At 36.7% G+C, this 72,089-nt stretch overlaps 4 protein-coding genes and 1 long non-coding RNA gene across 8 annotated transcripts; 2 read left to right on the top strand and 3 right to left on the bottom strand.

Moving 5' to 3' along the window:
* The first annotated feature begins 37,439 nt into the window (after nt 1-37,439).
* Nucleotides 37,440-44,178, top strand: LOC111908822 (histone acetyltransferase HAC1). Its single transcript, XM_023904622.2, has 14 exons — nt 37,440-37,593; nt 38,161-38,463; nt 38,543-38,651; nt 38,743-40,638; nt 40,752-41,048; nt 41,134-41,412; nt 41,488-41,616; nt 41,686-42,029; nt 42,103-42,415; nt 42,495-42,634; nt 42,707-42,785; nt 42,874-43,266; nt 43,350-43,567; nt 43,672-44,178. Exons 2-14 carry the CDS (start codon nt 38,285-38,287, stop codon nt 43,784-43,786), a joined length of 4,491 nt encoding a protein of 1,496 aa, XP_023760390.1. The 5' UTR covers nt 37,440-37,593; nt 38,161-38,284; the 3' UTR covers nt 43,787-44,178.
* A 611-nt stretch (nt 44,179-44,789) lies between these two features.
* On the bottom strand, nt 44,790-48,107 carry LOC111908821 (fructokinase-2). Of its 2 annotated transcripts, XM_023904621.3 has the most exons (5): nt 47,797-48,082; nt 47,256-47,666; nt 47,052-47,186; nt 45,325-45,441; nt 44,790-45,069 (listed from the first exon to the last, which is right to left on the bottom strand). In XM_023904621.3, exons 1-5 carry the CDS (start codon nt 47,962-47,964, stop codon nt 44,944-44,946), a joined length of 957 nt encoding a protein of 318 aa, XP_023760389.1. In that variant the 5' UTR covers nt 47,965-48,082; the 3' UTR covers nt 44,790-44,943. The 2 variants fall into 2 exon arrangements, with proteins under 2 accessions (XP_023760389.1, XP_052620774.1); XM_052764814.1 differs by lacking the exons at nt 44,790-45,069; nt 45,325-45,441 and adding an exon at nt 45,725-46,351 and having other exon boundaries at nt 47,797-48,107.
* LOC128126741 (uncharacterized) lies at nt 46,257-48,004 on the top strand. The gene is made up of 2 exons (XR_008224911.1): nt 46,257-46,396; nt 46,500-48,004. It is a non-coding gene; the product is annotated as an uncharacterized LOC128126741 (long non-coding RNA).
* A 1,928-nt stretch (nt 48,108-50,035) lies between the features above and the next one.
* On the bottom strand, nt 50,036-55,172 carry LOC111908819 (vacuolar protein sorting-associated protein 52 A). Of its 3 annotated transcripts, none has more exons than XM_023904618.3 (21): nt 54,912-55,172; nt 54,040-54,094; nt 53,877-53,971; nt 53,749-53,806; nt 53,546-53,641; nt 53,368-53,469; nt 53,193-53,276; nt 53,030-53,110; nt 52,812-52,955; nt 52,621-52,712; nt 52,419-52,500; nt 52,153-52,335; nt 51,940-52,055; nt 51,771-51,829; nt 51,588-51,688; nt 51,414-51,464; nt 51,095-51,274; nt 50,875-51,009; nt 50,713-50,787; nt 50,559-50,616; nt 50,036-50,481 (listed from the first exon to the last, which is right to left on the bottom strand). In XM_023904618.3, the coding sequence occupies exons 2-21, from the start codon at nt 54,064-54,066 to the stop codon at nt 50,177-50,179; spliced, it is 2,124 nt and encodes a 707-aa protein (XP_023760386.1). In that variant the 5' UTR covers nt 54,067-54,094; nt 54,912-55,172; the 3' UTR covers nt 50,036-50,176. The 3 variants fall into 3 exon arrangements, with proteins under 3 accessions (XP_023760386.1, XP_023760388.1, XP_023760387.1); XM_023904620.3 differs by lacking the exon at nt 54,912-55,172 and adding an exon at nt 54,521-54,840 and having other exon boundaries at nt 50,036-50,478; XM_023904619.3 differs by lacking the exon at nt 54,912-55,172 and adding an exon at nt 54,521-54,837.
* A 12,733-nt stretch (nt 55,173-67,905) lies between these two features.
* LOC111908818 (RING-H2 finger protein ATL58) lies at nt 67,906-69,308 on the bottom strand. The gene is made up of 3 exons (XM_023904617.3): nt 68,941-69,308; nt 68,666-68,754; nt 67,906-68,357 (listed from the first exon to the last, which is right to left on the bottom strand). The coding sequence occupies exons 1-3, from the start codon at nt 69,187-69,189 to the stop codon at nt 68,075-68,077; spliced, it is 621 nt and encodes a 206-aa protein (XP_023760385.1). The 5' UTR covers nt 69,190-69,308; the 3' UTR covers nt 67,906-68,074.
* Between the last annotated feature and the right edge of the window lie 2,781 nt (nt 69,309-72,089).

The following is a 72,089-nucleotide window of genomic DNA, read 5'->3' as shown; positions in this document are numbered from 1 at the left end:
GGTAACTCGGCAAGTTGCCTCGAGCTTTTCACGATTTTCTGAGACATGAAGGAACTTGACGAGTCAGAAGATGTTGTAACATCCCAAAATTCAAGGCCAAAATTTTCATTTTTAATATAAGGAAACCGTTAATAACTTTGTTCCAGACATTGAAAATATTTCAATTAAAACGAATATCAGAGTCTAATCCCAAAGATCACATAATGCAGAATGACATGGGTGAATGCGTTGCGATCGTCTCGAGCTCCTTTTTCTTGAAAATTAAAGGTACCTGAAACCAAAACTCTAAACCGTAAGCACGAAGCTTAGTGAATTCCCCAAGTACCACATACCATACATATCAACTGGGCCATACATGCCATACATACTGTGAGCTATACATATCAAATATATCCATAATCAAGTAAGGTGCTATGTGCCAAAGATAGTCTTGCTATTATGCCACGGGCCACACGTGGTCTTTCTTGCCAAGCCCGAGGCCACCCCCCTCGGTCTTACAGACAAGTGCCAAGAGCCACCTCCTGGTCTTCCATGCAAGCATCACAAAGACAACTAGCATACATACTACTCTACTTAGCTAATCAGCATACAGTATGTTAGGAGCCACCTCCTGGTCTTTTATGTATATTGCCTGGGGCTAACCCCTGGGTCTTCCTACCATACATAATAACATACTGTGTGCTAGGAGCCGCCTCCTGGTCTTTCATGCATAATGCTTAGGGCTAACCCCCCCGGTCTTCCTAGCATACATAAACTAAATGGGCCGACATTGGTGTCTTAGACCCATACAAACAGTGAGGAGACTCACCTTGCACTATTGAAGACTAGCTGAACACCTCTGACTACTAACCGGCAACTCATGCACTGTTGATCCTTCGGCTCTCCGAACTAACAATACCCAAAATAACACTTAGACCACAATACCCTCAAAAGTCAAACCAGGTCAAAGTCAAGGCTCTGAGTTGACTCTGCTCGCCGAGTTGGCCCACCAACTCGTCAAGTCCCACTATCCACATGAAACTCTGGACTTCAATCCTACTCGTAGAGTCTTCCTTGAGTTCGTCGAGTTCACCTTCAAGCACGGCGGACCCTTATTAAACTGACTCGCTGAGTTCACCTTTGAACTCGTCGAGTCCATCTTCATCAGTTAGGGATATTGCCTTAGACTCGCCGAGTTCGTTCCTTGAACTCATCGAGTACAATGATCTTCAAGTCCATAATGAACCCAAACGTTTGGGTCCTCCTCTAGATCCAGCTACCTCACATTGAAACAGGAATGTTGGGGGGAACCAAGACCCGACTCCCCGAGTCCAAAGAATAACTTGTCAAGTCCTCTAAGGTACAACTCTCTACAGACGATTTCCATGCCAAACAGCTTCTCCCAAAGGTAGATCCAACCTCCTAGAGCATGCTTTTCCACGTAAAGTTGCAGCCTTTACGTATGAATAATTCCCAAAAGCCAAAACTAAGCAACAAGGAAGAGTTTTGCTATGGAGGAGGGCTTCAAGCCTCAAAAGCTTGAGACATTAATGCACTAAGGACCTTGGAGAGTCTAGATCTGAAGTTGCAAACTTCAGATCGTGCTCCATGCAAGCACTAGCCACAAATGTGCTAGAAAAGGCCATGAAGCTCAAGATGAAGGGATCTATCAAATGAATGCTCAAGGTAACAACTTGTAACCTTCTATTATCTGCCAAACTGAAGTAGATGTTGGATCTAAACTCTCCTCCTCGTTCTTTGCTTCCAATCTTCCAAGATATGCACCACAAAAACAACCTTTAGCTTCACAATGCTTAAGAAATGGAGTTTGGTGGCTAGGGTTTCGTTTCTGGACATAAGCAGGTAGTAAGGGGGCTGAGTAAGAGGCCTCATGTTCTTTAAATAGGGTACAAGGCCTGAATTTAGGGTTTCTAAAACCCTGGCCAACTTGCCAAGTCGGTCCACAGACTCGTCGAGTTGGTCACTTAATCCGCGACCCAAACCGCGCCCCTACTCGTCGAGTTCCTCCTAGGACTCGATGAGTAGACCTCTTGACTTGGGGTTTTTCTTTCCTTTCTTGACCTTCATAATTCAGGTTGTTACAATTCTCCCCATTTAAACTAGACTTCGTCCTCGAAGTCTGCCACATCTACTACCCTGCAACCTCTCACCGCATACCTAAACGATACGTACTTCTCCTGCTCGTCCAATCCTCAGAGGGCCGCTTCCTGTTGGGACAGAAATATGGTTCATACTTTACTTTTCTAGGCAAATGTATTTTTCTGTAATATTTTATGAGTTTACGGTCAGGTTTACGATCAGGAGGTGTTTACGGCCATAAACCCTATTTACGGCCCGACCGTAAACCCATTTACGGTCCATGTTCACCAAGCCCATATTCCCTTGTATATATATATATAGGTGTTAAGGGTGAGGAGTAGAGATTGATGAACATGAAGGAGTGTACGGCCTAGAGAGAGAAAAGAACAAGTGTGTGTTAGTGTGTGTGTGTGTGTGTGAATCTCTTGTATCTGGATCATCATTCTATTTATCAATACATTGAGATTCGTATTATTCTTCTTCTCCTTCTCTTCTATTTGATCTGACATCATCCGTTTGATTGGGATTCCGCACCATCAAATGGATCTAATTGATACACAGGCAAATTAGGGACTTACAATTGGTATTAGAGCTTGGTTGTATCTGTCAATTTTCTCATATTTGGAGAATTATTTGATCTTATTTTGGAAGGATTTTTGCTTTCTTGGATAGATCTCTGAAAATTAAGGGGGGTTTGTTCTTCGTGTTTTTCATAAAAAAGGGTTTTTGCTCGAGTTTTGGAGTTTCAAAGTCGAAAAATCGATGTTTTTGGTTGAAACCTGCGAGGGTGAGACGGAGTTTGCGGCTGGCGGCTAGGGTTTCAGAGCTCACGGCCCGAGGTTCACGGTCGGAGCTTGTGGCCTCGGAGTTTACGGCCGGTCCTCGAAGTTTGCGGTCCAGCAGTCTCGGTCTTCGCCTCGCAACTCGGTCCTCATCCTCGCTTCGCACCAGCAGCCAACCTTCGCATATATTAAAATAGGAAGCAGAAGCGGAGGTGCCGAGGTTCGAACTCAGGACCTCTGATTCATAGACCAGCGCCTTAACCATCTCCTACAGCCACGCCTTTGTTCCTTCCCTCCCAATTTTATTTCAAAAGCACTCCCTTTCGTTCCTAATTTCGTATTTTTACACTTTTAACCCAAAATTCAAATTTCTTTTAATTTTAAATTCCATTTTCATCCAAAATAATAATAATAATAATAATAATAATAATAATAATAATAATTTAAAAATAAAAAAATAATAATATATAAAATAAAAAATAACAAAAAGAAAAATTTTTGTTTTTATTTTTTTTAATTTTGATTTTTTTTTCTTTCTTTTTCTTAAAATTTTGATTTTTGACTTTTATTTTTTTAACTTTTGACTTTAAAATTTTGACTTTGACTTTTAAGTTTGACCTTTGACTTTTTCATTTAATTTTTAAAATTTCTAATTTAGCTTTTCGGTTTGACTTTTAAGTTTGATTTTTCAAGTTTGACTTTTGAGTTTGACTTTTTAAATTTGACTTTTAAGGTTTATAGTCAAAGGGCATTTTTAAATTTTAGTTTGACGTTTAAGTTTTATTTTAGTTTCTAGTTGTGCTTTTTAATGGCTATTAAGGTCTACGAGGGAGTTGAAGACATGAAAGAGAATTGTCAGGATATGTTAAGACAAAATTTCAACATTTTTGATTATATCCCTGGAAAAACCCTCGAAGCTCAGCTGCAGCGATTTACCACACTCACTACTGAGATGAATATAGCTAGGATCTTCTTGTCTAAGTTTGAGATAAACAAAAAGCTACTGAATTCACTTCCGAAATCGTGGCATATGAACGTATATGTCATCAAGAAGACAAAAGATCTCAATCGTCTTAGTATTGATGATGTAATTGAAGAGATTGATGCTTTGAAATGTGGAGAAACAATGAGTTTTGTAAACCTTCCGGTCAATAAAGTTTCATGTTCTCAATCATGTGAAGTTTCATGTACACTATCTAGTGAAGATACGATTAAATTTCTTCGGGAACAAATTGATTTATTAAAAAGATAAGTTGAGGACCTGAGTATGAAGGATATCAACTTAGGAAAGGACAGAAACCCCTGAAGGCTGAATTAGAAGCAAAAACCAAAGACTTTAGGAAGCTTCAGGAAGAGTATAGCAACAAATGTGAAAATTATGACTATAGTAAGAGACAATTTGCTGCTGTAACTGAAGAACTTGATACATTGAAAATTAAGTGTGGAAAAATAGATGTCAGTTTCAAAAATTATATTGCGTCAAGTCAAACAGCCGAGTCCTTATTTGAAACCCAATTAAAATTTAAAGATAATCAAAACAAGGGTCTAGGGTATTATAGTGTTCCTCCACCTTTCAGTCATAACTACACATCCATCCCTATGACACAGGAAGAAATTGACAAGGATGCACATCTTCAATATGGAAAACCAACTGGATTTGTGTCAGGAGGTATTCAGGTTGAAGATACTAATGTTTCTACTTCATGTGCAGGTAAAGTAGCAGAAGATGAGAACAAAGAGAACACTACTGAACAAACCAATGACTCCTTAAACTCAGAATCTGTTGCTTCGAATTCTATTACTCCTAACAAACCTGCCGTTGAGAAATACAGGCCTCCAATTCCAGCACAACAGAGTGCTTGTTGCAAGTGTGCATGTGGGATCAATAAGAGACAAGCCATGGATACGCCACTAGGGGCAGGAAGAAATAACTTCACAGTGAAGAAAAAGACTTGTTTTCACTGTGGAACACCTGGACACATTGCCAGAAATTGTCCTAATCACGCATACGTTCCCTACTATGCTCAAGGCCGGCAAAACGCACCAAGAGGGAGATACTTCAAAAGAAACCCCTCAAGGTCACGTTCAGACAATGCCGACTGGAATGCCATGAAGGCCAAGAATTCAACTCATAAGGCCAAGCATCCAACTCCCAAGAATAAGAAGGGAATGTTGGTCCAGAAGTCGAGTTCAAGAGACGCTCCTGTGAAGCCAAGACCGGTTAGGTCAAAGTCATGTAGGAAGCCAGCTTCAAGTTCCAAATCAAGTGCCGAGGCACCCATCGAATCGAACAAGAAATGGGTTAAACCCGAATATAGATGGGTACCAAAGATGAAAACTCCCAAATCTTCTAATGACTCTAATATTTCATCGTCTTCTGTTTGTGATAAGCTGGATATGTCATGGGAGAGAGTATCGTGCGTTGATCACAAAGGTCAACCCAGTTTCAAAATGGACTGGGTTCCAAAGACCAATTAATCATGCTCTGTTTCGGAGCAGCTATGGAGGCATATCATCAGACTTCGGTTTGTCGGTAGTGGCTGTTCCAGACACATGATAGGGGACATCTCTCAACTGTACAACATTCAGACTTTTGTTTGAGAGTATGTGTCCTTTGTGGGAAGGGAAGAAAGGAAGGGATCACATGGGGTTTGCGCTTAACGATGTGAAAAATTTTCGGATCTGTTCTGAGATTACGCGTGCTGTTTCTCAAACCTTCTGGATGAAAATTCAATCGGTGACTTACGGTTTGAATTTTTCTTCTCTATACTCCTGAGTTTTTCTTAAGTTAATTTGCTTTAAAGACTAATTTTTGTTTTAGTATATTTTAAATTTTCGCATTTACTTTCGTTTCTCTCCTATGCACAAATTTAGGGGAGAAATAAAAACAAAACAAAAATTATAAAATTTTAAAAAAAATAAATACAAAAACATTAGAAAATCAGAAAATAAAAAATTATGGTGTAAATGAAATGTGCTTGAGGGAGATGTTTTGGGAAGTGATATAATCATGTGATAACAGGCAATATGAATCTGTGTAAGGGACTGAATCTGAATTGTCTAGGCTTTGTGTTCGATGCGTTGGTAGGCACGAAAGATTCTAAATGGACTTGACTAGGCAGAGTTGAACTTTAGGAATTCAAAGACTTGACAAATCTTAACCTAATTAGATCCATTTAGATTAACAATACAACGCTCGGATAGGTTGAGCAGGGAGATATACACGGGAATCTACTGGTAACACTAAAGAACCCGTATCTAGAACTGTGGATTCACTTTTCCTCGATGTGTGGATTATATCCTTAATTCCGGTTGGATGGGGTGACTGGGGAATTCCGATAAATTAGGTCTGTAGAAGGTTATTTTCTTGCTTTCTGTATGTTCTTCATATGTTGCCTCCTCTGCGTGATCGAGAGATCCGACCTGGACTATAACATATGCAATTCTATCTCTCTACATCTTCTCTCTATGTAATTCTTTCTATCTGTTAGCCATATATTGTCTCTTCTGCGTGACTCAAAATCCGACCTGGTACACAGTATATGCGCCATTCTCTTCTCAATCCTTTTAAAAACCTCAGTTAGTCATATGTTTCATCCTTTGCGTGATTGGAAGAGATCTGACCTGGATGTACAACATATGCATTCTAAATCTATCTTCTCTCTTAATAACTGTCTACTCACCTGGTGTAAGGAGTATTCTGGAAGTCCTTGATAGCTGGAGCATATCAGGAAGCGGGAAACACGTTCTAGTACAATTAAAATTGAACACATATGGTTTGTTTGTAGATCTCGCTGCTCAATTTAGGTGGACAACAATATCTTTGGTCGTCGTCAGCTGAATGGTCCTTAAGGAATATTATCTAGGAACTTAGGATCACATTGTCTTGTCACTTATACTATGTCCTAATTTTGTCACAATCTCTCGTGTTTAAATGGACCACAATACCGGCAATTGACCAGATCTATTCATGAAGGGAGAGGTACTGATAAACGGATAAAGGTTGTCTAAAAAACTTAGATCCCAAATCATTCTTAAAGTTAGCTATTATTTTTAAGTTTGTTCATAGTGTTCTTCTAATTTAAATATTAGTGGAGAATTAAATTAAAAAAATCAAAATATTCAAAATCAAAAAATAGTGTTATTTCTATTTTACTTTTTGTTCAAGAAAATCAAAAGTCCAAAAATATTTTTGTTTTTGTTTTTGTTTTAATTTGTGTGCTAAGTTTTCTTTTAGTTTAGTTTTGTTTTGTTTTGAAAAGTGATTCAGGTATAGATACGACTCATGGAGATTGTGTCGAAAATGTCTAAGCCAATGCTTCATCTGTAAGCATCGAAGAATTCACATTCGAAGGAGCAAGAAATTAAGATTATTCTTTCAACATTCAATTTGTCAACTCCAGAAGCAAGGTGAAGCTGAAATTGAAGATTATGTGACGGATTGCATTGAAGCCTCCTCAATCAGTCTGCTGCTATCGTTGTACCTGCTAAAGTGATCTAGAAGATTTGTTCTCTCTGATGTTCTCTCTGAAGATTCTCAAGCTGAAAGCGCTATTTTTCAAGAATCAGTACAAGAAGCCTCCTCACCCAATGTGCGTTTAATGCCAAGCTCTGAAGAAAAGCTCAAGGGCTCAAGATGAAGTCATTCATGGAAGATTTATATATTCATCCTGATGTTGTGAAGAAATTGAAGGTTAAAGCTGAAGCCAAGCTCCCATTGAAGATCGACAAGAAGAGCCAGCTACTTTTTAGGGGGAGCTTGTTGGGTCATTTAAGAAAAGAAAGCTATAAACCAAGGGGGAGATTGTTGGGACAAAAATATGGTTTATACTTTACTTTTCTAGGAAAATGTATTTTTCTGTAATATTTTATGAGTTTACGGTCAGGAGGTGTTTACAGTCGTAAACAGGTTTACGGCCGTAAACCCTATTTATGGCCCGGCTGTAAACCCATTTACGGCCCATGTTCACCAAGCCCATATTCCCTTGTATATATTGTCACACCCCAAAACCGAGAATGGCGGAATACGTTCTGGGGTGGAGGATGTCATGTACAGTATCATAACAATGCATAATAGTAAAGACAAGCAACAACATCTATTGCATTAATATAATAATTTAATACAAGTGTGTTCTGTACAGTTGTTAGACACCAAAAGTATAATCAAAATAAAAGATGAGTCTTGTATGTACTCCATCATCTCAAAAGCTGCATCTGTACCTGTCTACTGATGACCTGAGAATACAAGTTATTTTGAAAACGAGTATCAGCATAAAGTTGGTGAGTTCATAAGTATTTAGTGTCATTGATTGTATAAAAGTGATTACAATCATGTAATATAATAGTTGTTATCAATGTTTGAAAATAGTATGATCCCTAGAAAATCCTATATTTTCCAGCAAAAGTAGTCTTCTACCAAGACTCGGTTATTTGTATGTTTGATCCTTTGAAAGTGTATAAGTTTTCCCAGTGAAACTATCAGTATGAAAATATAGTTTTAGACTTCATTCATGTAAAGTAATTAGGAAAAATAATATTTTACCCCAGCAATGTCATTGCCGGCTGAACGTAATAAAAATGCAGACTCCATGTAGTATTAAATGTACAATACACCTTGGGGAGTCTGTTTCGCCTTTAATTCTTAATGTGTTAATTAAAGGTCCGAATGTGAACTCGTATGTAACCATGCTGATTGACGATCGAATAACAGATGACCCTCCAGGTCACACGTAGTATGGTGACATTTTGTCACCCTAGGCCTAGTCGGCTCGGACTGTAGCTAGCAGTCGAGATGTGGGGGTGTATTTCCCGTATAGATCTATACACATAATGCCCTCTCTCCCTCCAGGAGGCTCTGGTTACAAGGTGATAGCACAGTGAAGTGTCGTATCGAGAAGTAGTATGTCACATTCTATTTTAGTATATTCTCTTGTATTAGTGTATAATGTACTTTCTGGTATAATGTATAGAGTGTTCTCTTGTATAGTATATAGTATTTTCTTTACATAGTATTTAGCATGTATCGACTTGTAACTATACTACTATAGTAAGTGTCATGGTAGTAGTGGTAATGAGCGGTAATCCTTAACTATACCTATTATAGTTAAATAGAAATATTAATTGCACGCCCTTGGTACACAAAGGTATTGAGCTGAAGTGAAGACTTTTATATCCAACACAAATATACATAAGATATAACTAAGAATTCAACGACAGTCGGACAGATAACAATATGCCCTAAGTCCACATCAAACAAGAACAGGAAGTAAGGTGAGCTATCAGTCCTAAGTCCTTCAAGTCTTACTTATATAAATATATTGGTGTAGATATGGTTTGGGAACAAAAGAAGTTTAAAAGGGTTTGGAAATAGTTTTATAACAATTTATCATGAAAAATGAGTTTGATAAACATTTAAAGGAGTTTTGTTGGTAATGCAGTCAAAAGTATAGAAAATCCTCTTGGTTGCAAGTTATAAATCACATGTGATTGATACTATAACTTGTATGATTCAACTTTTATTCCCCCATAAAAGCATTTAAAAACATTTAAAAGGTTGATTAAGGGGTATGAACTCACCTGCAGTGAGTGGAGTGGATGGAAGTGTCGGGTAGGATGCTAGGTGTCAAGTGAGGACTTAGACACACACACGGATCCTATGTAACATGTATTGATACATAAATGTATATAATTAGTTATGTAATCAATAATTTAGTAAGTAAAGACACTCTAATGCGTGAAAACACTTTGTTTCGAGTGCTAGGAGTGCTACGGGTTGTTTCTAAGGAGTGTATGGCCTCACTATGGAGTTTACACTTCAAATGGTCACCCCTATGTATTTTTATGGTTGGAGGACCATTTCCCCCATGAGTTTACGGCCGTAAACTCATAGGAATGGTGTTTTTGTGTGTTTTAAGGTCTCATGCTTCACAAAGAAGGGTTCTAGGTTCAAATCAAAGGCTTAGGAAGTGGTTAAGGCTCGAAATGGCACCCCTTTGGAGTTTGCGGCCTTTGGACTGCTCCATGGGAGTTTACGGTCGTAAACCCTTGGGTTCACGTCGGTAAACTCTTGGCCACTTCATCCTTTTCGTGTTTTGTGGTTCTTAGATCATGCATGCAAGTTTCTAGCCTCATGTCCAAGCATTAGAAGGTGTTAGGGGCATCAAAACACCCTTTGGGGGTGTTTACGATTTTGGGAGATTCCCAAACCATAAACTCATGTTCTTGGGGGTTTTTGGTGTTTATGATGAGTTTTGGCCATATGAACATTCCTATGTGCACATACAAACCCTAACGCTTGGATCTAGGTTTCTCTAATTGAACATGCATTGAATCCAAGACTTCTAATGACAATTCTAGTATAATAACATAAGAAATCAGATTTAGATGATTACCTTGAATCACTTGCTTGAATCTTCTTATCCTTGGAGCTTTAGAGTCACAAGTGTCACTCCTCTAATGGCTTACAAACACCAACTAGCAAGAGAATGATTATAGAGAGAGGAGAGAGGAGGAAGAAATCGGCCAGGGTTTCTTTAGAGACAAGGGTGCCAATTTTCCTTAACCCTTAGGGTCTATTTATACTAGTGAGGCTCCTAGGGTTTCACCCTAAAACACTAATTGGATAACTTAAGCCCTAAGCAATCCAATCCCTTTATGATAAGCCCTTGGACGAATTCTAGGCTCCTCTAAACCCTAAATTCGTCCAATCCCTTATCCTTAAGAGATTATAGCCCAAAGTACAACTATCATACAATTGACAGTTTATGCCCTTCTATTTAATTAATCTCTTTAAGTCACCAAATTGATTCCTAATTAATTTATGACTTATATTAATCAAATAATAATATTATTATTCCTTATATTATTCTCATAATATATTAATAATATTTCTTCTCTCATTATAAATAATCCTGTCAAGTTGCTATGGTGAAGGCAACCCAAAAGGACCATGCACAACCGGGTCAAATACTTGCCTAATATAGTTGCAGCCTTAGACACTATTCCAACAGTTTAGTCCAACGCCATGAAGCTCAAGATGAAGGGATTTATCAAATGAATGCTTAAGGTAACAACTTGTTACCTTCTATTAGCTGCCAAACTGAAGTAGAATTTGGATCTAAACTCTCCTCCTCATTCTTTGCTTCCAATCTTCCAAGATATGCACCATAAAACAATCTTTAGCTTCACAATGCTCAAGAAATGGAGTTGGGTGGCTAGGGTTTTGTTTCTGGAATTGAGGGGGTAGTAAGGGGGCTGAGTGAGAGGCCTCATGTTCTTTAAATAAGATACAAGGCCCGAATTTAGGGTTTCCCAAACCCTGGCCAACTCGCCGAGTTGGTCCACCGACTCGTCAAGTGGGTCACTTAATCCGCGACCCAAACCGCCCCCTACTCGTTGAGTTCCTTCCTGGAATCGATGAGTAGACCTCTTGACTTGGGGTTTTTTCTTTCCTTTCTTGACCTTCATAATTCTGGATGTTACAGGTGCACTCGACGAGTTGGATCAACATGGACTGTTGACTTTGACTTTGACCATGGTTGACTAAGTTTGACTTTTGAGGGTATTTTGGGATTTTAATGAAGTAGTCATTGGTGATTGTAGGCAGTTGAGCTGGAGCTGTGAGTTGGAATTGATATTACCGGTTCAGCACTACTTGTGATGTGAGTTTTCCTCACTATACTTAGGGGTTGAAGGCACCAAATCCGACCCATTGGATTAATATCCTAGTAGTTATTAATATGTTGAGTATGAGTTAGATATGCATGCTAGTTTGGTATGCTAGTCTGGTAGATCTGTAGGACTACCTATGATACTGTCTGATTATCTGTATTTGTATTTATCTATTACATGTCGACATGTTGTTGTTGGGTCAAAATATGGTTTATACTTTGCTTTTCTAGTTGATTGTAATTTTCTGTAATATTTTATGAGTTTACGATCAGGAAGTGTGTTTACGACCGTAAACCCAGTTCGCGGCCCAAGTATATATATATATATATATATATATATATATATATATATATATATATATATATATATATATATATATATATATAGGGGTGAGGGGTGTGAGGAGTAGGGTGATGAGCACAAAGAGAGTTTACGGATAGAGAGAAGAGAGAAACTAGAGAGCATTTTGTGTGTGAATCTTTTGTATATGGAACTTTAATTCTAATCAATTCATACAGAGATTCATATTATTCTTCTTCTCCTTCTCTTCTATTTGATCTGACATCATCCGTTTGATTGGGATTCCGCACCATCAAACGGATCTGACTAATACACAAGCAAATTAGGGACATACAATTGGTATCAAAGCTTGGTTGTATCAATCATTTTTTCAGATCTGGAGCTTATTTGATCTTATTTTGAAGAGATATTTGCGTTTTTAGATAGATCTCGCAAAAATAAGGGGGTTTGTTCTTCACGTTTTTCGTAAAAACAAGTTTTTGATCGAATTTTGGAGCAAAAAGGGTGATGAATACCAAGGAGCTTAAGTGTGTGCATTCTAAGGTGTGAGAGAAACTAGAGAGAAGAGTGTGTGTGAACTATATGTATGGAGCTTCAATCATTTCATTGAATACATCATAGATTCATCTTCTTCTTCTTCTCCTTCTCTTCTTATTGTGATCTGACATCATCCGTTTGATTGGGATTCTTCACCATCAAACGGATCTGATTGATACACAAGCAGATTAGGGACTTACAATTGGTATCAGAGCCAAGTTGTATCAGTCAATTTTGTCATATTTGGGGCATTATTTGATCTTATTTTCGAAATATTCTTACGTTTTTGGATAGATCTCGCAAAAATAAGGGGGGTTTATTTTTCGTGATTTTCATAAAAAAAGGTTTTTGATCGAGTTTTGGAGCTTCAAAGTCGAAAAATCGGTATTTTTGGTCGGTGGCCGGCGGCTAGGGTTTCGGAGTTTGCTGCCTCGTCCTCGCATCAACAGCTCTTTATTATAAAAAGAAAGGGATTTAGAGGTGCCGAGGTTCGAACTCAAGACCTCCAAAACTTGAAACCACGCGCCTTAACCAGTTGAGCTACAAGGGATTTTGTTAAACAGTTCGATTGTTTAAACTTTATACACTTCTGGGCAGCAGCAAGCCTCGCATCGCATTAGCAGCTTCGCATGCCTTCTCGATCAGGAGCCTCGCATCGCTTCCTCGCAAGAGAAGTCTTCGCATCGTTCTTTAATAAAAAGAAAAAATAAGGGGAGACGCTTTGTAGTTGCCAGAGATAGAACCAGGGTCTTCAATCTTTCCTCCTTCGAGGCTTACCAATTGGGCTAAGCTGAACCTTGTTTCAAACCTTCGAATTTTATCTCATATACAATCCCTTCGGTTCCTTATTTTCGCAAATTTAACACTTTTTGCCCAAAAATCAATTTCTTTTAATTTTAAGCTCCATTTTCAACCAAAATTTTAGTTTTTAAATTTTTAATTTTTATTTTTGACTTTTTACTTAAAATTTTTATTTTGACTTTTAAAGTTTGACCTTTGACTTTAAACTTTGACTTTTTCGTTTAACTTTTAAATTTTCAAATTTAGCTTTTCGGTTTGACTTTTAAGTTTGATTTTTTAAATTTGACTTTTAAGGTTGACTTTTGAGGTTTATAGTCAAAGGTCATTTTTAAATTTAAGTTTGACTTCTAGTTGTGCTTTACGAGGGAATTGAAAAACATGAAAGAGAGTCGTCAAGAGATGTTAAGACAAAATTTCAACATGTTCGATTATGTCCCTGGAGAAACCCTAGAAGCTCAATTGCAGCGATTTACCACACTCAATCTCCCAAATCTTCTAACGATTCTAATATTTCTATATCTTCTGTTTGTGATAAACAGGATATATCATGGGAGAAAGTATTGTGCAAGGATGACAAAGGTCGGCCCAGTTTCAAAATGGATTGGGTTCCAAAGACCAACTAATCCCGCTCTGTGTCGGAGCAGCTATGGAGGCATATCATCAGACTTCGATTTGTTGGTATTGGCTGTTCCTGGCACTTGATAGGAGACATCTCTCAACTGTACAACACTCAGAACATTGTTTGGGAGAATGTGCCCTCTACGGGAAGGGAAGAAAACAAGTGATCACTCACGGGGTTTGTGCTTAATGACATGAAGAATTTTCGAATCTGTTCTGAGATTATGCGTGCTGTTCTCAGACCTTCTGGATGCAAATTCAATCGGTGACTTACGGTTTGAGTTTTCTTCTTTATACTCCTGAGTTTTTCTTAAGCTGATTCGCTTTAAAGACTAATTTTTGTTTTAGGATAGTTTAAATTTGCGCATTTACTTTCGTTTCTCTCCAAAGCACAAATTTAGGGGGAGAAATAAAAACAAAACAAAAATTAGAAAACTAAAAAAAAAAATCCAAAAACATTAGAAAATCAGAAAATAAAAATGTTGGTTATGAATTGTGGTTGACGGAGATGTTATGGGAAGTGATATTATCAAGTGATAACAGGAAATCTGAGTCTGCTTAACGTACCCAAAGTTGAAGGGTCTATGCTTTGGTTTGATGCGTTGGTAGGCATGAAAAATTTTAAATGGACATGACTAGGCAGAGTTGAACTTAGGAAATTTATAAACTTGACAAATCTTGACCTAGTTAGATCCGTTCAGCCTGACAATACGACGCTCGGATAGGTTGAGCAGGGAGATATATATGGGAATCCACTCGTCACATTAAATGAACCCGTACTTGGAACCGTGGTTTAAGTTTTCCTCGATGTGCGGATTCTATCCTTAATTCCGGTTGGATGGGGCGACTGGTAAATTCTGATAAATTAGGTCTGTAGAAAATCGTTTTCTTTCTTTCTATTTGTTAGTCATATGTTGTCTCCTTTGCGTGACTTCCAATCCGACCTAGTACACAACATATGCAACTCTATTTCTCTGCATGTTATATATGTGAAATACCTCTTATCTGTTAGCCATATGTTGTCTCCTTTGTGTGACTTCTAATCCAACCTGGTACACAGCATATGCAACCTTCTTCTTCTCAACCCCTCTGAAGTAATAAGTAATAGAATTTTGAATCTATCCTCTCTCTGAATGGTTGTCTGCTCACCCGGTGTAAGGAGTACTCTGGAAGTTCTTGATGGCTGGGGTATATCAGGAAGCGGGAAACACGTTCTAGTACACTTAAAATTAAACACATACAGATTGTCTATAGATCTCGCTGCTCAATTTAGGTGGACAACAATATCTCTGGTCGTCGTCAGCTGAATGGTCCTTAAGATATAGTATCTAGGAAGTTAGGATCATATATAATATCTAGGAACTTGAGTTCACCTTGTCTTGTAACAAATAGCATGTCCTAAATTTGTCACAATTTTTCGTGTTTAAGTGGACCACAATATCGATGATCGACCAAACAAAGATGTGAATATGAAAGATACCGACAAGTGGATTAAGGCTGTCGAAAAACTTTGATCCCAAATCATTCTTAAAGTTAAATATCATTTTTATTTTTGTTAAATTTGTCATAGTTTCTTCTAATTTAAATATTAGGGGAGAATTAAAAATTAAAAATAATGAAAATAAAAAAAATCAGAAAAATTCAAAAATCAAAGAAAAATCAAAAAAATTAAAAATCCAAAAATAATGTTATTTCTGTTTTATTTCTTGTTCAGAAAAATCAAAAATCCAAAAATATTTTTGTTTCTGTTTTAATTTTTGTGCTAAGTTTTCTTTTAGTTTTGTTTTGTCTTGAAAAGTGATTTCAGGTATAGATAAGACTCATGGAGTTTGTGTTGAAGATTTCTGAGCCAAAGCCTCGTCCGTGAGCATCGATGTCACACCCCAAAACCAAGAACGGCGGAAACGTTCTGGGGTGGAGGATGTCGTCTACAGTATCACAACAATGAAAAGTAGTAAACAAGCAACATGACAAATTATGATAAACACTAAAATATAATCAAAATGAAAGATGAGTCTTGAACGAGCTCCATCTTCTCTAAACCTTGCATCGGTACCTGTCTATTGATGACCTAAGGATACAAGTATTTTGAAAGCGAGTATCAGCTTTAAATCTGGTGAGATCATAAGTATTTTAGTGTCTTAATTTGTATGTAAGTATTTGTATGTTTATGAATTGTAAGTATTGAAAATGTATATGAACTGTAAGTATAAAAATGTCTTGTAAAACAACTATAAACGTTTGAAAAACCCTAGAAATCCCTATGATTCCTACTATTATATAAGAGTGTCTTCTACCAAGACCTAACTGTTCTAAATGTAGTCTTCTACCAAGACTTAACTGTTCTAAATGTAGCCTTCTACCAAGACCTAACTGCTCTGAATGTAGCCTTCTACCAAGACCCGACTATTCTAAATGTTCGTTTCTTGTAAAAGTGTGTAATTTTCCCAAGTGTAACTATCATTAACAAAATATAGTTTGTACATTTAATGTTTAAGTGAAAAGATCACTAAATATATGTAAAGGGCAAATTAATGTAGTACTGTAGTGTAGTGCTATAGGAACTAATGCTGTACTAACTACCTTAAACCGGATTTATATTAAGGCATCATGTGATTAACGGTACCATACTATCGACTAGGTAACAACGACAAATGTAGGTCGTAAAAAGGTATGACGTTTGGCACCCACAGACCTGCAGGTCCGGCTGTAGCTAGCGGCAAGGTGTAGGATAGTCAATCCAGTATAGATCTATACGCAAACTCACACTCTCCCTCCAAGAGACTCTGGCTACAACTCGGGTCATGACATTGAAGGCATGCTCCGATACAGTGGATCACAATTATGTCAACGTATTCATGTATATGTAATGTACTGAAATGTTCTACGTGTGCTAGCTGTAATGTGTGTTCTCTCTCTATCTAGCATGAATAGTAATGTACTGAAATGTTCTATGTGTGCTAGTTGTAATGTGTGTTCTCTCTTTATCTAGCATGAATAGTAATGTACTGTAATTTTTTAGCTGTAATGTATGTTCTCTCTATCTAGCAAGTATTGACTCATGAATGAACTGACTCATTGTACGATATCGCGTTCTAGTAATAGTTCTAGTATCTTCCTAAACTACCCATATGGTAGCTTACTAGTAATTTAACTGGTATGTATGAACATGGATGTATACCCTAGCTACCCAAGGGCATTGGATGAACTAGAAGGACCTTTATGACTATATATGTACATATGATATATAACTAATATTTAAACAACCTTCGGACGGATACCCGATGTCCCACCAAACAACATCTCAAGCACGAAAAGGAAATAGGGTGGATAACCTTCCTAAGTCCTTTAAACAATTCTTATATATCTATACATATATAGGCATACAATTGATAATATAAAAGCATAAAATAAGTTTTGTAAAACCTTTGAACATAATTATTATCTAAGAAAAGATCGACTCGATGTCAATCTATAAAACGGTTTGAAGGCATGGGTTTGATAACACAGTTTAGTATAAAGAAACATTTGTTTGAAACACAATTGTAAATAAGTTTGAAATGTAATATACAGAGTAAAATGTACAGTGTAATAAGGAGTTTTAAACACATAAAGTGTTTATGAAAAACATTTGAAGGAAACTGTTTGGTAAAACGGCTAATGAGTAGCCAATCATTTGAATGCTGCTTATTAATCACATGTGATTGATATAATAATTAGCATAATTCAACTTGTATCCCCCCATAAAACATTTAAAAACAGCTAAACATTGATTAAGGGGTATGAACTCACCTGTTGTGAACAGATCGGAAGGAAGTATCGGGCAAGTGCTTGGTGTCAAGTGAAGACTTTAGACACACACAATGATCCTAATTACATATGAAGACATATGTATATAAACAATTAGTGATTTAAATCACTAATTAAACATGTATAAATATCCTAATGCGCGGAAAACACTTTGGTCAAGTGCTAGGAGGCTATCGGGTTGCAACAAAAGAGTGCAAGATCTCATACGGGAGTTTATGGTCTAAAGACCATGTGTGTTGGAGTTTACGGCCCAGGGGAGTAAACTCTTGACCGTAAACTCTCTATTGGGGCACTAAATGAAGCTCAAAGCTATTACAACTTAAGTGGTGAAGTGCTTCTAGGCTTAAACAAGTGTTTGGGTGGGTTTAAGGCCTTAAAATGGCCTTGCTTAATGTTCACGGCCCTAGGACCACTCCCCCATGAGTTTACGGCCGTAAACTCATGGTAAGGAGTACCATTTGATGTTTTGAGGTTCCTAGCTCATTGGTGATTTGGTTCTATGATAAGTTCTAGCCATGTGGAAGCATTAGGGGCACAATATCACCCCTTTATAGAGTTTACGGCCTAAGGACCAATCCTTATGAGCTTAACGGCGTAAACTCTATGGGAACATGGTTTCTTGGATGCTTAAGGTCCTTAACACTTCAAGGATATGATCTAAGTTGGGTTCTAGGCTTAAGGAAGGAGTTAGGGTGCAACTTGCCCCATTAATAGGGGTTTACGGCCCAAGAACTTGTCTTGGCTGTAAACTCCATTGTCCTTGTGTTTACTTATGATTTCTAGGCTATAAACACATTAGGGTACAAGTCCAACTAGTTTCACACTTCAAGGAAAGGTCTAGGGCATCATTTGCCCCTTAAAGAAGGGTTCACGGTCCAAGATGTTCTTGGGCCGTGAACTCTTAAATCTAGGGGTTTTGTTATGATTTCTAGTGTTTTAAGTACATAACTAGCCTTATAACACACTAGGATGGAAGTACTTACGAATTGGGACGAAAGCCCGAAGATCCTTGAGAGATAATTCGGCTTTTCTCTAGTTGAAAATGGAACTAATGAAATAATATGGCTCAGAATCCTATATATACTCCTGGGATTTTTGGCAGAAAATATTTCTATTCTGGAATTGAACCTGTAACACCTGTGTTTCTGGGCTTGCCATTTTTAGAAATGTAATAGTCTAGGTTAACCTTTGTAACCCGTTTTGAAATAATAAGATTTTATTATTTGAGTATTATGTGTTTTGTGCTTAATTGCTTAATTATGTGGTTTGATTAATTAAGAATAAAAATAAGCATCAAAATTTAAGTGTAAAATAAACTTGATATCTTTGGATAATGTAGTAGTAGTTGAAACGAGGTTTCCGAATATATATAGAATGCCCAAATCTGACTTCGTAGGAGGAAGTTATGATTTATCGAAGTTTCGGCTTAGCGGTATGTAGCCTGTTATACTCGATTTGAGATCGAGGGGTTTTTAGCCGAAGCAATCTAAACGAGGATCGAAGGTCTCGTTGTTGGTATCGAAGCGATAAAAAGTTAGGCGAGAACGGACGTCAAACGAAGAAGTTATGAATTTATAACGAAGTTTTTCTGTCCCGGCCTATTAAAAATAAATAATAAAAATAAAGTTAAAATTAGCCGACGGAGTCTAAACGAAAGTTGTAGAGCGTAGTCTCACCTTCGCGTGGATATAAAAAACGTCGAAAACGGAGTTCGTATGAAGAAGATATGAATTTCCGAAGTTTATTAAATAATTTGTATTTAAATTGGAAAGTCCGGCATTATCCGAAGAGGAGTCATCGGACTCATCCGAAGTACGCCCCGCGTACTCGTGTACGCCCCGCGTACACCGAGGAATGTCGACACTTGCACTCGAGCACTTCGGATACGTAAGCAGTGACGATTTCAGAGCAGTACGCCCCGCGTACTCCGAGGCTCCAGCCTCCTATAAATAGGATGCGAGGGCAGCCGAGTTCTTTTTCTCTTTTCTCTCTTCTCTCTCCCGTTTTGCATCGATTTGCGTGCCAGAAATGCCCCAAAGCCCCGGTATTATTCTCGATCCCCGAAGCAAGTCCCGAGATCCCGAAGATCCCGAGAAGTGTGGTTCCTGAGCCAAAGCTCTGCCCACGAGAAGTTCGATTTTTGTGAAGATCTTCCAGATCTGCTGAGGATTACTACTTCTGCAAGTCGTAGTGTTGTCCGATCATCTTCTGATCAAGTGAGTGTATACTACCTTTCATAAACACGATAATAATACAAGTATGGTTTGAGTGTATTAAGTATATTGTTGTTTATAGGTGTGAGCAGTGTTGCAAAACTCGGCCTACTCGGCCGAGTACTCGGCCGATTACTCGGAATCGACCCTCCACCGAGGCGAGTAATGTCAACTCGGCCAAAAAACTTGGATTTAGTCAAAATCGGCCAAAAATCGGTCAAACTCGGTCAAAAATCGGACAAACTCGGTCAAACTCGGGCCTACTCGGTCTTACTCGGGCCTACTCGGTCAAACTCGGCCAACTCGGTCAAAATCGGTCAAACTCGGTCAAAGGGTCAAAATTGTCATAAAAAGAGAAAAAAATCAAGAATTTCAAGATTAATGTGTATAATGCACTTAATGATTTATTATTTAACACAAACATGTGATTATTACTACATATATATCTTAAATTTTCAGTAATTATCCACGTAGTGAGACAATTATGTGTATTTCAGTTTTTATGTATTCACATGTATCTAATTTTGGTTATATATTTCAATCAAATTATGATTTTAACTTATGATTTTGACATATATAATTTTCTAAAAAACATTTCTACATGAATTACCGAATCCGAGTACTCCCCGAGTACTCCCGAGTACTCGCTACTCCCAGTCGGCCGAGCAGGTACCGAGTAGCGAGTTCTACAACCTTGGGTGTGAGTGTGTGGTCACTTTCTTCTAACGCATAAATATGAAGTATTTTACACGAAATACGTGTTATGTGTATATTTTGTGTTATATGTGTGAATGTATATTCACTCTCTTCTATCTCATGGATCTGATTTGTTTTCTATGAAATACGTGTTATGTGTGTGTGCCTCATATGTTATGTGGGATATGTATTGATCAAAGCATGCTATACAGGTTTTTGAACTATGTATAAAAATGTATATTTTTATCTACTAATATGTTGGGTAGAACATGGGTAGATAGTTGGTGTGTAATAAACAGATGAGAGGCCTCGTTGTTGTTTTGATTCAGTCATCTAGCGGAGTTTATATGACGACCATGGACTTTTCTAGACAGTCTTGTGGAACATTAGCAGGTTCGCCACCTGTAGGTGTTAATGAACTTGGGTGTTCATTCGCTGTACTCCATCCCCCTCATGGTTGCCTTATTTGACTTATATTGCTGAGGAACCCCCGAAGCATGTGTTGTCGCCCCGATGAAATATTCTTAGACTAGGTCCCTTATGTTAGTTGTCTTAGGGACATAAAGTGAGAATAACGAGAATGGGTAATTGGGTTATTGTTGGTTGGTGAAAATTAAATATGATTATTTATTGTGGGTTGAAAACCCTATATGCTCACCAGGCTCCCAAGCCTGACCCACTCAGTTTTATTTGTATTACAGGAAGTGGCGCAAGGGCATAAGATGGATGAACCATCAAGTTGTTTTGTTTACAAGTCTGTATATGTATATATTTGTTGAATGACTTGTAATATTATCGTTTATGCTTACTGGTCTGTATCGGAACATGACACCCCGAGTTTTGATTATATAATGAAAATACATTTCTTTTATGAAATGCTTTGGTAAACATTGTTTTATCATGTTTTGTTTTTGGGAACAAATTCCGCAACTCTTTCAAATCAAAAGGATTTACTCTGAAATTATTTTAAAAGCATAAATGAAAATCGGTCTTTTCTAGCCGAGATTTTGGGGATGTCACAGTTGGTATCAGAGCATTAGTTTAAGCGAACTAGGAATTTGTAGGATTTCTAGACTTAAACTTAGAATGCTAAGTGAAATGTTGAGATATGTGTCTGTTATGTTTTAGACACGAGCACTAGTTTATTTTAGGAAAGTTACCTAAAATGCTTTATGTGCTAAATGTTATATGTTGCCATATATGATATTATTTGTTTGGATCTATGGTCTGTTGCCGACCGGATCTAGAAACTTTATGTGTATAGGATTCTAAGCGTACGTCTACGATATTAGAACTAGCATGTAAAGGTTTCGGAGTGATAAGGATGATTTGAATATCTATCGTGATCGAGGATCTAATTTCACCTTATTCGGTGTGTAGATCAAAATGGCGAGAACAATAAGTGGAGTTGGAAATGCTGACGAAAACAGGAACCAACCACCAATGATTGAACAAATACCTGTCGTAGCAGCAGCACCTGAGCCAATAACCATGGTTGGTGTGCAAATGATGATTCGGACGATGTTGGATCGTCAGATGGATGACACTAGATGGTTGCTTTAACAGAATCGTGAAGAACTGTCAATTCATGTGGAAGAGCCCGAATTAAATGAAGGGCACTCGGAAGGTGGAAACTTCAGTGGGTCTGTTGGTCAAGCCAACCCACCGATAGTTAGGCAAGATAACCATGATGGAAGGAATGATGGAATGGGATGCAAGTACAAGGACTTTCTAACTTTCAAACCATCGACCTTCAATGGAAAGGAGGATCCGATTGGAGTTATGGATTGGATCTCCGAAATGGAGTTAGCCTTCATGACTTGTGGCTACAGAGGCAAGTTGCAGACTATCTATGCAGTGCGTCAATTCCGAGGTGGAGCCGTTCGTTGGTGGAACACTCTAGGGAAGACGTTAAGCCCTAATGAGCCACTGCAATTGACATGGGTAGAATTCTTGGTGCAGTTCAAACGCAAGTTTTGCTCGGCTTAAAATCTATTGGAATTGGAGAACAAGTTTTTAGCATTGACGAAAGGCAGCATGTCAGTTGATGAATACACCAATAACTTCACCGATAAGATGGATTTTGCCTTGCGTATCGTCCCAGAAGAGCTGAAAAAGGTGGACCGATATGCGAAGGGACTCCCATGGGAGTACGAGGTGCCAGTACGTCAGACACATACTCTAGAGGCAGCTATCTGGGCTGCCAAGTCTGTTGAGAACATGATTAAAGGGAGAACCACCGTCAAGGTTGAGGTTGGTGAGAAAAGAAAGTTTGAGGGAACATCTGGTTCTGGTAAGAAAGGCAAATTTTCGAAATCTGACTCGAAAAAGTTTGGAGGAAAGGGAGGCGAAGCGAAGTGGTGTGATAAGTGTAAGAAAAAGCACTTTGGGAAATGTAGCGAGGATGTAACCTGCTACAAGTGTGGAAAGGTTGGACATTTTGCCAATGAGTGTACGGACAATAAAAGGATGTGTTTTGGTTGTAATGAAGAGGGGCACATTTTGAATGACTGTCCGAAGAAAAAGGAGGCAGCTAGGCCCAACATTCCACCAAAGCCGAAGGCGAGAGCCTTCCAGATGACACTTGAGGCCGCAAAAGATGAAGCAGATGTCGCTTTAGGTACCTTTCTCGTAAACGAATTACCTGCTCAAATTTTGTTTGATTCTGGAGCCAACTACTCCTTTATTTCGCATGAGTTTGGTAGAAAACTAGCCTTGCCTGTTGATAGACTAGATAATGCTTTATTAGTCGAAGTTGCTAGTGGCAAGTTTGTATCTGTTAGCCATCGTATGAAAAACATCTTAATTGACCTTAATGGGAATAAGTTTCACGAGGAATTATTGCCTATCGAACTAAATGGTTTCGACATCGTTTTAGGAATGGATTGGCTTAGCGCCAATGATGCCGAAATTTTATGCAAGAAGAAGATAGTTAAAGTAAACCCGCCTGGGAAAGATTCGTTTATGGTGTATGGGGACAAACGCAGAGTGAATTCTGGAATCATTTCCCTAATGAAATCCAGAAAGTGTTTGACCAAGGGATGTACATCATATTTAGCATTCATGATTGATGCTAAGAAGGAAAAGAAGGTGATGCAGAGTATTCAAGTGATGTGTGATTATCCGGAAGTATTTCCCGAAGATCTTCCTGGATTACCACCTGATAGACAAGTGGAGTTCAGAATTGACTTGTTACCAGGAACCACGCCAATAGCAAAATCACCTTACCGATTAGCACCGACGGAGATGAAGGAGCTAATGATGCAACTTCAGGATTTATTGGACAAAGGTTTCATTAGACCTAGTTCATCGCCCTGGGGAGCTCCGGTGTTATTCGTAAAGAAGAAAGATGGAAGTATGAGAATGTGCATCGATTACAGAGAGCTGAACAAGGCAACAATAAAGAATAGATATCCGTTGCCGAGGATTGATGACCTATTTGATCAATTGCAAGGTTCGAGCTATTTCTCGAAGATCGATCTAAGGTCAGGATATCATCAGCTAAAAGTAAGAGAGCAAGATATCGAGAAGACTGCATTCAGAACTAGATATGGACACTACGAGTTCTTGGTTATGTCATTTGGACTAACCAATGCTCCGGCAGCATTCATGGATTTAATGAATAGGGTTTGTAATCCGTTCCTTGATAAATTCGTGATAGTGTTCATAGACGACATTTTGATCTACTCGAAAAGCCAGGAGGAGCATGGCAGACACTTGCGAGAAGTGTTGGAAGTTTTGAAGCAGGAGAAGCTATATGCAAAGTTCTCCAAATGTGATTTTTGGATTCGTGAAGTCCAATTCTTGGGTCACGTGGTCAACCAAGAAGGGATAATGGTTGATCCAGCGAAGATCGAAGCTGTGATGAACTGGGAACAACCGAAAAGTCCCATGGAGATTCGAAGCTTTTTAGGATTAGCCGGGTATTACCGCAGGTTTATCCAAGGCTTTTCTTCGATTGCTACTCCATTAACAGCTTTGACCCACAAAGGAGCTACTTATGCTTGGAGTGATAAGCATAAAGAAGCATTCGAGAAGCTAAAGAAGAAGCTATGCGAGGCACCGATACTTTCTCTACCCGATGGAGTTGAAGACTTCGTTGTTTATAGCGATGCGTCTGGGGTTGGATTAGGTTGTGTTTTGACCCAAAGAGAAAAGGTGATAGCATATGCGTCTCGACAGCTGAAAGAGCATGAAAAGAATTACCCGAATCATGATTTGGAGTTGGCAACGGTAGTTTTCGCTCTAAAAATATGGAGGCATTACCTCTATGGCACGAAGTGCAAACTTTTTACTGATCATAAGAGTCTCCAATATCTCTTTAATCAGAAGGAATTGAATATGAGGCAACGACGCTGGCTAGAATTACTTAAAGACTACGACTGCGAGATACTTTACCACCCCGGTAAAGCTAATGTTGTTGTTGATGCTCTCAGTCGGAAAGTCAATCTTGAAAGGAAAAGGCCAAGAGCGTTGAGAATTGAAGTTGTCTCGACCATTGTGGAAAGTATAAAGAAAGCTAAAGAGGAAGCTTCTGAAAAGAATGACCGAAAGGAGGAACGTTTGGGCAAAACGTTGGTGTTTGGTACAAACGGTCATGGACTGAAGGTATTCCAAGATCGTATTTGGGTACCTAAGTCAGGAGGAATTAGGGATCTTCTGATGGAAGAAGCTCACAAAACCATGTACTCGATTCATCCTGGTAGCACTAAAATGTATAGGGACCTGAAACCCTACTACTAGTGGCCGACGATGAAGCTTGATGTTGCAAAGTATGTGGCCGAGTGTGTGACTTGTGCGAGAGTCAAGACACAACATCAAAAACCGTACGGGAGTTTAGAACCATTGCATGTGCCTATGGGTAAGTGGGAGGACATTGCTATGGATTTTGTCACTAAACAACCCAGAACAAAGAATGGTCACGACATGATTTGGGTGGTCGTTGATCGATTCACTAAGAGTGCGCATTTCATAGTAGCCAAGGAGAAATGGTCTATGGAAAAGCTCGCAAATTCTTACGTGAAGGAAATTGTGAGGCTTCACGGTGTTCCGTTAACGATTGTATCGGATCGTGATAGTCGTTTCACCTCAAGGTTTTGGAAAAGTCTACAAGAGGAAATGGGTACCAAGTTATGTTTAAGCACAGCTTACCATCCGCAGACTGATGGTCAGAGTGAAAGAACGATACAAACACTTGAAGATATGCTGAGAGCATGTACCTTGGAATTCCTAGGTAATTGGGATGAACATTTACCTTTGGTAGAATTTTCCTATAATAATAGTTTTCACTCGAGCATTAAGATGGCACCTTATCAAGCTTTGTATGGACAGAAGTGTCGTACGCCGTCTTGTTGGTTTGAGGCTGGGGAAAAGCAGTTTATGGGACCGGAGATGGTTCATCAAACTGCTGAAAAGTTGAAAATAATTAGGGAAAGAATGTTAGCAGCTCAGGATCGTCAAAAGAGCTATGCTGACAAAAAGCAAAGACCGATGACTTTTGAGGTTGGAGATTCGGTTTTGCTTAAAGTCTCGCCGTGGAAAGGACTTATAAGACTTGGTAAAAGGGGAAAGTTGAGTCCAAGGTTTATTGGACCGTTTAAAGTTCTTCAGAGGGTTAGGAACCAAGCTTACAAGCTTGAATTACCAGAAGAACTGAATGGAATTCACAACACTTTTCATGTGTGTTATTTGAGGAAGTTCACGGGAGAATTTCTCGATATAATTCCAATTTCTGAATTTAGAATTGATGAGAACAAAAGGTTGATTGAAAAACCAGAGGCAATTGTTGACCGAAAGACTAAGAAGTTGAGACGCAAAATGGTTGGGTTAGTGCTTGTCCGATGGAAACACACGAATGGGCCGAATCTCACCTGGGAGACGGAGAGTGACATGTTGAGTCGCTATCTGCATTTGTTTGTTGATGTGTGATTTCGGGGACGGAATCATTCTAAGGTGGAGAGAATTGTAACGCCTGTGTTTCCGGGCTTGCCATTTTTAGCAATGTAATAGTCTAGGTTAACATTTGTAACACGTTTTGAAATAATAAGATTTTATTATTTGAGTATTATGTGTTTTGTGCTTAATTGCTTAATTATGTGGTTTGATTAATTAAGAATAAAAATAAGCATCAAAATTTAAGTGTAAAATAAACTTGATATCTTTGGATAATGTAGTAGTAGTTGAAACGAGGTTTCCGAATATATATAGAATGCCCAAATCTGACTTCGTAGGAGGAAGTTATGATTTATCGAAGTTTCGGCTTAGCGGTATGTAGCCTGTTATACTCGATTTGAGATCGAGGGGTTTTTAGCCGAAGCAATCTAAACGAGGATCGAAGGTCTCGTTGTTGGTATCGAAGCGATAAAAAGTTAGGCGAGAACGGACGTCAAACGAAGAAGTTATGAATTTATAACGAAGTTTTTCTGTCCTGGCCTATTAAAAATAAATAATAAAAATAAAGTTAAAATTAGCCGACGGAGTCTAAACGAAAGTTGTAGAGCGTAGTCTCACCTTCGCGTGGATATAAAGAACGTCAAAAACGGAGTTCGTATGAAGAAGATATGAATTTCCGAAGTTTATTAAATAATTTGTATTTAAATTGGAAAGTCTGGCATGATCCGAAGAGGAGTCATCGGACTCATCCGAAGTACGCCCCGCGTACACTGAGGAATGTCGACACTCGCACTCGAGCACTTCGGATACGTAAGCAGTGACGATTTCAGAGCAGTACGCCCCGCGTACTCCGAGGCTCCAGCCTCCTATAAATAGGATGCGAGGGCAGCCGAGTTCTTTTGCTCTTTTCTCTCTTCTCTCTCCCGTTTTGCATCGATTTGCGTGCCAGAAATGCCCCGAAGCCCCGGTATTATTCTCGAGCCCCGAAGCAAGTCCCGAGATCCCGAAGATCCCGAGAAGTGCGGTTCCTGAGCCAAAGCTCTGCCCACGAGAAGTTCGATTTTTGTGAAGATCTTCCAGATCTGCTGAGGATTACTACTTCTGCAAGTCGTAGTGTTGTCCGATCATCTTCTGATCAAGTGAGTGTATACTACCTTTCATAAACACGATAATAATACAAGTATGGTTTGAGTGTATTAAGTATATTGTTGTTTATAGGTGTGAGCAGTGTTGCAAAACTCGGCCTACTCGGCCGATTACACGGAATCGGCCCTCCACCGAGGCGAGTAATGTCAACTCGGCCAAAAAACTTGGATTTAGTCAAAATCGGCCAAAAATCGGTCAAACTCGGTCAAAAATCGGACAAACTCGGTCAAACTCGGGCCTACTCGGTCTTACTCGGGCCTACTCGGTCAAACTCGGCCAACTCGGTCAAAATCGGTCAAACTCGGTCAAAGGGTCAAAATTGTCATAAAAAGAGAAAAAAATCAAGAATTTCAAGATTAATGTGTATAATGCACTTAATGATTTATTATTTAACACAAACATGTGATTATTACTACATATATATCTTAAATTTTCAGTAATTATCCACGTAGTGAGACAATTATGTGTATTTCAGTTTTTATGTATTCACATGTATCTAATTTTGGTTATATATTTCAATCAAATTATGATTTTAACTTATGATTTTGACATATATAATTTTCTAAAAAACATTTCTACATGATTTACCGAATCCGAGTACTCCCCGAGTACTCCCGAGTACTCGCTACTCCCCAGTCGGCCGAGCAGGTACCGAGTAGCGAGTTCTACAACCTTGGGTGTGAGTGTGTGGTCACTTTCTTCTAACGCATAAATATGAAGTATTTTATACGAAATACGTGTTATGTGTATATTTTGTGTTATATGTGTGAATGTATATTCACTCTCTTCTATCTCATGGATCTGATTTGTTTTCTATGAAATACGTGTTATGTGTGTGTGCCTCATATGTTATGTGGGATATGTATTGATCAAAGCATGCTATACAGGTTTTTGAACTATGTATAAAAATGTATATTTTTATCTACTAATATGTTGGGTAGAACATGGGTAGATAGTTGGTGTGTAATAAACAGATGAGAGGCCTCGTTGTTGTTTTGATTCAGTCATCTAGCGGAGTTTATATGACGACCATGGACTTTTCTAGACAGTCTTGTGGAACATTAGCAGGTTCGCCACCTGTAGGTGTTAATGAACTTGGGTGTTCATTCGCTGTACTCCATCCCCCTCATGGTTGCCTTATTTGACTTATATTGCTGAGGAACCCCCGAAGCATGTGTTGTCGCCCCGATGAAATATTCTTAGACTAGGTCCCTTATGTTAGTTGTCTTAGGGACATAAAGTGAGAATAACGAGAATGGGTAATTGGGTTATTGTTGGTTGGTGAAAATTAAATATGATTATTTATTGTGGGTTGAAAACCCTATATGCTCACCAGGCTCCCAAGCCTGACCAACTCAGTTTTATTTGTATTACAGGAAGTGGCGCAAGGGCATAAGATGGATGAACCATCAAGTTGTTTTGTTTACAAGTCTGTATATGTATATATTTGTTGAATGACTTGTAATGTTATCGTTTATGCTTACTGGTCTGTATCGGAACATGACACCCCGAGTTTTGATTATATAATGAAAATACATTTCTTTTATGAAATGCTTTGGTAAACATTGTTTTATCATGTTTTGTTTTTGGGAACAAATTCCGCAACTCTTTCAAATCAAAAGGATTTACTCTGAAATTATTTTAAAAGCATAAATGAAAATCGGTCTTTTCTAGCCGAGATTTTGGGGATGTCACAGAACCCTAATATCCTAGAGTTTTGGAATAACAGTGTTGCACAAAACCCTAGTGCATCCACTCTCCTGATATCTCCTTAAGTGTAAATCCTGAAATACTCAAACTTATACCTAAAAGTCTGGAGATTCACTGTAACTGTTCTATTTTTATTGGCTAACTATGGTTTGTACATAATGGAAATTTCGGGTTGTCTCAATCGAAGAATTCGCATTTGAAGGATCAAGAAATGAAGATTATTCTTTCAACATTCAATCCTTCAACCCCAGAAGCAAGGTGAAGCTGCAATTGAAGATTATGTGATGGATTGCATTGAAGCCTCCTCAATCAGTCTGCTGCTATCTTTGTACCTGCTGAAGTGATCTAGAAGTTCAGTTCTCTCTGATGTTCTCTCTGAAGATTTTAAGCTGAAAGCGCTATCTTTCAAGAAGCAGTACGTCAAACCTCCTCACCCGACGTGCATTCAAAGCCAAACACTAAAGAAAAGCTCAACCGCTCAAGATGAAGTCATTCATAGAAGATTCATCAAGTTCATCTTGAAGCTGTGAAGAATTTGAAGATTAATGTTGAAGCCAAGTCCCAATGAAGATTAACAAGAAAAGTCAGCTACTTTTTAGGGGGAGCTTGTTGGGTTATTTAAGAAAAGAAAAGAAATCTATAAACCAAGGGGGAGATTGTTGGGTCAAAAATATGGTTTATACTTTGTTTTTCTAGTTGATTGTAATTTTCTATAATATTTTATGAGTTTACAGTTAGGAAGTGTGTTTACGACCGTAAACCCAGTTTGGCCCAAGTATATATATATATATATATATATATATATATATATATATATATATATATATGGGTGAGGGGTGTGAGGAGTAGGGTGATAAACACGAAGAGAGTTTACGGCTAGAGAGAAGATAGAAACTAGAGAGCATTTTGTGTGTGAATCTTTTGTATATGGAATTTTAATTCTAATCAATTCATATAGAGATTCATATTATTCTTCTTCTCCTTCTCTTCTATTTGATCTGACATCATCCGTTTGATTGGGATTCTGCACCATCAGATGGATCTGACTGATACACAGGCAAATTAGGGACTTACTGTTGTGTGGGTTGGGTTAAGGTTGTACTGCTCTATGTTGTAGCCAACAAACCCTGGAGTATGCCAAATATGAGTTGAGGGCCACGGAGGGAATGCCATACTCATACTGAGGACTCATGAGCATTCCAGATGCGAACTGAGGGTCGGGAAGGGCATGCCAAACTCGTATTGTGGGCAAATCTTTTGTATTCCAGTCCAAGGACTGAGGGGGCAAGCCAAACATAAGCTGTGGGCCTAAGGGGCAAGCCAGAGTTATGTTGTGGGCTCAGGAGCAATCCAGACATAAGTTGTGGGCATGATAGGCAAGACAAACTCATGTTGTGGGTTCGGGGGTAATCCAGTCTGTAAAGCTGTGGACACATAAATGATGCTATTATGTGTACTATTTGTTATGTATCGGTATTTTGGGGGAACTCACTAAGCTTCGGGCTTACAGTTGTGTATTTTGTTTCAGGTACTTCGAATGATCGTGGGAAGGCGAAGGCTTGATCGTGCACCTCCTCGTTTTTCATGTTGTGATTTCTGGGAAAACTATGATATTGAATTATTTTGAAAACAATTTGTAAACAATGGATGGTTTTGGAATGTTTGAAAAGTTTAAATTTTTCATGAATTTTGTGGATGTTACAACATAGCTTGGTTATAGAACTCACTATTAACTGGATCATTTATCTAGAAACCACATATTCTGTTTCCCTCTTTATCAAAACATTTTAAGTATGGTTTTACTTATGATTTATCTTTTTATAAAACAATTTAAGTATGGATTTACTTATGATCTATCTCTTTATCAAACATGTTAAGTACGAAATTACTTATGATCTATCTCTTTATCAAACATGTTAAGTATGAAATTACTTATGATTTCTCTATTGGTCAAACATTTCAAGTATGGATTTACTTATGATTTATCTCTTTAACAAACATGGTTTAAACTACTAGGGAAATGCTTTTCTGATTTTTTTTAAACTATGATTACTGCGATTAGAAGAAAACCTGTAACTCTCACCAACCTTTTTGTTAACCCTCAAACTACATGTATTCTCAGAAAATAATTGAACCAACTTTTAACAAAACGAATGTTCATGGATTTCGGGCAACCTAGTTTATCTAGTTTTTGTTATATCAACTTACTTGTTAAGGAAAATTCATGAACTTATTATCATTATTTGTATGAACTGTACTCAAACCTTAAAGTGAAATGTAACTATTGTGTTGTTATTGTTGTAACTTATGATGTATATTCATTTTTATTATGATCCATGAACTAAGTCACACAGCCTGACATATTTCGCCGCCTCGGCCAGGGGTGTGACACAAATCATCAAATACATCAATGGGGTGATTGGATAGAGATTGAAACCATCAAAACTACCCAAAGGATGTTAGAAACCAAAACCCTAACCATTAGTAGATGCTAATTTTAACATTAGGTTTTTCCCTAAACCTTATATCTGAAATTTAGAGGTAAGAGAAAAGAGATTATACCTGGCAAGCTTTTGATTCCTATTTCTTTTGCTTGGATGCTCAAATCTTATCTTGGACGAAACTTTAGATGCAAAAATGGAAGAAAATCACCATGAGAGAGATCCTTACTTCTCCTCCATATGTTTTATGAACGAGGGGAAATGGATGCATCTTATTTCCCTAACATTTTCACATTTGGTCTCTCTAATTCATCTTAGGGGTGTTCAAAAACATCCGAATCTAAAAATCCGAATCCGAAAATCCGATCTAAAATTATTCGAAAAATCGGATATCTGAATTTTCGGATATCCAAAATTTGGATACTCGGTTTTTTCGGATTTGGATACGAATACCTATTTTCTAAAATTTCAGATATTTCGGATATCCGATATCCAAAAATTTAATTTTTATTAGATTTTTATATTCTATTTACTATTCATAAGCGAAACTAAATGATTTTATTTAATAAATTGGGTTACTTTTAATGTGGAATGTATGATGTCTATTTTTGTTTTAAGATGGATATCAATATATAAATGTTTGGAAGATGCAAATATGTTAAACGAATCTATTAACTACTTAGTCTATACGTAATCTATACTAATAAATAAAAATCTTGTTGCCACATGTCTTATTGTTATTGATTTCGCCAAATATCATTTTTCTAATTAAAATTTTTCTACATGTCATTTTGTGGGGTTTTGATTTTAGTTATTTCATTTTGTTTATTATTTATGTAAATAAATGTACTAAATATCTCTCAATTTTAAAATCACTTTCCTTACAGATTCAAAATGAGTGTTGTTAAATTGACATCCGATAAACACTCTTACTAATTACTTATTCAAGATCATTTTTTTTCCATTTAAACTAATATGTCATTCAAAACAAAAATTAATAATTAATGCCATTTTTTGATGTTATGAATACTTGATTTATAATTATTTGCAATTTATCAAAACCATTTTCTTTTCTTTCCGAGGATTCAATCACTTCTTTCTTTTATTTATTTTATATAGTATAGATAACAATAACGTGTTTCATTCTGATTAAATATTTGTATTATCATGATTACATAATAATAGAGTTTAAGGATAATATTTATAAAACTTATTAACTGTTTGAAACATCCCAAAAATACGACCCAAAAATTTTTGTTTTAATATTACTAAAAATCACATCATTAAATGTCATATACACTAAGAACCATAGGATGAATAACTCAAAAGTCGAAGTAACTGTGTCAAACACAAAATGTATCAATCGTATCAAAATATATGAATAAAATCCCCAAGATAAAACTGAATCTGTGGTGTGTGCGATGTCATCATCCCGAGCTCTTCCCCTTGCTAGCGGAAGTACTTGAAACCAAAACTGAAACTGTAAGCACGAAGCTTAGTGAGCTCCCCCGAACTACCACATACCATACAATAACATATAAACACATATTGGGCCTTGCCCACTACATCATACCGAAATCCGGAAACTGCATCGGACCGAAGTCTGAATATAACTGCAGAGGGACCGAAGCCCAGAACTAACCAGGGCCTTGCCCTCTGCATCGGACCGAAGTCCGGAAGCTGCATCGGACCGAAGTCCGGAACTAACCAGGGTCTTGCCCTCTACATCGGACTGAAGTCCGGAAACTGACTAAACATAGCATATCATAATCATAACTACTAGCATAAACACATATGTTGCATACTGCATCGAACCGAGGTCCGGAGCACATAACACAAAGACATGCTTGAATCACAAAGACATCAAGCACATTGAACTACTGCATCGGACCGAAGTCCGGAACTACTGCTGACTAAACGGGCCGACATTGTGGCCGTAGACCTGTTCCTACTGGAAGGAAACTCACCTCGCAACGCTGACTGCTGAGATGCTAGATCTGAAACTGTCTGACTGCTGCTCCGGAACTCCCCGACTACAAATCCCATAAACACTAAATCAAATATTGATAACTAATCTCAGGGTAAAATGACTATTTACCCCTGGTCAAGTCAACTTCCAGGTCAAAGGCAACTTTCAATTGACCAGACTCGCCGAGTTAGGCCGCCAACTCGCCGAGTCCCCATCAACCATTCTAATCCTCTACTCGCTTCTACTCGTCGAGTTTGGCAAAGACTCGACGATTTCTTCTTCGATACTAACATCGAGTCTAATCTTCATCTGACTCGCCGAGTTGTATGAACAACTCGTCGAGTTCCCCTTCAACAGAAGAAAACACCCAGTCTTTGACTCGCCGAGTCGTATGAACAACTCGTCGAGTCCGACTGCTTCCAGATCCAAGTCTTAACTCATTGAGTCCTTACTCTACTTACTACATAGGCTCGCTACTACTGAACCGGGAATCTAAGACTCGCGACCCGACTCGTCGAGTCAGAAGAACGACTCGCCGAGTCCTTAGCATGTCGATTCCATACAATCAATCCTAATCAACTTTAGTGTATCCAATTTGTAGATCTAAGCTTCTGGGACTATCTGAACACGTAAAGTTGCTAACTTTACGTGTATCAAAGATGCAATGAAGCAATAACACTCATACTTTGCTATTATGGAAGGTTTCTTGACTAAAACAAAGCCATGGTTGCCAAAAGGTGGTCTCCTTGAGCTTTTGGAGCTCAAGAGAGGCTAGATCTGAGATATGACTCGACCACAAGGCTTTATCACAAAGGATTTGGGGTTTTTGAGCTTAAAACCAACAATTTGTGGACAAACTAGATATATTAGCATAATAATCAAGATGGAAACTTCATTACTAGAAGGGATGACCAAAGAGGAGTGTATTCTGGATCTACTTCTTCTTCCTTGAGTTCTTCTACCTTCTCCTTCTTCTCCTTGCTCCAAAATGCACCCAAAAGTTCCTTCACAAGGCAAAGATCACTCACACACACTTCTAGGAGGCTAGGGTTTCGGGAATAAGTTTATGGGAAGTGAAGGAGGCTGGTTTGGGGTTATAATGACGTTTAAATAGGGTGCAAACCCTTGAAATTAGGGTTTCATCCAAATTGGCAAACTTGCCGAGTCCGAGAATATGGACTCGTCGAGTCGCCAACTTAAACCGCATGCAAATCCCGTCTCTACTCGACGAGTCGGGCTACTGACTCGTCGAGTACCCTTTAAGAAATGAAAATTACTTTATTTAAATCACATACCAGAAATTGGGCGTTACACTGTTTGTCATTGGTTTTGAAATATATATTTATATGTCTTTTTATAATTAATTGAATATTCTTCTTTAAAAATAATCTTTTTATTATTTTAAATGTTTATGTAATAATCTTTAAAATATGTGTGTTAAGATTTATTATTGTTTGTAAATTTATGACTAATTATTATGATTTTTATCGTCTATGTTATTTCACTTTATGAATTTTACATGAAATATTTTTATTTGTGTTATGTATTACTTGATGAAACTTTTAACATTGAACAGACATTTAAAACACAATTCATTCATATATTTTGCATCAAGTATTATATATCTAAAACAAAAATATTTAAGATAAAAGTTGAAAAATAAAGACTTCAAAAATCAAAAGTAAACAATAAATATGGGACGAATATAGTATTATGCATACATCCTTCGTTGTAAGATATGTAGCTCATCCAAGTTTTTATTTCATACTATAGTTAATTAATATTTACTTATATAAATCTTTTTTTTGTATTGTTAATATTCATAGAGCAGATTATGAATCCATTCCTTGCAGTAACATAGAAATGATAAGTGTGGTTTGAAGCAAAATCCATATTTAGTCTTTTTTTTTTCATTATCCTATATACTATACGGTCTCACACCTAATCATATTAATAGCTTGAAACAAAGAAACATAGCTCTATATTTAAGAAAAATGTAAATGCACCTTATTTTTCCATATTGAAAAAAATATAACGGAACATATTTGAATACTTTCAAAAGTTTTCCATATGATGAATTGATGAGTTACTATTAAAACTAAAATTAAAGTTTATTGAGATTTTTAAATGTGATTATGTCTTATTTATTTGGAGATAAACAAATAAATTTTTTTATATTTTATAGATCTATCTAAGCAATGGATCTAATTGTGGTTACAAATGTTTCAAAGGTTAATACTTGATGGATCAATGTTTATGTTTGTTTTGAATTTCAAGTGATTTGTAATTGTTGAGTTGATTTGTATATTATAGAAGATTAACAACTTAATATATGTTAAAATTTTGTTGTTTTAAGTTGATAGATATTTGATAATAACAAAAAAAACTAAGAATTTCGGATATCCGAATCCGTATCCGAAAATTCGGATATCAGATACAGATTCGGATATCAATAATCCACTATCCGAATCTTCAGATATCTGAAATTCGGATATCCGAATTTTCGGACATTCGGTTTCGAACGCCCTTAATTCATATATTTTGTCAAATTTATCATTACTTCACTTATTTTCACATGTGCCTAAAAGGTTGACATAACAAGTCATCATTCATAAATTATATAATTTTGGTAGTCATAAACTCACTTTGCCAACTTGACACATTTGCCCCTTTAACTTTTAAAATGCTATTATTTCACTTCTAATTTTCTAAACTTCTTATCAAATAATGATATGATTATTCCTTGGTGATTTAACTATATATACACATCATCTTTCATTTATTACTTTATAAATTTAAGAACCTAGTCTTAAATTTTAGTGTATTATAATTATCTACCCCTTAAAAGGATTTCGTCCTCAAAATCAAATCGAAGGTTAGCACCTTGAGACTCCTTCTTATCAAATCGAAGGCTAACACCTTGAGACTCCTTCCAGCAGTACACACTGCTTCATATGTTGTACCTTGGGAATAGGTGACGGGTCTATTTAAGGGAATCATGTTCAACACGAGCCTCAACATTCTGCTTATTACTAACATTGTTTTACATATATGAACTCATTACAGAAAAATACATAGGAGAACTAATGGTTACATGAGACGAAAATTTCCCTTTGTGTGTATACTCTAGGTAAACGGTCGAATCAGATCGAGTACAAATATCATGCACCTTTTTGTTCGTATAAATTTTTTACCTAAAATATCAACAATATCTTAAGATAATGGCTCTTGGGGGGGGGGGGGGGGGGGGGGGGGGAAGTACAAGACTTTAACCGCTTTTAATGAACTACATCTATCCATTCATGTTTCCGAATCATTTATTAAGTTTTGAACATGATATGGTTTTATGATGGTCGATATGTTTAATGTAAACTTTCTAATACAAATCAATTGAATAGACACAAAAAAAATATGTGTTTTCTGTAGCCTTTGTAATACGGTGTAATAGTACAAGTTCACTTATAGATGTCAGTTGTTTCATCCTAAACAATTGTAATCCTATCGTCGTTGACCAAAAAATATCCAAATTGCAGGCATGTGGCAATTTTGATGTCATATTATGGCGTGAGATTAGTTCCCCAAATTTTGTTAAATTTGATGTCATGTTTTGTTCTGTCTTAGCTTTACCAAATGCTTTCGGAAAACTCACTTTGTTTGAACTATAGTCTTACTATATATATTATATAGAATAGTGATCTAGTTTAATGTTGTATATCAAACACTATCTTAGTAGAACAGAAAGGAAATAAACTTAATTTTCATTTAAATCCGTTGATATATTTTGTGTAAATATACACACACAAAGGTATTTTTATTACTATGCCGTACAAAATTCAACCCTTTTTCTCTCTCACTTCTTAAGTCGCGTCGGGTCGAAATACGTCTCTTCTTGCTTATCGACGTGGTGCACAAATCCTGACCAAATCAAGGTATGTGCACTGCGATCTATCGTTAGCCTTCGTTTAATCATTGCTTAATTTTAATCAATTTAGGGTTCTTGATTTAATTGCGGTTTTGCAACAATCGGAATTGATTGTTGCAAAGAACGATGCTTTAATCCATGTTGTTATGTCATGGATGATTGCCGTAGCTTCTTTAGCTTTTGAATTATTCAATTTTAAGGAAAAAGACAGTCGATGTCGATACACATCGAGTTTGGGGTTTTGGGGCTTGAAAATTTGAAATTTCTCGTAAATGGGAATCGAAATTGCGGTTTTAATGTATTAATTCTTTTACGTTTTCTTGGCAATTGAATTGCAAATTATGTTTTTCTATTAGCCTTATGGATTTGATGTGGGTGCCTGGGTGGAAATAGGTGGGTAGGGTTTCATATCTTGCAGAATCAAATGTGAATCCAAAATGTTGACTGATTACAACTTATTGATAGATCCCCCAAAAGAACTCATTTTTATCATCGATATTAGACTTACTATTGCCAAATTGATAGGGTCGTTCTTACAATTCTGACACAATGTGATATGTTCTGGTTTTACTAGGGAAAATTGAAGCTGAATCTTGAGACAGATTGAGGGGTATATGATCAGGCCTCACTTCTCCAAACTCTGGAGTTGTCGCATTTTGTTATGAAACATATTTTAGCAAAAAGGGGACAGGATAAAAATGAATTTACAGACTCAAATGGCAGGACAATTCTCAAGGCAAGTTTCCAATCAAACTGGAACTTCATTGCCTCCAATACAACACCAACAGAATATGATGCAGAACTCTGAAGGTTCCCATGCTTCACTAATCATGGAGCCTGGTTTTGATAAAGCTCGAAGATTCATACAAGATAGAATGTAAGCTCTTCTTTTTCAACATTGTTTATTTATAAATTAATCCTGATGAAAAACATTAATCTTTTTTTTTTATCTCTAGCTATGAGTTCCTAATGCAAAGGCAACAAACTCGGGAGATAGCTCCAAAGAATGTTCTTGATATTGTTAGACGATTGGAGGAAGGCTTATTCAAAACTGCTACAACAAAGGTTTTCTTTTTTCTTCTTCTTTTAACATATCATTTATGATATACATACAGACTTTATAATTTATATGTATATATATATGTTGTTGTTTTAGGAGGAATATATGAGTTTAGATACACTGGAGACTCGTTTACATAACCTGATAAGACGCCCCACACAACGATTTCAGCAACAAAATAATGCTTCTGGAATGGGAACAATGATTCCAACTCCTGGTGTCCCTCAAAGTGGGAATATGATTCCATCATCTGCTGATGTCATGGTGTCATCATCAGCTGTAAATCCAGGAAGCTTTTCCATGAACAGCCAAATGATGCCTACTCCTGGATTTAATAATACTAATAATAACACCACAAATAATGTTTCTATGCTTTCAAATGTTGACTCAACAATGGTGAGTCAACCACAGCAGCAAAAGCAACAAGTTGGTGGTCAAAACAGTCGGATCTTGCATAGTTTAGGGAGTCATATGGGAGGGGGAATCAGGTCTACATTGAATCAAAAAACCTACGGGTTTCAAAACGGGTCATTAAACAGTAACAATCTAGGGATGATGGGTAAAAGTCAACAGATGGTCAACAGTTTGGGAACATCCGAAGGGTTTTTGACAGATTACGGAAACGCCGCTAAACCCGTTCCGGTTCCTCAATACTATGATCAACATCAAGGACAGATGGTGAATGATGGATCAGGTAATTTTTATGCCCCCGCCACGTCAGCTTCATCAATGATGAACATGAACACGAACACGAACACGGTAAATTTATCGGCGTTACAAAGGACAAATTCGTCCTTGGTGGTCAACCAGTCAACTGATCATCAGCCTGCAAACATGAATCAATCTGAAGAGATGGACTTCAGGAACACCATGCATTCACAACAGCCTCTTCACTTTCAGCAACAAGTTATTCAACCTCAAAGACAACAAAAACAACAGAATCAGCGATTCCAATACGGGCAGAATCAGAATCAAGTAATCTCCGATATGGGAAATCGAATAAAGTCTGAGCCTGGAATGGAATCTGTACAGCCACCACAAGTCTATGAACAGTTCCAGTCATCTATCTCTCAAGATACGCGTTTACCACTGCCCGAAACTTCCGGGCAGCAACAACAGCCTAACTTTGGAGGTCAACAAGAGGCAGGTCAATGGCAGTCAAGATCTCAAGGTGTCTTGTCAAATGAGGTGAAAAGACCAATAGACCCTCCAGATACTACACCTGTATCTAGATCTGGTAATTTAGACCGTGAAGTACAATTCAAGAATCAAAAAAGGTGGTTGTTGTTCTTGATGCATGCCCGAAAATGCCCTCATCCGCCCGGAAGCTGCCCGGAATCGAATTGCATCACTGCTCAAAAGCTGCTGAATCATATTCCAACATGTATGGATGTAAATCAATGTCCATATCCTCGTTGTCATAGGACAAAAAAGTTACTCCATCATCATAGAAAGTGTAGGGATCAAACATGTCCCGTTTGTGTCCCTGTGAAGCTCTTTGTACGGAAGGGCGTACAGGGGCAAAATAGTAAAAACATGAATGCATCTGTTGTTCAAACTTCAGAAGATTTACATCCGTCCATGAAACGAATGAAGATTGAGCAACAGCCATGTCAGTCGCCAGCTGGACAGGCCGAAAACCCGATAACATCATCGGGTCCCACTTCCACTCCCACTCCCACTCCCACTCCCACTCCCATCGCTACCAGTACATCTGAAGTTTTACAGGATGTAAAGCGGGTCCCACCTCAAGAGGTTACCGTGGTGAAAATGGAAGTTCCTGTAACTTCTGTTCAAGAAAGTCTTAAGATCGGTACTGATGTTCCTTCAGTCATGTTAAATGATGCGGGCCCGGCCAAACAAGAAAATGACGAAATCACCCCTGGAACAAAATCCGGGAAGCCAAAAATAAAAGGGGTATCGATGACAGAATTGTTTACACCAGAGCAGGTTCGGGAGCATATAACCGGTCTCAGGCAGTGGGTTGGCCAGGTCAGCTTTCTATATCAATCAAATTATGGGTAAAAAAAATATAAAGTAATTCCTGCAACTTATTTATTTATTTATTTTTTTAATATCTGTTATTTGTTGTTTTTGTATAACAGAGTAAAGCAAAGGTAGAAAAGAATCAAGCAATGGAGCTATCGATGAATGAAAATTCATGTCAGTTATGTGCGGTTGAAAAGCTAAATTTTGAACCACCTCCTATATATTGTTCACCATGTGGGGCCCGCATAAAAAGAAACGCGATGTTTTACACAATTGGAAGTGGTGATACACGTCACTATTTTTGTATACCCTGTTATAATGAAGCACGTGGGGACACTGTAACTGTTGATGGAACTAATATCTTGAAAGCAAGATTAGAAAAAAAGAAGAATGATGAGGAGACTGAAGAACCGGTATGCTACACTATATATATTTTTTTATTGAATTATAAAAAATTTAAATAATGGGTATAAAAATTTACATGATGCTATGTTACAGTGGGTTCAATGTGACAAATGTGAAGCGTGGCAGCATCAAATATGTGCTTTATTTAATGGAAGAAGAAACGATGGGGGACAAGCGGAATACACGTGTCCAAATTGTTATATGGAAGAGGTTGAGAATGGGGAGCGGGTCCCACTACCTCAAAGTGCACTTCTTGGAGCAAAAGATTTGCCAAGAACTATTCTTAGTGATCATATTGAGAACAGATTGTTTAAGAGATTGAAGCAGGAAAGACTAGATAGGGCTAGGTTTCATGGGAAAAGTTATGATGAGGTAGGTAGCTGATTGTGATTATATGTTTTTTCTTTTTTTAATAAATAATTAATCGTATGAATTTTGTATTATTAGGTTCCTGGAGCAGAATCACTTGTTGTGAGAGTTGTTTCATCTGTCGACAAAAAACTGGAAGTGAAACCGAGGTTTCTTGAGATCTTTCAAGAGGAAAATTACCCCTCGGAATTTGCATATAAATCTAAGGTATTTGCTATACCTATACATATTATTTAAGTTGAGCAATTACTCGATTACTAAATGTTGTTGTTGTAGGTGGTTTTATTATTTCAAAAAATCGAAGGGGTAGAAGTGTGTTTATTTGGGATGTATGTACAAGAATTTGGAGCAGAATGTGAACAACCAAATCATCGACGTGTTTATCTGTCTTATTTGGATTCAGTCAAATACTTTAGACCCGAAATAAGAACAGTAACAGGGGAAGCCTTACGTACATTTGTATATCATGAAATTTTAATCGGTTATTTAGAATACTGCAAATTACGTGGTTTCACAAGTTGCTACATCTGGGCATGTCCTCCATTAAAGGGTGAAGATTATATCTTATATTGTCATCCAGAAATCCAAAAAACACCAAAATCCGATAAACTAAGGGAATGGTAAGTAAAATGTATTATCATAATTCATGACTTGAATTAATCTTATATTTTTATTGACATGAATTGTTTTTAGGTATTTGTCGATGTTGAGAAAGGCTACAAAGGAGAATATTGTGGTGGATCTTACGAATTTATATGATCATTTTTTTGTGTCTTCTGGTGAATGTAAAGCTAAAGTTACTGCAGCTCGTTTGCCTTATTTTGATGGTGATTATTGGCCTGGAGCTGCTGAAGATATTATTTACCAGCTTAGACAAGAAGAAGAAGGAAGGAAATTAAATAAAAAAGGTGCAATGAAAAGAACCATAACAAAAAGAGCTTTGAAAGCTTCGGGTCAAATGGATCTTTCTGGAAACGCTTCAAAAGATCTCCTTCTCATGCATAGGGTAATAATTTAATCCTCCATGTTGCTATTCCTGTTATTTTCTTAAACATGATTTGTGATTTAACTTAACTTTTTTACAGCTTGGTGAAACCATATCCCCAATGAAGGAAGATTTCATAATGGTTCACTTACAGCATGCATGCACTCATTGCTGTCTCCTTATGGTCTCTGGAACACGTTGGGTTTGCAACAATTGCAAAAATTTCCAGCTTTGCAACAGGTAATAATAATCTAATATTCTACAGTACAACCTGTTCTGTTCTGTATAACAAACGGGGTTTGTTTGTTACAGTTGTTATGAGATTGAACAAAATATTGAGGAGAGAGAAAAACATCCTATTAACCAAAGGGTCAAACATCCACTTTATCCCGTAAGTTTTTTTTTTTTTTTTTTAAAGCCCTAAAATAAAACTTGTAATGTTTTACAAAAAATTTGGGTGATTTATATATAATACACAGGTTGAGATTAACGATGTGGCTACGGATACGAAGGATAAAGATGAGATTCTTGAGAGTGAATTTTTTGATACGAGACAAGCGTTTCTGAGTCTATGCCAAGGAAACCATTATCAATATGACACGTTAAGACGTGCTAAACATTCTTCAATGATGGCATTGTATCATCTCCACAATCCAACAGCGCCTGCGTTTGTGATCACATGTGTTGCATGTCGGTTGGATATAGAAACCGGGCAGGGCTGGAGGTGTGAGATCTGCCCGGATTATGATTTGTGTAACGCGTGTTATAGAAAAGATAGAGGAATCGATCATCCTCATAAGTTGACACATCATCCTTCCATTGCTGAACGTGATGCACAAAATAAAGAAGCCCGACAACTTCGAGTTGTCCAGGTAATTTATAATACATATTTATTATATAAATATAATTATAAAAGAAGAGAAGAATGAAAGTAGAAATGATTTGTTGGTTGTAGCTTCGGAAAATGCTTGATCTTTTGGTGCATGCGGCTCAATGTCGGGCACAGTTATGTCAGTATCCAAATTGTAGGAAGGTGAAGGGGCTTTTCAGACATGGAATGCATTGCAAAGTACGTGCTTCTGGTGGTTGTCTTCTTTGCAAGAAAATGTGGCATCTTCTTCAGCTTCATGCAAGAGCTTGTAAAGACACTCCATGCAATGTCCCCCGTTGCAGGTATATTATGTCATGTCATGTGCTTTTAAAACCATACCATAAAAACAAGACTATGAATGCTTAACTTGAATTTATCATGATGAATGATTGATGTTGATGTACAGAGACTTGAGGGAACATTTGAGAAGGCTGAATCAACAGGCCGACAGTAGGAGGAGGGCGGCGGTTATGGAGATGATGAGGCAGCGTGCGGCGGAGGTTGCTGGCGGCAGTGGCTGATGGATGGATGGATGGATGAGTCATCAAACTGTAAATATAACAACAACATATTTGGATGAGTCAGGGTCTCAATGTACAGTTTTGGTTGTTTTGCTTTGCTTGATTGGATCAAAGTTCAACTATAATTTTGGCTGCTGAAAAGAGTGCCTACAGTACAGTCACAGACAAGACTATTTCTTCAAGGTTTCAGCAACTTAATTTAGGATTTTTTTTATGGAGAATATGAAACATCAAAGAAACTTTTTTTTTTTTTTGGTTTCTTCCTTGGGTTTTTGTTAGGTCGTGCAAATATGTTATGATACAAACTCACTTCGATAGGTTACCATCCATTTGTTTTACAGTGACTAATTTATTTTTTAGGCTTCATCAGTAATTTGCTTAATTTTTTCTAATTTGATCATCAGATTCACATAAAAATTGATTAAGTTTATGATTATTATGATTTTAGAGTTATTTTTTTTATAGTAATGACAGAAGACTTTCATGTTTTTTACGTAGACGAAATGTCAAAATCAAGTCCATGTCCTGTCTTTTTGGAGGACAAAAAATTTCGATTTATCACTACATTATCGAGTCTATAAAAAAACTTATACAAAATTCAGGGGTGGAATTTATTTTGGTATCAACATTTTAAAATACAAGAACGGGGTTCAATGTACTTGGGGTAAAGGTTATACCGGTCATCTCTGTTATATTATTTTCTAAATTTATAGAGATGCAAAAAAATAAAAAAATAAAAAATAAGGCACTCTTGGATGGATGTATCTTCAATTAGTATAGATAAAATATGATTCAAAGATAGCCTTGTAATAATTACCAATGATAAATTTGTGATTAACGAAATGATTTTATAGAACCATATATGGTTTGTGGTTTGCGTATGTATTTTAAACATGTACATGAGAATGTATAGAATCGTTGGGGCAAAAATTATAACACCATTTCCAAACTAGTTTCACCATCACAAGATTGCTAACAAACTGAAAAATCAATCTCTCATACGTTACGCAGCAAAACATTGTTATTGATTATGAAAAGATCTAATTCAAAACACTCCCTACTAATAGACAGACACGAAAGAGAAGTTTTTCAAAACATAAAACGACTAGAAAAAAAAGGAGATACAATTTGGAACCATATGATATGTTGTTTACTAATTACTTAGACATGAGTGCTTGTGCATCGGATATTGATGGAAGTGCGGGAATGGCTCCTTTCTTAGTTGTACATATTGCTCCACAAGCGTTTGCTAGTTTCAGTGCCTCCTGCAGCTTCCCTTCCTCCTACCAAATACAATCCACTTTCACATGTTACTTATTGTATTTTATTCAAAACTGTGATTAAACCAATAAAATTTTCTTCTATTATCAATCAAATTTGATTTAAAAAATGGTAATTTAAATTATCCTCCACGTGTTTACAAATTATTATGTTAATAAAAAAATCGAACCATTACGTTGACAATAACACATTTGATTATATTAATAATTTAAATATAAATAGTCTAAGTAAAAATGAAATGAATTTAAAAGTTTTACCGTAAAAATGGAATTGTCCTTGGCAATGGAACACAAGATGGAGCCCACAAATGAGTCTCCTGCACCTGTTGTGTCTACTGCTTTCACAGAGAATCCACCAACTTTTCCCTTCAAATTCTACAAACAATCAACCAATAAGAATTCAAATGATTAATTAAATTTAGACAAAATTGCAAAAATGGTCCCTGTGGTATGCAAATTTTTGGAGTTTTAGTCCGAACAGTAACTTTTTTGGTTTCGTAGTCCTTTTGGAGTGGTTTGTATGTGAAAATGGTCTCTCCGAAAATTGAAATGACTATAATACCCTTGGGGTATTTATTTTTCATTTTTCTTCATTATTCTTAAATTTAATATTTATTTATTTATTTTAACAATTAAAAAAAATAAAAAAGGTCCCACCTCTCTCTCTCTCTCTCTCTCTCTCTCTCTCTCTCTCTCTCTCTCTCTCTCTCTCTCTCTCTCTCTCTCTCTCTCTCTCTCTCTCTCTCTCTCTCTCTCTCTCTCTCTCTCTCTCTCTCTCTCTCTCTCTCCAAATACAAACTCAAGAACACATATTCATATTCATGAACACACTCAAGAACACATACACACTTCAACTACCGTCCGCCACTATCACCGTGTCCTTCACTTCCTTTTTCTGTAAATTGATTTTTCTGTTAACCTCCACCATCTCCTTCTTCTCCACACACACGAAATCAAATCTGATGAAGGATTTTCAGACGAACACCTTCAAGAAGAAAAAATCAGATCGAGTGCGTGGGTCTCCGATCTCCTCCTCGGATCACAAGCTCCTCGCCGCCTAGTAGGTCTTCTTTTTTAGCGAAGACAAGCTCAAGGAGATGATGATTTTCAGATCTGAGGACCTCGTTTTCAGATCCGAGTATCTCGTTTGCAGATCTGGTATCGGTGACGAGCTTAAGGTTTTTTCTTCTCCGGTGGTGGTAGCAATGACGATGATGGAGCTGAAGATCTGGTTCGTCTTCTCCGGTATTTTTATGAAGATGGTGGCGATAATCAGAATCTTTGCCTGAGAAAGGGGGTAAGGGAGACCGAGATCAAGATCAAAGTTCCGGTAAGCTTGATAATCAGAATCTTTTCCTGATTGTCTTCACATCAAACTCACTCACACACACATACTATGAGTTTGAGAAATTTGGTTTTAATTGTTGATGCAGAATCGATTTTCCTGGTGGGTTCATCCCAATGACATGATTTTGAAGTGTATGAGTTAATCTATGTTGTATGAATCAAGTGTTTGAGAAGGGAGAAATCAGATTTATGATGCTAGGAACGATTATTTTCAAAAAAGAAATCAGATGCTTGTTGTTGATGGATATGATTCTAGACATCTTTTTAGTTTTTGGTTTGATTGTTTCTTGAAGAGGAAGATAAAAGGGGTGAATACTTCTTGATTTTTAATTTCTTGTTTTGTGAAGAGAGAGAGAGAGAGAGAGAGCCCTTTCATTTTTTAATTATTAAAATAAATAAATAATTATTAAAACTTTAAAAAATGATTTTAGAAATAGAAAATAAATACCCAAGGGTATTAAAGTCATTTCAGTTTACCGAGGAACCAAATCCGCAACCAAACTAGCTCAAAAGGACCACGAAACCAAAAAAGTCGGAGTTTGGACTAAAAACCCAAAAAAATTCATACCACAGGGACCATTTTTGCAATTTTGTCTTAAATTTAAATCCATTCATCATATTCATATATACATATATACCTTGGTATAATATCGGCATCCTTTCTCCCCATCTGTAACAACCATAAGCTTGAAGTGATCACGCCACAATGACTTCACTGCTTCTTCGCTATCGGCATCTTTCTGTGTCAAGAATGCCACCTCGTCGTCGCTCACCTACGTACAACCACCGTCCACCGTCGTCATAGTGAATTATTTAGGTTTAAAGTATGTGGAAATTAATACCTTGATGAAATCAGCTTCGTTCCAGATACTCATAATACCATGTCTGGCAGCCTCCGGTGAAGGCCAAAGAGGAAGGCGGACGTTAGGGTCGTAAGAGAGGAGGACCCCAGCTTGCTTGGCTGTTTTCATGGCGGCCATGTGAGCAGACCTACAGGGCTCCGTAATGAGGCTGATTGACCCGTAATGGAAGATCTTCGCATTCTTAATCAAATCCATGTTCAGTTCAGACTCTTTCAACAGCATATCAGCGCTAGGGTTCCGATAGAACATAAATTCCCTTTCGCCATTCTTCTTTAGCGTCACGAATGCAAGAGCCGTTCTCGCATGCTCATCGAACAAAACTCCGTCCGCGTTTACTCCGTTCTTCTTCAGTATGTCTGCTAACATGTATCCAAACTCATCTTTCCCAACCTGTGTTCCATACGTAAATAGAAATCCATGAGAATAAAACGTTAAAAATTCCCAATCTAATCTTAATCACGCAGATGGCAGATCCGATGAGATGAACGTGAAATCGATGAAATGGCTGAAATGTAATTACCTTGCCGATGAAAGCGGAGGAGCCACCGAGCTTGGTGATGGCACAGGCGACGTTTGCAGGTGCGCCGCCGGGGGCTTTGAGGAATCCTTGAGACTCAGCCAAGGAGACGCCGGCGGTATCTGGGACGAAATCGATCAACATCTCTCCGAAACACACAATGGATGCCATGTCGTCAGGATTGATAATGGATTGATTCTGTGTTGGAAAATGGTGAAAATGATGATTGATGAAGAAGGGTGATCGGAATTGTATTCGCGTGAAGGTGTGTATGTATATATATAGAAAAAGATGAAGAGAGAGAAGGAAGAACTATAAAGAAGGATGGGAGAGATTGGACTTTGACCTCTACATATTTTTGACTTTTTTCTTATCCAATGGACAAACGATTTAAAACCCAAATTATATAAAAAGATAAGTTAAATACGTATTTATATAACAACGTTTTTCACATTTTCATAATTATGTTATAAAATGTTTTCTATATGAATACCGATACGCAACAATATTTTATTTTAAGACCCAAAGATATGATAATTAATTGAAATGTGACTGCTAATTTGTGTCGGTTGCATAAATTGAAAAAAAATGAATACTGTTGTATAAATTGATAATTTAAGAAAAAAAAAAAAGATATGATAAATAAAGTTGTAACTTGTAAATATTTTGTATATCCATTTATATATCCTTTTTGTAAAATTAGCTTATCTGTTCTTCCTGTTTTGTAGCCTACTTTGTTGGGAAATCAATAGGAAAACATTCTCCTTCATATTTGAAGTATGATATATAGAATTTATACTTAAATTTGCAAACTTTATCCTTATCATTATCATATAGATTATAGACGGTGTTTGCCACGTCGAACTCCTTGATGATCCTTATCATGTATAACAAACTTATTAATTATTATTGACCCATATATGGATGTTTTAGTTTACAAAATAAGACAAAAGAAATCAAAAGAAAAAAAAAATACAGTGATTACACTCGAATATACTTGAGATCGAGCAAATCTTCCCACCATCAATGGTCTAATAATTATTTTTATATAAAACTTATCTGGTTATTAATTATATTCCATATTTATCAAAACATTAACAAATGTACTAAAATACATGAGTAACTAATATTGATAAGTTTTCATATATATATATTGAGAAATTAAATATCCTTATATTTTTTGTTAATATAAATTCTCCTACCCAATTAAATAGTAATATATATAACATTTAATGCTCATCTAATGAAATCTACTATAATAAATAAAGGTTTTTTTGTCACATGTCCTCTTATCATTCATTTGGACACATGACATTTTCTAGAATTTTTAAATTTTCTATTTTCCACTTGTTATTTTATTGTATTTTTCATTTTATTAAATTAAAAATCCACATTTAATGTAACGTAATATATATGTAAAGTATTTATTAGAAAAAGTTTATATATGTAATGTATTCAATACATTAAAGTCTCATTAATTTTAATAATTCAATTTTTTTTCATTTTTCTTATAAATTTAAACTTTTCAAATTGTTAAAATTTTATATTTATTTTTTTTAATTAAACTCATGTGATACATGGGTCTCACACCTAGTTTAATAATATTTTAATATACTAATGTGACACATGTTATCATTTAAATGGGTAGAATGATTTATAGGAACAAAAAATAGGATTTAATTTTTCATATATTTTTTTTATAGATAGTTACATCAACGGTTCTTATGATTGGTAAAAAAAAATACCACTACAAGTTATTATGATGAATTTTGAAGGTGATTGGTCCTTGAAAGTTTAAAATGTTTATGCTAAAAATAATAATAATTCGTTACAAATAAATATATTTTTAAGTAAAAGCATGTGTTTGTTTATAGATAAGAAAGATTATACTTTTTTTTAATAAAATAGTGAGTTGGTTTGAAAAAGATTATCTTAAGGCACGTTTGATTCAAAGATTGAAGTGGAATCCAAATGGATTGGATGCTTTTGGTTTGGTTATCAAATGGACTGAATTGGATCGAAGCAGTGAATATGTATCGTGTTGATTTTATGATTCCTAAGGGTAAGCCAAAAAAAAACCTAAATTCCATGATCCATTTTTCATACCAAAAATACAAAATTATGTGCTCTTCTAGTTTGTCAACATTAACCACTCTTCTACTAGGCAACCTACAATATTTCTTCAAAAGTAATGTTCATATAATATGCAAAAATAGCTATTTATAACTAACATAAAATAAAATAAACACAACTCCACAATCTTATTTTATCAAAAAAAAACCTCATCTCAATTCTCGCATCACATACACATACAGATGGACCAAAAAAAAAAGCAACCGAATCCTTAAAAATGTTTAGAAATCAATGAAGGAACGATGATGTTCTAGAATGTCCTGGAGTACTTTCTGATTTCATACATTATGGATGATATGGAAACAAGATCTTTGTTAAGAGCGGACCCACCCGCAATCCTCTTCATGCAATCAGAGAGTCTTGTATAATACAGTAACAGCTGTGTTAAAGCTGCTCTTAATATTTCCATCCCACAAAGAAAATTGCTGAACGAAGTGATGACATCACCATGCATCAACTCAATTGCTGCTTTCCATCTGCTTCCAAAGTCTTTCACCAGCGGCTCCACTTCTGCAACCGTGATTGCTGCTTTATCCGAACTCCCCTCCTCAGCTGCTGCAAACCATTTTTATTTTTATTTTTTAAAACCATCAAAATGACCATTTTACCCTTCACTCAAAAAACACACTTACATGCTCGGGTTTTCACAAACTTGATGAGATTGCCAAAATGTTCCACCAGCAACTCTTCCTGTGACAGACAAATAGGAAAATACTTCATCCATACTTATACCATAAAGACGAAAATGCCCTTCACCCCCCTTAAAGTCAAAGTCAAACAACTTACGACATAAACAGCTGTATTATTTTTCAAAAGTTCTTCAAAATGGAGCTGAATTTTCCCACCTTCGGGACCCGCTTCCTGGAAACCAAAATCAAATACATCGATAATAATTTTTTTTTTATAAATAATCATGTGATAATTAAAATAAATTGCATCTAATTATACCTTCAAAACTGCAATTGTCATGTCATAGTTGTTGATAAGAAACACAGTCTGTAGTTTTGGCTTTGTGAAGGTTTTTGCAAGCTTAATAAGCAAGTCATCGATAGCCATTTTGAGTCTTTCCATATTCAGATCAAGCTATAATTATTTATAAATCAATTACAAAGTATTCAAAAAAAATAATATAATAATAATAATAATAATCAGTTGTTTGACTGCTGACCTGGCCATCACCATAGTCAACATTAAGTTGAATAAGTGAAGCTGTAAATTCAGCATAACGCCTCATGACATAATGTGGATGCACATCATCTTCCCATAATGTTTTCACATTTGCATTTCTCAGACTGTTGATGTGCATGTCAAATATCATCTTGAAACGTGGCCATAATGATATATTAACCTATTTTTTTTTTTTTTTTAACAAGAAAAAACCGAAATTAAAATGATGTAATAGAGATAAATAAATGAAAGTACATTGCTATTTCATGCATTTAAACCAACAACAAAATGTTCAGAAAAACACCCTACAATGTACATACCTTGTCTAAATAAGAATCAAGACACGGAATCCTTCTCCTAGACATTATGAGCTGAAAAAAAATAAGAAAAAATGACTCGATGTATAAAAGAATATACAAACATAATTCTTTATAACAAGGAAATTTAAAATTTTCTAGATAAATTATTCAAAAAAAGAAAATTATAAGATTCACCTGGTGTTGGTGTGTGATTCGGATCATAAGCATTATACCAATTGCATCAAAGCAATTTGGAAGAATTGTCCCAAAATGCTCATCCATTACAGTAAATGGCCCTGAAAAAAAAAACCAAAAATATATTTTTTTTTAAATATATTTAAATAACTGATATACAATTACTGCAGATTATTCATCTACCTGAAAATATATCTAAAAATACAGATTCTTCTCCAAAAAAATCCCCACAGAAAACATACCTGTACATCATAAAAGTTAATAAGCATTTTCGTGTGTGTGTGTGTGTGTGTGAGAGAGAGAGAGAGAGAGTGTGTGTGTGTGTGTGTGTAAAAAAACAAATGTACAGTACTCTGAAGTAGCAGTGTCCATAAGCAGTTTATGCAAGCTTCTGAAGAGGACTTCATATGGATATTTTTTGGAGCTTGCTTCAGCAATATGTGGAATTAATGAAGGCTCATCAATTTCCTATATATATCAGTAATAAACAAACATAACTTAAATGCCAGCTGGCAAGAAAACAAACAACAATAACTTGAAATAAAAAAAAATTAAAAAAAAATACCTTGAGAATATTTATCCTATCTCCAAGAGCAAAAATAGCAGACCGATTTTTCAAAGGCTCTCTTCCTCTTGAAAAAAGACTCGTGCTTCTGGTGTCTACACCTATCAAATCAGTGGGACCCGCTATATCCAGCTGTAATTTCTCCAATGCTTGAATATAAGCACGAAAATGAGCACTTAACACCTGCCACATTATCACCATTTTTTTATAAACACAAAATGTTTTAGAGAAATACCAAATATACCCTTACTAATTACTATGCCTACCTTGTTCATTGTATCTGTATATGCTACACGAACTTCATTATAAATCTCCTTTCCATGTTCCTTGAGAAATGTAATTACATATCTGCATGGATATATATTACATTTGGAAAAATTGCAGGAAATAAAAATGTATTTTATAAATAATAATAATAATACATAATCATGTTGCTATTATGGTGAAAAGTTAGAAGAGAGAACTCACTTATATTTCAACAGGATGCTCTGCTGGAGAATCTGGATATTTGTTTTAGGTTTCCTCAAAGCATAAAGCTTCTGAATCATGAATTCAAATACCTATAAAAAGTGGAAAGAAATTTGTAAAAAAAATTACAGGAAACAAAGTGAGATCATGTGAAGAATGTAAAAGAGGAAATGGATGAATATGTATTTTACCTTTGAAATTGCTTTTTGTCTCAATCTTTCTAACTCTGGTTGAACATCTTTTAAAGCATTTGAAGTTTTAACCATGGAATCTACTTCCACAAACTTCAGCTTCTTACTCAAGATCTCAAGAGTCCTCAAGTATTCCTCATTGACCTATAAGAATTTTGTAATATTAAATTTACTACTTTCCCTCCAAAAAAGAAATGAGTATTGTTCACAAAAAGTACCTCTCCATCAACAATTATTTCTATCATCCTTGGTGGCACAATGATGTCTTCAACAAATTTTGCTAACTTTGATTCTGCCACCTGTAAAAATATCCCAAAAGGAAATATTTAATCAAAAAAAAAAAAAAAAAGTATTCCAGAAGATTATAAATAATGGGATTACCTTGCGATTTTTCAGCTTCAGCCCCATATCCAATGATTTCTCCTGAAGAATCTTTATGTCTGAACTAATAGAACCAATCTCAACCTGTAACAAGAAATTTGAAATACTTTAAAGAATATAATATAAAAGTTTGATGAAAATTTCTTTGAGCTTAGCATAAAATGTGATGAACTACCTGAAATCCACCAAGCAGAGTTTCCATTTGTGAAAGAATGACATCACAATCACGAATTTGATCATGTAGTGACACTAGATTATCACTCTCTGTTATATACTCCTGTTGAAAAAAAAAGATAGGAAATTACATTAGTAAACTGAGAAAACAAAAAAATAAATGTAACTCAGCCACCTGCCTGAATAGAATCCAATTCAACTTGGCGTAAATTGTTTTCAACTCCCTTAGTATACTCCCTCAGTTTCACACCTTTTGATAATATGTTTGCAACAACCTAAGTTCAAAAAAATAAAATGATATTGTACATGAAAACAATATAATTTTGATAATTATCAAATATCAACCAAGAAATTGGACAGAAATCCATATGACTAAAGGTACCTCATCGGCTTTGCACTCTTCAAGCTCCTGTTGTAGCCCTTCCAATGATATATCATTGCTGAAATAAACCAACCATTGATTTAATTGCAGAAAAATCAATATTTAGATTCAAGGGTAAGAAAATGCACCTGCTTGCATCTTCTTCAATGGTTAAATCACCAACAACAGCTCCCAAATTAAAAACAGATTTACTAGCATCTGTGGCTTCACCTTCAGGTTTAAGCTGAGAACATCAACATATACATGTCACACACAGGGAAAAAGCTAGAACAGATTGAGTAGAACTCTTACCAGTTCGTTTGTTGCTGCTTCCGCCATTTTATTCAGTCAATAGAGCAAGTTACAGCTGAAAATGAAGACTTGCAGGTGTGAAAATGGGTATAAGGTTCGATAAAGATTATGGAGCTTTGCCAAATACACGATACAGATCCAGTGACAAGATCCACCAAATGACTGGATTGTCTATCAATCAATCTCCTAATTTCATTCTGAATTTCTAGAAGGAGTCGAGAAGATGTCTGTGAGATGGAGACTCATGGCTACGTAAAGAAAAATATGAACTTATGTGGAATGGAAAAACAAGAAGATAGCTGTCATGATTTTTATCGTCAATTACATGTCTTCCGGTGCAATTCGGACTTCAGATCGAGGAAGGAAAAATCTCTCAAGGAAAAATCATAGCAAATCTCAATGTCGAAAACAACAATTTTATCAGCAATCACAAATCAGAATCCCTTTTAACCTGTTTTACACTAAATACCACTTTTCTTACCTGATGTAGATCGGTGAGTACCGAATGTTAAGTCATTTAGGGAGCGACGGTGGTCAAAATCGACAGCGGAGAGTGTTTCCCTCGACGAGGTGGTGGTCGCCCCTCTCCGTCGCCGTAAGTTCTTAGAGAGAGATGGTGGTTTAGACTTGTGAGACTGACCGTTTTTGCTTCGAAGGTTGTGTTCATTTCCTTTATTTTAATTTTTTTTTTATATTCATTTTCTTCTATTTTGATTTTTGATTGCTATTTTATTTTGTTTAGTCGTTGATTCTGATTCGTAACCCTCGAAACCAAAATCCGATCATAACAACTCACGATGAATCACCAAAACCCACATTTTGATCAACACATCCAATATGAATTGAATCGTAAGAAAGAAATTACAAATTACCTTCTTTTATGGAGACTGAAATTGAGGAAAAACACCCGAATCAGCCTTCTTTCTCTTACAGTCAAAAGTGTTTGGTCGACACAGAATGACGATATAGCAGAAGAGAACGATGAGGTTAAAGATCAAAGATGTGTTGGAGGTGAGCAGCAATATGATAAAGATTACAGTAGAATGACAATGCAGCAGGGAAGAAGCAAAAGTGGATGTGTTAGATGTGATTTAATAAAAGTTTGCAAGGATAGAATGAGGAACTTGGTTTGATGATGAATTTTGATGGAATTCAATTCTACTATTTGTCAACCAAATTATGTTATTAATAGCATGGATACTCCAAATTAACCCAATGTTTGATTTAGAAATTACTTTCCTTTTCATTATTATCAAACAAATTATAATGAAAGCATATTTAAGTTTATGTTCCTTATAAATAAGATAATTTATTGTGGACAGCTAATAGCGTCGAGATCTCGATGTGAGAACGTTTCGCGGGCATAGCGAAAATAGCGGTTTGAAATAGGGCTCACAGATACCAGAGCTGGGATTATTCTCGAGATAAGTCGTTATTTCAAAATCGATATCTCGTTTTTCTTACCGCTATTTGACATTTAAGTGTTAGTTGGGCTTATTTTACTGATTTATAAAAAATAGATTCTTTGATATGGACCGGCCCACTATTTGTAATATTCTTAGCCTAGTATTTTTCATGTTCCGTTATGACCTTGTAGGAAGACATCAGACTAAAACAACAATCTTTTTCTCCTTGTCGGCAACACTTCCTTCTCTTTTCTTATTGATGTGATCACCTCCCAAGTCCCACCATAAAATTAAGTGACGAGAAGCTAAATCAAAAGGACCAATGAGGTAAGCATCTTATTCCTTTAAGAAATTTTGAGTCATCCCTCTCCCTCGTTAAGTCCTACTTTTGTTGTTAATCGAGACTTTTATACTCAGACGTGACTATCTTAGTTAGACAGATAATGAAATTTCTTCTTTTCTATTACTTGTTTCTTCTCGATACTTGTTTGATGTCTGTTAATCAGCTATATACATGGAGGGAATGCGTTTAATTTGTAATTAGACATCGGTTAATGCATTTAATTTGTAATTTGTTATATATAGTTGACTAGTTAATGCATTTAATTTGTAATATGATATGTATAGTTAAGTAGCTGAGAGGGGGCAAACGTTATGTAACTATTTTTTGTGCACCAGGTTTAACTTGTAAACATGGAAGGTCATTCTTTACATTTAATTTGGGTTTATGCGGTTGGCTTACCATTCAATGTTGTACGTGAAAGTTTCCAATATGTAATTAACCCATTTCGGCCCTCACATGACCATTTTTGTGATAAATTAAGAAAATATGTTACAGTATGATACTAGGTGTGAGACCCATGTATCATATGGGTTTATTTAAAAAAATTAATATAAAATTCAAAATATTTGAGAAGTTTGAATTTATAAGAAAAATGAGAAAAATATTGAATTATAAAAATTAAAATGCTTTTTTTTCTCTTTTAAATTTAAATAAACAAATAAAGGAAATTAATGAAATTTTAATGTAGTAATTTTAAAATTAAAAGAAAAGTCCATTAATAAAATTGATATGCATTTATTATTAGATTTAAATAATATTTAACATTTAATAAAATAGAAAAACCATAAAATGACAAGTGGAATAAAAATTAATTTAAAATTACCATAAAATTACATGTGGCAAATTGAATAAGAGTGTGACAAGTGGCAAAAAAAAAACTTTCATTTGTTAGAGTAGATGTCTTACCTATTTTTAGCCGTTTTTGTGATTAGCCATATTATTTTCAAGGGTTTAGGTCATTTTTGGTCACTTAACTTTTGGTATTGTGCTCATTTGGTCACTTAACTCTTTTTAAGTTTTAAAAGGTCATCAAACTTTTGGCTTTGTGCTCATTTAGTCACTTAACTTTTGTTTTGGTCATATTTAGTCACCGAACTTTTAAAATTGTGTTCATTTAGTCACTAAACTTTTAATTTTTTTTAAAAGTTTAATGACTAAATGAGCACAATTTTAAAAGTTATGTGACTAAATGAGCATATATCTAAAAGTTGGGTGACTAAATGTGACCAAATCAAAAGTTAAATGACTAAATGAGTACAAAATCAAAAGTTTGATGACCTTTTAAAACTTAAAAATAGTTAAGTGACCAAATGAGGAAAAACCAAAAGTTAAGTGATCAAAAATGACCTAAACCCTATTTTCAACTATACTAAATTGCAAATTTGCCAAGTAAAAGACAAGACCTTTTTCACAATTCAGTTATCTAGAAGAAATATTGAAAAAAATCTAATTTTTCTAATATGAAAGTTTCTAATACTCCTATGACGATAACTTTTAAGGTGTTAAAATTGAAGAAAAACTATTAAACTAAGTTATCTAGAAGAAATATTGAATATATATATATATATATATATATATATATATATATATATATATATATATATATTTTCTAATATGAAACTTTCTAACACTCTTATGACGATAATTTTTAAGGTGTTAAAATTGAAGAAAAACTATTAAACTATGACTCTTATCTAACAAATATCATGTATAATGTGTGTATTTATGTACTCTTTCAATCTATTCCTCAGCAATCTTATAGTGAAACTGTCAACTATATTTTTTTCTACATGTACTCTAAAGATTCATGTATGTCCACTAGAATTGTTTTCAAGTAATTGGATATTTTCATGAAGGAAACATTAACAAGGTTTTGGTTATTCGATTATTTAGTTAATTCAGTTTGGTTAACCAAATAACGATATCTTATTTGATTTGGTTTTGGTTAAATTTTCATTATTTTGATTTGGTTAACCGAATAAGCTATTTAATTAATATGTATTTTTATAGTTTATATCTATAAATTAATATTTTATATTTAAATTGATAAGATTATTTACTAAAAAAGATTTCATAACTTATTATTTAATTATTAACCATTATAAATTTATAATTGTTTATATATTGTATTAAAAATAAACAACTAATTAGCTAAATGCCAATTAACCTTCTGTAACATCCGATCTAGGTACGAATCAATTTTCTTGTATTTATTTTTAAAAGGGTGGCCACGACGTGGTGGTGCATCACCACGACATGGCGGACTATGCGGGGTCGCGGGATTTTAGTGACCCGCCACGACGTGGTCTTGGGGCACCACAACGTGGCAGGTGTTTTAGAGGAAACCTTAATTTCGGGTTTTGGACCCTATATAAGGAACATTAAGGCTAGGGTTTTAGCCTCCATCTTCCCCCCAACCTCATAAGCCCTAACCCTAGCCTCCATTGAAGTTGTGAGCTCATTATTGGTGCTTTTTGGTGATTTTAGAAGGAGAATGAAGCTCTTGGTGAGGTGGCTACTTGGCAAGCATCATTTCTTCATCTAAGCTTTTTTCTTGGACCTTGGTGAGTACCCAAGACTCAACCTTTTCTTGCCATGTTCCTAGATCTCTTGTTGTTGTCCCCTTTTCCCATGATTTTGATGGACTTAAGTGATAAATAGTAATTTTGTAGGTTTAACTTGTGAAATTTCTTTTAACATGCGAAAATTATGAGTTGTTTTTTTCATTAAAGTAGTTTTTTTCATGGTAGGAATATTTAAAGACACAACAAAGAAATAACTTATATTGTTAAAACAAAGTCTTAAAGTTATAGTATTTTATCAAAAATATAGTGTAAAAATTAGACCTGGTAATGGGTCGACATAGGTTAGGTTCGGATTCAACCCATTTATTAATTTGGTTGAAGTTTTCAACTCAACTTGTTTATTTAAATGAGTTAATATTTCCAACCCACCTCAACATTTTAGATAAGTGGGTTCTCACTGATAGGGGTGAGCAAAACCAAACTCGAAAACCCAAAAACCGAGAAACCGAAACCGAACCCAAACCGTCGGGTTTGGGTTTAAATTTTTAAAAACCGAAAAATGGGTTTTGGGTTCGGTTTTAGTACCTCAAACTGAACCAACCTATTGGGTTTGAAACCGACCCAACAATTGGGTTTGAAACCAACCCAACTCGATATTTTTACAAGTTTTTTAATAATATGGTATAATTTGACTTTCTATGTCAAAGGTAATATACGTCAAATGGATTTTGGTACTAAATTATACCAAATATACGGCTTGTGGTGTTGTTTTAGTGAGACCGAGATTATTACTTGGTTGTTTGCTACTTGTTTTTGTTTCTAAAAACTTGTTAAACTTGGTTGTTGTAAACTTTTAGCAATATACTTTTGATGTTGTGCTGGGGTTGAAATGGTTTTTTTTAGTTTCTTTAATCTAGGTTGCTAAATTTGTTTCATTTTTAAGTTATAAAGATTTGCTGAAAAATAGGTTACAACCCAAAAACCACAGGTTTAACCCAAAACTCATCAATCCATGGGTTGAACCCAAAAACCGATGAAAACGACCCAAGAACCCAAAAACCGAAACCGACCAAAAACCCAACTCGACGGGTTCTAAAACCCAAAAACTGAAATACATGGGTTGGGTTTGGTTTACCCCAAAACCGACCCAACCCGGCCCATGCTCACCCCTACTCACCGACCGGGTTGACCTGTTTATGTAGTTCCCGACCCAACCTACTACATAAATTGATTAAACTTGGGTTAATTCATTTAAAATCAAAAAATAAATAAATAAACTAAATATTACATCACTTAAACTAGTTCAAACGTAAATAAAGTTTCAAAGTATGACAAAAGCACAATCATAATTCACAAATACATATAAATTGTTCAAATTACATTAAAAATATTTTTTTCGAAGTGATTTTGAAGAGTGAGTAGTATAGTTGGTGCTAAAAAAAAGATGTGTAACATCCAAAAATATGGTTCCAAAAATTTCATTTTTATAAAGATAAAATAGTATTTTTCAAATATCATCCATACAACCCAACAAAATTAATGTATCATGTGTTATCAAAATCAGAGTAAATATCAAATGCGGAATCCCCATGGTGTGTGTGGTGCAGTCAACTCGAGCACTTCCCCTTGGAACCGGAAGTACCTGAAACACAAACTAAAATCCGTAAGCACAAAGCTTAATGACTTCCCTAAGATATCACACACCAAACATATCACATATGGGCCCCGTCCAAAGAGATACGGGCCCAGCCCACACTCACAATACGAGCCCCGCCCAAATAAGCAAACATGTACAAACACATATAAGTATCACACAGACAACAAGTATAACAGCACAATCATCAAGGGCCGGCCTTGGTGCCTTAGAACCGCTAAACCTAGTGAGGAAAACTCACCTCGAAAAGCTGAATGAAACGAATGATCCCTGACTGCTGGTCCTACAGCTCCCCGAGCTATCAATTCCCAAAAACAACTAATTAACATTTGGGATCTACAACATTAACCAAAAATCCTTGCAAGTAGCATCCTGTTCCGAATCGATTCTTAGTCTGAGGATGTAGCCTGAAGATCGTTCATCATAAGAATTAGGACTTTTGAAAAGGGAATATTTAGGCCCATTTGGGTGCGGGAGATGTATTAGAAGTAATCCAGATGTTCGGTTCGTGTTTTGGACTCTAGGGGTATTTCGGTAAAGTGGCAGTTTGGGCTTTTGTGGAAAACGGACTTTTGTTCGGAAGGTCTTAAGTAAGGTATGAGTTGATAGAAGTGTAGAGCTTCTCGTCACCTTTCCGTGGATATAAGGATCATCGGAATCAGGCTTATAACGAAGAAGTTATGGCCTTCAGAAGTTTCGTGGTTTTCAGGCTTAGCCGAGTACACAGGGCATACACAAAGAGTACGCGGGACGTACTAGTGAAGAAGGAAGTACGCTGGGCGTACTGACTAAAATGGTCGCGAATGTTCTTCGGAGTACGTTGGGCGTACCAGAATTACGTTAGGCATACACAAGTCGGATCAGAACCCTATTTTAGGGTCTTGGACCCTATTTAAGCTCCTTATCTCATAACATAACCCTAATACCTTCAGCCTCCACCCCTCTAAACCCTATAAATCGTCATATATCATCCATGGGGGCATTTTGAGCTTATGGAGTCCATTTTTGGGGTATTGGATCCATTTTCAAGAAGATGGAGTTTGATGCAAAGATGGGAATCAAGGAGGAGCTTATGGATATGGCTTTTAGGACTCATTCTCAACTTGATGAAGGTATAAAGCTTTGAACTTGATCATTCATCTCTTAGATCTACCATCTTTGGGTTTTGGTTCCTTTTTGGTCCCAAGGATGAAGCTTTATGGCTCAAATTCGATTCTTAAACTTAGGGTTGCCACCCTTGGTGTTAATTGAGCCCCTAAGAAAGAAAGTTGCAATCTTGAAGGTCTTAATGGGTTCATGCAAGAGTTAAGACCATTTTTATGGAAGTAGAATTCCATTTTTGGATTTTGGGTTTGTTTGGGGCATGCAAAGTCACCAAGTCAGTGACTTTATGGGTTTAGACGTTAAGTATAGCTCAGATCTGTGATTTGGACTGGTGGGATCAAGTATTAAGCACTTAATGGATTTTGGGCATGAGTTGTTTGTACACTAGGCGTACTATGTAGTACGTTGCGCGTACAGTCTATTTGCCAAGTACGTTAAGCATACAGAAGAGATACGCTCGGCGTACGCTCCCAGGAGGACTTGGGCCTTAGTGGACTTCGGACCTTTGGGACCTAATGGTTTTGGGCCTGGATTTGCGGTTTGTTGAGTCTGAATGTATCTTGGGCCAATATTGGAATAGTTGGGCCTATTGGGCCTTGTGGGCCAATATAGAAATGGACTTCACATTTGTGGGCCTCGGTTTGGGTCAATTCTTAGATTAGGTTGTTATGGGCTTTCGTGGGCCAATTGGGGTCAGGATTATTGACTAAGGAGAATATTAGGCTTTAGTATAAGGTCCATTAGAAAGGTCTGGGCCTAATTGGAAAATTGGGTCATTGATGGTTTTATGGACATTATAGTGTGGGGCTTTTGTTTTGGGTTTAGGCCTTAGTTTTGGATCATACTGGGCTAGGGGTAGAATGGTCATTTTAGCCCATGCATGGATTAAGGATTATGGTACGGGACCCAATTGCTAATTAGGTATATTGTTTGGTAGTGACAGCTCGGGAAGTTGGCGGGGCAACAACTAAGGAATTCATGTGGGAAGCTTCTGCAGTGCGAGGTGAGTCTCCTCACCATACTAATGGGTCTAAGGCACCAAGGTCAGCCCATCTTATGATATGTGGTACACTAGCTGAAGTTGTATGATGTGGCATGATAGTTGGTTATGTGCTAGGAAGTATGCTAATGGTATTTGTGGTATTCTTTCATGAAAGGCCATGGGAGAGCCCATGCCACTTGGATGTAAGACCATGTGGAGAGCCCATGGCTTTCCTATTGTGTTGCAGTGTTTATTGTAGGTTCACTACTGATATGTCTGATATGTAGGTATATGTAGTATGCTAGTTGTCTTTGTGATACTTGCATGGAAAACCATGGGAGAGCCCATGACACCTGGATGTAAGACCATGTGGAGAGCCCATGACTTTCCTATTAAAGACCATGGGAGAGCCCATGGCACTTAAGTGTAAGACCATGTGGGGAGCCCATGGCATCTTGGAGTAAGACCCTGGGGACAAGCCCACGACATCCTTATATGTTTATATGCATGGCTTATGTGATTGATATGGCGTATGTGGTAAAGATAACTTTTATAGCTGATATGATATGTGTTATGTGGATTGTGTGTGGGGTATGCTATGAAGAAATCACTAAGTTTCGTGCATACGGTTTACAGTTTTGGTTTTAGGTATCATCGATTTGGAAAAAAAGAGCTTGGATTGATCGCAGTGCACACACCTATGACTTCCGTAATGAATGATTTTGGGATAAACTCTGATAAATGATTTACTTAACTATGATTTGAAATGTTTGAATTAAATGGTATCAATGTTTTAGTTATATTAAAAATGAAATTTATACCCTTGATTTTTGGGTCGTTACATTGCATGGGGGTAAAAATACTATTTTACCCCTAACATAACTTGGTCCAAGAATGAAACCCTAAATCATAATCCAATAGCCCAAAAGTTAAACAATCCATTAAAGCCCAACATATGGCCCAATTTCCAATTGGTCCCAATCTCTTCACATGGGCCTTAGCCTAAGGCCCAATAATGCTTCCCTAGCCCAAAGATTCGATTCCAGATGGCCCACTAACGCCCAAGACACAAAGTCTAAGAAAGTAGCCCATCCGAGGCCCAAAAGACGCAAAGCCCAAATCCATTGAGTACGTTGGGCGTACTCAACCGTACACTAAGTGTACAGGCTGCATGGCTTGTACGATGTGCGTACTAGCTTGTACGCTCAGTGTACTCACCCATTAAGCCATAAACCCAAAAAGCACTTAAATCCTTAAGACCTAGGGTTCCAATCCCAAATCTGAGTCATGTGAAGTGTCTTAAACCATAAAGTCGTAAACTTGGTGGCTTTGCATGCCCCAAATGAACCAAATCTCGAAATATCAAACACTACTTCCATAAAAGGAATCCAAACTCATGCATGGATTATTCAAAGCCTCTAAGATTGCAACTTTATGACTCAATGACCAAATGAACACCAAGAGTAGCAACTCTAAGCTCCAGAAATTAAAATAACTCACAAGATCTCATCTATAGAACCAAAAAGACCCAAAAACTCAAACAAAGAAGACCTAAGCATTAACAAGGTAAGTTCTGAGCTTTATACCTCAAATGAGTGCCAAATGATGAAGATAACCCGGATCTTCAAGCTTAACTCCAACACCTCTCCTTCGCCAACTTTTTCTTCTTCTTTCCAAGGCACCAAACTACCAAAAATGCACTCCATAAGGTCAAGAACACACCAAGATGATAAAGGGGTCGATTTTAGGGTTTCTGGACAAGAGGCTGATAAGGGGCTAACCCATGGGACTTAATGACATTATATATGTCTGGAACCCTAAAAGTTAGGGTTTTTGGTCCTGACCACGTACGTTGCGCGTACCTTTTCGTACGCTAAGCGTACGTGATATGCCTCCGCGTTCCATAATGGACCATTACGCCCAACGTACATCAGGCTTACGCCCAGTATACGACCTCAGCAAGCCCACTCAAATAAGGCCCGATTCCACTAAGCCCACACAAATTGCATAATTAAACAATTATATAAATAATGAAATAATTAAATAATACCTTGGAACCATCGGGCGTTACAATTCTCCCCCACTTGGATCAAACTTCGTCCTTGAAGTCCGTTGTCTCGAAGAACTCGGGATAATGCTCCATCATCTCCTCCTTAGGCTCCCACGTCCACTCAAACCCCTTGCGGTGCAGCCACTGCACCTTTACTAGCTCCACAACCTTGTTTCTCAAGGTCTTCGTCTTCCAATCTAAAATTGTCACCGGTCTCTTAATGTAGTTTAGGCGGTCATCCATCCTGAATATCCTCCAAAGGTACAACTGCATAATCATCCAGTAAACACTTCCGCAACTGAGAGACATAAAAAGTGTTATGAATCTGACTGAGCTCGGCTGGAAGATCAAGACGATAAGCTACCCGGCCCACCTGAGCCAAAACCCTGATGGAACCAATATACCTGGGGCCCAACTTTCCCCGCTTCCTAAACCGGATGACACATTTCCAATGTGACATCTTCAGGAAAACCATATCTTCCAACTGGAACTCCAAGTCTGACTGGCGCCTGTCGGCATAGCTCTTCTTCCGACTCTGAGCTGTCTGAAGCCTGCTCCGAACCTACTGAATCAACTTAGTGGTCTTGAGCACCACCTTGGTACTCCTCATGACTCGCTAACTGTCCTCGCCCCAACAAATCGGGGTCATGCACTTCCTCCCGTAGAGCATCTCAAAAGGAGGTCGATAGATGCCGGCGTGATAATTGTTGTTATATGAAAATTTCGCTAACGAAAGATACGTATCCCAACTCCCACCGAAATCAAACACGCACGCTCTCAGCATATCCTCAAGATTCTGAATAGTCCACTCACTCTGGCCATCGGTCTGCGGATGATAATGTCGTACTGAAATGGAGACGAGCACCCATCTCGTCATGAAACCGCTTCCAAAATCTAGAAGTAAAGCGAACATCCCGGTCTGAAACCACTGATACTAGCACCCCATGATGTGCCACCACCTCCCAAACATAAATCTCGACTAACTTCTCTGCAAAGATACTCTCCTGGATCGGGATGAAATGCTCTCTCTATAGTGTTTGACCGAAAACACCACCGCCGGAACCAACCACCAGAAACCATCCCATCCCTCACACCCCCTCTCTACCTCTCTTTCTCTCTCTCATTTTTTATATATTTCCAATTTACAAGAATATAAAGTTGCCGAAAAATATTATCAGTTACCCTCTTACCTCTTACAGGAGTCACCACTCTCTCACCAGAGTCTCCAGCCTCTCCTCTTTATCACACCTCCACTTCAGTTTTCATCAAGAAAAACCCCAACTTCGATTCCTTATTTGCAGATCTTTAGTTCATTAGACAACGTAAACACCACCTCTATCAGTGACGACGACTTTTCAGATATGATGCTTTTCCAGATCAGAAGGTTTTGAAAGAGGTTCAACACCGATGGTTGTAGGCATATCCTTCACCCCTCCCTGTTTCTCTCAACACATAAACGAATGAGGGTTTCGGCAACAGAGGTCGAAGATGAGAAAATGGCGACGACACTAAGGTTTCATCGGATAGATGGTGGCGGCGACATCGTCTTTGTCTTTACGAAGGCCATACAACGGTGGTGATACAGATCTATTGGAGGCAAAGAGTTGATCCGATGAAGGAGATGAATAGATCCGGTACATGCAACTAATAGGTCCGGCGAATCCAACAAAGAAGGCGAAGAACTGTGGCAAAATGGGGAGCACCAGTGTATCGATTTACGAAGGATCGCTCTCTTTTTTCTTCTTCGACGAAGTTAGTGCCGGATAAAACGGCGATGGCCCGACAATGAACGGTGGTTTGGTGGTTCGGCTGGCAGTAGATAAAAGTTATTGATTTACTTGGGACAAACATATCACACAATGTTTACTAAACACTCGAGTGACATACATGTTGCCATCGTGATTGTATATGTCAACAACATTATCATTACAGGTGATTACAAGTTTTTATTTCATCAATAAGGAAGGCAACGTCCAGTTAAGTGGTTATCAACCCTAGTTTTCTAGTATATATTTCCTCTTATGTTCTGTTTTTTAAACAAGTTGGAATAATGCAGTTGTATTAGACCCTTGTATCCCTCTCGCATTAATATTTTATATGAAGAAATCGAGCACACTTTTGGATGTGCTTTTGGAGAGGATAAGACTTATGACTAGAAGACTTCAATTTATGTTATGTATAAATGTAAAGTTAAAATTTGCCTTTGTTATGATTTAAGCACTTCAACAAATGATTCAACGATTTCTCAAACAAAGTGATAATGCAAAACGAAAACAAAGATACAATCAATTTACATGGTTCACACAATCAGGATGATCAGCTACATCCTCAGTGAAAATGAGAGTTTTATTATTTCTATCGTAAAAGGCATGGTACGATACATGAGGTTACACGAATTCATGTGATATATATACTAGTAAGTTAAACTAATATTGCCAATAAGGCCAAGCTTGTTGAATCAATCAAAAATTGACCCATGACGAGATCTAAAGGCTAATCTAATATAGAAACTAGCCCACGAAAATAAAATCTTGGAGCGCTACCACTACCCCAACCTTGTAAGAGGCGGCTCCCCCTTGACTCCCCCACCCGCTCTCGAAAGAGTAGGGACCATACTTGGTCTGCCTAGCGGCTATATGGTCAAATTTACAACATTCTTCTCTAATCTCCGTTGAGAAGAATACTTGGTCTGCCTAGCAGGGATGTAGTATTTGTAACACCCATATGTTTATCTTTTTGCATATTTCCGTTGAGTTTAGACATTGCACATGTTTGGCAAAATAGTTGATAGCTAGTAAGTTGTTACGCCTAATCTCCTATGGAGAGGAGAGTAGGTTAAACTATTCTAAGAGATTAAAAGCAATTGACTTCAAGCATAATTTTACTAGTTTATAACACGTGGAAACCACGGTTACAAAATTAAAATTGATAATATAAATCAGAAAATTAAGTTGTTAAAATAAACATATATTATTAAAAAATAAGGAATTATAAAAGAAAAATGTAAACATAATAAATGTAACCAAATTTGGTAAATATTCTTTAATCGGGGGATAGGTGCGGTGAGTAATATTGATATATTTTGTTACCATATAAGAATTTATGAGTATTTATGAATATGAGTTGTAAAATGAAATTCAAATTGGAGAACCAAAACGATGACACGTGACGTATTATTGATTTAATAGCTTGACACATGGCGGAATGAGATTAACCTTATTCATTTATTAGGTAGGGAGATTTCATGAACAACTACCCTTTAAATAGGGATAAACAAAAGACTCTGATTAGGAAACAAAGATCACCCAAATCGACTCAAATACTAAATGATCCTAATTACCAAATGTAAAAACTGAAACAGGATAATTCCCTAAAATAAGATACTTTCCAGAAATTAAAAATACTTATTATCCATATGATTCATAACATAAGCGGAAGCTATAATTTTTATTTATTTAGAAATGTTTATTTAGAAATGTTTGGCAAAAGTAGTTGTAAGTTTTATAAATGTGTAAAAGTACATAAAAAATCTCAAAAGCTACTTGAAGTAGCTTTCAAACTAGAAGCCTTTTTTTTAATATAAAAGCTTTAAGCTCAGTTCATATTCCAAAAAAGAAATTTTTCTTTAATTCAATTTTTTTAACTTAAAAGATCTCAAAAGCTCATTGCCAAACATACCCATTATAAGCAACTAATGTCGTTAAAATGCTAAGCTAATCTTGAAGAAAATAAAATGTTGCACAGTGTGGCCATGTTGTTAGTTGTAGGTAACCCCTGACTTAAGGCTTATAAGAAACTCACAATCACAACTCTCACTTTCTATCTTATATAAACTTCCCCACTTGAACTCTTCATTTTTGTATCCATATGGAATGAGTTATTACATACTGTAAGCCCAATAATCTAACTACATATTATCCAAAGACAGCTATTCTATATGAATATAAATAGAGATTTTCGTGCCTTGTTAACTATTGTGTAGTAATAAGCTCCACATCTGCTGAAGACTGGCCACAATTATCAATCTGAAGAGATGCATCTGCATCACTACTGTTTTCTGCTGTGGTGGATGAAGTATCATTAGTTGTTTCTGCAACAGGTGGAGAAGAAGCAAGAAGAGAGAGACGACAGAGAGGACATGTGGTGTGAGTTGAAAGCCAGTGATCAATGCATTCCACATGAAATACATGCTTGCAAACTGGTATCTGTTGCAGCCTATCATCTGCTTGGTAGTCCCCAAGGCATACAGAACATCTGCAAATTTAATGTCAACCAACTTTTAAAGCAATATGCCAAATGTGAAATGGATAAGATATAGATAGCAAGAAGATAAGAAATGATGGTTTTGAATTGAATCTAAACGAGTTGTGTCTTAGATTTGATACAAAAATTACCTGAATTCCAGTTATCTATTTTAGGAAAAGACGGATTACATGGTTAGATTGATTTTTCTGATAAAAGAATCCCAATTTCTTCAAATCTTAGTAGTGAGATTGTAATCATGTAATGCATCATCTAAAGATCTGCTATATATAATGAAAATAAAGAAGCACGAGACTCACAGGGTATCAGTTACAGAAAAGCTCTCCTTGAACACAATAATAGGTAACATCTCTCTCAGTTCTTTCTTCAGCCCCAAATCAGCTTGCTCCTGCTCGTAATTGGAAATAAACGAGATCAATCCAAAGATATTCGCAGGTTTAGAAAAGGAATCTGCATCAGAAAACGTAAGTAAAACGATAGATTTGTATGAAATCATAAATACTCTCGATGATATGATGCGATTTCCGAAACCTAGATAAATCGAGATCAATCAGTAGCAAGAAGAAATTGATACCGTGGATACCGCATTGTTGACAGATGAGGGTTCCGACCAATGCGGTGAACGGCGGCGAAGACGGCGGAGGCGAAGATAGAAGAGATAGAAGGACAAGAAGAGGAGTAACGTGAAGACGAGGGTAAAAGCAAACGCAAATCCTCGGAACAGCTTTACTTCAGCTGATAATGCCCTCCTCCAATTCCAACAACTACTGCAGCCTTCTGGGTCGCCTGATGGTGATGATGATTCGTCCGCAGAACCAGCCATTTCAAATCAGTTGGATTTACAGAAACTTGAAGGCATTCTCACTTGATCGATGCTGCCATTTTAGAACAACAGACAGAGCTTGTGCTGCACCAGGCCTAACATAACTTTTGGCTACCGTAGAAATCACTTGCCTAACATATACATTTACTTTCTTCTATTACAAAAATAATAATAATAATAATAATAAAAGTCAATTCTTGTTTAAAATCTTAAAAATACCCTAATTTTTAGGGTGAAATATAGTTAATTTTAGTCACACTTGTTAAAATCTCAATCTTGATCTTTAAAGATTTTAAGATCTTCCAAGTCAAAAACTCAATATCACTAAAAATCTATCTTAAACAAAATCTATAATGGGATTTTACGCTATGCTCCTAAATTCTAAATTTACTAAAAGGAGCTAATTTTGCCATCAAGACTTTTTCTCCATCCACAGAAAACTTAAGATATTGACAATAATACCCTCATTTTAATTAGAGAATTAAAAAAATTCCCTTGATTTTATTTCCAAATGAAGCACGACATTCCTTCTTCAATTCTTCCTTCTTCACTTCTTCATATTTTGTGGTTGCTAATGTCCAAATTATCTGCCGCCTCCCTTGCCATCTGCTACCATTGTTTCTTCTTCTTTCGTAGGAGAACCCCAACGAAACCGCCGATGAACCTTTGCAAAACAATGAGAGAATAATTTTGCAACAACAATTTACCCTTTTTTACACGCTTCAGCTTTCTCCTCATGCCGCCATGCCTTTTCTTGATTCACTTTACATGATTGGTTAGAACAGGTATGTGAAAACCGACTAATAGCTCTTCCTTTAGTAAATGATTATGATACATAAGAGAATGGATTCGGTAATATATATTATACGTCTACATTTTTTAAAAGAGTGTGTTAGACTGAAAAATTCAGTGTTATTCATGACCTTGAAATGATCTATGCTAGCAACCTATTTATCTTTGTCGCTTGACTCATCTACCCTCTGGTCTAGCTGAAGAAGCAGTCCACAATCACCAGAAGCTGATTCAACTAGGAAGGCTTTATTTTTGTTGGTTTCAGAACACCAACAATTTGTTCAAATCTTTACATGAAGATGACTTTCTAAGAACAAGATCATGATGTTGTTTAATGGGATCTTCATCATTTGAAAGGAAGTTTGTTCTGTAACTAATGGTGGATCACCAACAATGTTTACTCATTATGATAAGGATATACCAGTGTTGAATATGTGAGCGAAGGTAACCGTGTTCCAAATAATGCCAATGCTGATAATGATGAGATATCAAATTATGTTGAAAATGATGAAATTAATGCTCAAGCTTAAAAAGAAGATGAAGTGGTGCTCCAGCGAATTCCACGGAGAAGGGATAAATAATGGTGTGAATGTGTCATTAATCTGAAAGGGGGATAGTTGCCATTAATCGAATCAATAGCATCACCTCTTACAACATGCCCTACCTCCTCCTACCAATCACGAGCCCTGTCCTTCAGGAGGCAGGATGCTAGTCTGACCTCGTCCCCCTCGGGACAACGACCGGTACGAAACACGTTGGCAACATCTTCCAACCACCTACTGCTCGCAATGTGGTCTGTGGCCCCATGATAGCCTGACGCTCCACATGCCCAAAACTCCCTGAAGGTCAGAGAGTGTGTCCCGATCAATGCCACAATCACAACACATAAGGCGCTTAATCTCTCATCAAGAATCTCTAGAATACCCTCCTTGACGTAGCCAAAGATCACAAAAGTCTAATCAAGGATACTGCACGTAATCTCAGACGAGATGAACTCTGTAACCACCCAATTTTTTTTACAAAGAAAATTTCCATATAATCAAACACATTTCCAATATCAAGAAGTCCAATTATAATTGTTTTCAAAAGATATAATCAAACATAGATCCTAATGTGCATACTTCAGCGGACCTTCTTTACTCCGCCTATCACTTCGACTGATCGGGATCATGTGGTTTTGGGTTTAATTACTTATGTTCTTCTAAATGTTAGCATATTCACTCGATGCATTAGGGCAGCTACGTTTTGAAGCTCATGGTTGAATTCCCTACTAGTTTATGGGCCTGGATTTGACTTGTTGCATGCGTGTTATTTCTAAATGATTCGTTGGGGGGTACTACAGGGAGGTTGCAAAGATTCCTCATATGAGTACCTTGGGGTTTTGAAACTAGAAACCAATTGGGGTTTGTGTGGGGGTTGTCATTATAAATCGATCGAGTTTCGTTAGTGGGATAGGGGATTCTACGTATGTGTTTTCAGTGCTTTTTAGTCTATCTCTATTATCACTACTATGAAAGTTTTGTTTAATGATTAGGGTGTTTGTTCGAGTAGGTTTTTAAACTTGCGACTCACGGAACTCTTCTACGTTCCTACTATCAATGGAATGTATGCAAATAAGTTATCAAGGAGAAATGTACCCAGAATAACCGTGGGGTCTGCAATAGCCTCCTCTTGGCCCATTGCGAATACTTGGCCTTCTCCACCAACATTCATGATGCTTGACTCCAGGCAGTCCCTTCGGAAGTGTCCCATTACTCCGCACTCATAACAAGCGCGATCTACTCCTACGTTTGTGGCTAGAGCAGTTGGTTGGGCTAGTTCTCTGCAGTAGTGGACGGTGTGTCCCTTTCTATTGCACCTAACGCAATACATTTCACGACAAGATCCATGATGATGAAAGTTGCATCGGTTGCACTTAGGCTGGTTGCCGTTGTACGACCTTTTGGGTGTAGGGGTAGGGTTTGTTGACTGCTTTTTGGCGTTTCCTTGAGTTGATTTGCCTCCCCTCTTGCTCCAGGGTTTTCGTTTCATGTCCTTGTGTTCGCACCTTGCGGCATTCTTATAGGTATCTACTGGTAGGTGGTTTCGATTGTTTCTTTGATTAGGAT

Source organism: Lactuca sativa, chromosome 6 (assembly GCF_002870075.4).
Source record: "Lactuca sativa cultivar Salinas chromosome 6, Lsat_Salinas_v11, whole genome shotgun sequence".
Lineage (NCBI taxonomy): Eukaryota > Viridiplantae > Streptophyta > Magnoliopsida > Asterales > Asteraceae > Lactuca > Lactuca sativa.
This window is presented reverse-complemented; position numbering and strand designations above follow the sequence as displayed.

Coding starts and splice junctions, on each gene's coding strand:
- LOC111908818 (XM_023904617.3), bottom strand. CDS start 69,189: ATGGCTGGTTCTGCGGACGAATCATCATCACCATCAGGCGACCCAGAA. Junction 68,755..68,940: donor TCAACAATGCGGTATCCACG/GTATCAATTTCT, acceptor AATTACGAGCAG/GAGCAAGCTGATTTGGGGCT. Junction 68,358..68,665: donor TTTTCTGTAACTGATACCCT/GTGAGTCTCGTG, acceptor TTAAATTTGCAG/ATGTTCTGTATGCCTTGGGG.
- LOC111908822 (XM_023904622.2), top strand. CDS start 38,285: ATGAATTTACAGACTCAAATGGCAGGACAATTCTCAAGGCAAGTTTCC. Junction 41,617..41,685: donor AATTTGCATATAAATCTAAG/GTATTTGCTATA, acceptor TTGTTGTTGTAG/GTGGTTTTATTATTTCAAAA. Junction 42,416..42,494: donor ATCTCCTTCTCATGCATAGG/GTAATAATTTAA, acceptor ACTTTTTTACAG/CTTGGTGAAACCATATCCCC.
- LOC111908821 (XM_023904621.3), bottom strand. CDS start 47,964: ATGGCATCCATTGTGTGTTTCGGAGAGATGTTGATCGATTTCGTCCCA. Junction 45,442..47,051: donor GATGCCGATATTATACCAAG/GTATATATGTAT, acceptor GATTGTTTGTAG/AATTTGAAGGGAAAAGTTGG. Junction 45,070..45,324: donor AGGACAATTCCATTTTTACG/GTAAAACTTTTA, acceptor TGTATTTGGTAG/GAGGAAGGGAAGCTGCAGGA.
- LOC111908819 (XM_023904618.3), bottom strand. CDS start 54,066: ATGGCGGAAGCAGCAACAAACGAACTG. Junction 53,111..53,192: donor TGAAGCTGAAAAATCGCAAG/GTAATCCCATTA, acceptor ATATTTTTACAG/GTGGCAGAATCAAAGTTAGC. Junction 51,010..51,094: donor TTGACTATGGTGATGGCCAG/GTCAGCAGTCAA, acceptor AAATAATTATAG/CTTGATCTGAATATGGAAAG.